The following is a 72,089-nucleotide window of genomic DNA, read 5'->3' as shown; positions in this document are numbered from 1 at the left end:
GGTGAGCAAAAAGGGTCAGTAAAAGAGAAGAAATCTCCACAGAAATCTCTTCATCAATCTTGAGAAAAGCTGAGAATTCATTATTTTATTACAAGATGGGCATAAGGAACTAGTATGTCTTTGTTTTAATGACTCCATCTGTGGCTTTCCACCTACAGTATTTTCCCTTCAGGGATTATCAAGGCTATTAGTAATTATTGCTAATAAGTCATTATTATGAATAATGGTAATTACAGTATCATTTAAAGACCCTAGTCATAATCACTGTGGAAAACTGTATGAACGTAGCAAGGACCAAGGCTTTGCAACAGCACAAGGAAATCTTGTAAGAGAAACTGAATAAGCACGGGGTTACACTACAGAGAGCACAACACTCACAGCCCTTCATCCCCAAACTGCCAATGGCAGGAACAAATTCAGTATTTGTGCACAGACAAATGACTAACAAATTTTAGCAACAATTTTTGTTTTAAAAGAAAACAAAAATTAAACTTTTTTCTCTTTGATTTCTAGGATTTGGGAGAATAGGTAGAAACGTACAATCCTACCTCTAGCCCCCAGAAGTACTGGTTGTGTGATATTTCTAATTACAGTAAATATTGTGTCTAAAAAACAGTGTCAATCCAGACACAAAATGGATCATGGACGCATGGAGGACAGCTCAGCCATTACAGATAGTCCACAAGAAGACAAAAAGGGCTTTTAGACCAGTCCAGTTGGTTTTGTCTGCCTCCCTTATGCAATCGAGCTGTAGTTTTTCATTTAACAGATTTCTAGAATGATCAGCAAAGCCCTACCTGTTACATGTTAATGTTAAATATGTATTCAGAGTGGACACACCTTAGTTTTTTCAGTTCTAACATCTTTTTTTCAAGGTTTTATGCCAGGAAAATATACTTTGCTTTTTCTCTTTGCCTCTTCACTTTAGCTTCCTCAATCCTCACCTATCTTGCTTTCCATCTTCACAGTAGAACTCTTCTAAAAGTACCCTGCTGACAACTTCTGATCTGTTTTTCCACTAAGATAAGCAGAACTGCATTCATAACCTTATAACTTTATGTATATAACTTTGTAACTTTAGTCTACAACTGAAGATATAAACTAAAATTTTGTAAGGTTTTATTTTTGAAGGATGGCCTCACCTCAACAAGAGATCTGAATGTACACATCTGTTATATATATGTATTTATACACACACACATATATACAGATAGACATATCATATACATAGATCATTATAAATGTGGATATGCTTCTGACAAAACATGAAGAAAGTACCTTTCAAGCTCTAAGAAATGGTATTTGCAACTATAATCCAAAATATACCGGAAAAGGTATGAGAGCTTGGACAGTTCTGTTTCAAAGACAAACATTTCCCAGTATAACATGCTAGAGCAGAATTTGTTCATGGAGGTCACTGTAAGAAGCTCAGCACTACCTTAACAAAGGTGATCACCAGAAGCTCTCTGCACAGAAGAATTTTTCTCTCAGCAGTAGATGAGGAATTGCAGATCAGATCCTCGCAAGTGTCCATCAAAGTGAATAAATTGTTTTTGTAAAACTATATTTAAGATCTTAAAAACACTCCAAAAACTAAAGAAGCCAGTTACCCAACCTCTTCATTGCTCTGGCATTATATCTACTTAATTTCTGGTAAAATCTAGATGCAGCTGGCTTTCCATATACAAACCCGGGTTCTTGGCTGTCAAACAGTACAGGACTAAAAAAATAAGCATTCAGACCTGGAAATGTCTTAACAACCCCATAGCACTGTGTCAAAGTTTATATAATGTACACAGCAATAGCTAGTTAGGCCAGCTCTGTTATCTTAAGAACAGAATCTTTTCCAACACCTTATTCATGTAGAAAACTCTACTCTAAGTCTTTTCTGTTGACTAGGCCAAGCAACTTTAAAATTAATCTTATCATAACTAAGATCCTCACAAAGGAGGGAAAGAAGTGTATCATGAAAGGTTCTAGGCATTTCAAGTACATAGTTCTGAAGTTTGGTTTGTAGGTTTAGGCTTTTTAACTAGGTTTCCATGAACCATTTATTTCCTGCCGTCCTTTTTCTTCTTCTTTTTTTTTTTTTTTTTTTTTTTTTCTGCTGGGGTAAGAAAATTTCATTGGATATGACATTTGTAGGAAAATATTTTGGAATTTTTCAGTTTGGACTCATGAAAATTAACCTGATCTTATGTGCTCCCACTTCTGTGTGAAATCTCAAGATACTTTTCAAGATTTTCAAGAAACAACCATGTTCCTGAAAAGTCAAAATGAAATGCAAAAAATAAAATTGTTGAGAACGAAGCCACAAAGATATTTTAAAGTTTGCACTTTTCTAATGACTAATGCAAACTTAGTGCCCTTGTTCAGCATCAGTCATTAAAATGAACCATAAGACAGGTTCTTTGCTTTGTGGCTGTATGAGAGCCTGTCTACCTTAAATATTTTTGCTGGGTCCTTAAGCACTAAGTTAGTCAGGGAGAGTATGACAGACAAGTTGCTATTTCAGGCTTGAAACAGCACCTGGAGGGCCAAGACCTTTCACAGTTTAATAGTGGACAGAGAATCACGGGAGTGATCAGGGTCATGTGGTGGGTGAGGCAATCACTGATACTCAAATATCAGGTGTCACCGTGACAGCTGTAATAACCAGGGCTTACTTCCTTCAGCAAGAAAATATCCACAGATATGGTGCATACAGTGCTGCAATATGTACCTTTTCTACCTTTGTTTCATGCTATAAAAATGTTAACTCCTGAAGGCTCACGGTGCAAGAACAGAACAACCAACTCTCAACACATTTCAACACATTTTGTATTACATGGAAGTGTGACAGAAGCGCTGTTTGTAAAAAATCTTGAGAATTCAGCAGAAAAGTTATCAGATCCTCATTACCCACAATTCATTCCTCTGAGATAAACTAAGTTGGTTACTAGAGGATCCCAAGGAGACAGCTGGCAGTGATGAACAGAACAACATTCAATCCGCAGCAAGTGTACATCATAAAACAGGCGCCATTGGATTAAAAAGTAACCTTAAACTGTTTAGTGTACACAAAGGCAGCCTAGTCAAAACACTTCAACAATGATTTAAAATCTCAAGTTAGAGGCCACTTTCAACCTTCAGGGAAGCCTTCTCTATTCATAAGGAGCTTAACTAATCATAACTTTCCATTACTTATCAGGACTGGATGCAGTGTGTCGCAGCATGATAACTGAGCTCTGGAAATGTAACAAAAGATGCCTTTCTAGTAAAAATAATAGTGAGACTAAACCCCAAATTTTTAATCTTTGAACTTGATAGGGGAAAAACATCCTGTTACTCATTAAGTGTTTCCATTAGCATGCTGGGCAGCTCCTGTTCATGTTACTGAGTGATGTGTAGGGCAGCATGTGCATCAGGAAAAGAAGAGATTTCAGTCCCAAGAGGCTGCACAGGGTGCATCACAAGGGAACAGCTCAGAGCAGACACACTTATTTCTGCAGATACCTACCTATAGAAATAAGTAAGTATACCTGACACATCACTTTCAGCTGACCTAGCTGCTCAGTATTAACAACCTGCTGTTTATGAAAACATGTAGCATTTATTTTTTAACATGCTAAATACCCCAGCTGCACAGAAGCTTCAGAACAAGGGTTAAATGGAGCCCAAAAAGGACCAGATTTCTGTCTGTATTTTCTTCAGTGTAGTTCCAGATGCATTAAGATCTCAGCAGAGTCCTGCAAGTATTATGTACGGCTTGCTTTTATCTTCTAGAAAAAAAAAAAAAAAAGAAAGAAAAAAAAAAGAAAAAAAGAAAAAAAAAAAAGAAGGAAAGAATGAAGCGGTGCCAAACACTACAAGAAAGGCTTAATAAATAGAGCCCAGGGTTACAATGTTGCTCTTATTTGCCCTGAAATACATCACTGAACTTCTGTATATTCATATTTGTTTACATTATAAATGTACTAAATGAGCTAATTATAGTGATCATAATTTACAATTAAAACCAAACAGTTAGAAATTTCAAAGGCTTTCAATATCTTTTCTTTAATCATTCACCCAGGCTCAAAATATGCATTTTTTAGATTAAAGCATTAAAGTTGCTAATTATATTCTCAGAACTAACAATTATTTCTTTACCCTTTTACTACCTTCTTCTGGCAACAAAAAAATGTCAGCACTGATTTAATTTTTTGTTATTACAGGATTAAAAGAAGTTTCTAAAATGCAATTAAATGTGCCCTATAGCTATAGTAACTTTCCTATCAGCATCCAAAACCTCTTCACTAAAACAACAGCATAAAAAAATTATTCAGACTTTCTAGACATACTTTTTTCTCTTTTTATAACACATTCCTTTGGTGATTATCTCCTATGACAACTCAACCATCTTAATGAGACTCTGTGCACATCTAGATCTTGGTGAAAGTAGATTAATAGGAGAAAATTAAAGTTAAAGAGGCTGTTAAGTGTGCAAAACCCCGCACATGTCAAGCACTGGTTCTTCACCTTTGGGAGCTTGGTTCAAGTTCACCCTGAGGCCCTAAGTGAAAAGTTCAATAGTCTCAACTATGTCCCTGCTTGATATATCACAAAATCAATTATTTTATGGTGGTACATCTGGTAACCTATGCTCAGACAGAATCAAGTTTTTTTCCCATTGGGAATTCACCAATTATCTACTCAGTGAATCATTTTCAGATAAAACAGAAATACCTGCTGTCAGTAGGAGTTTCTCATTGTACTGCCTGTTGGTTGCGTAGTTGCTCTGTTTTGGAACGGCAACGTTGCACCTAGCCCACGCACCATTAGCCACCACACTATCACAGCAGGGCATGGTGTCAGGACACCAAAGCATGATTCAGTGGCCAAATTTGCATTGGTTTGGGAAAGAAAAATAGTCAGTGCAAGTAACTAAAATCATGCCAGAGAATAACTGTAGCAATTGTAGCAATTGTTTACTGAAAATTCTACAGTTGCTCAAAGAGTAAGCTTGGTCTGGACAACTCCAAATGGGACTCGGAGCTTAATTTCCAGTTACGAACACCATTTTCTAATAGCCATCAACAGCTATGGACACAGGAGCACACGGACCCCCATTCCTACTTGCACTCTCCAATCCACATCGTGTTACTTAGTATGATATGCTTGTTGCTAGAGTTGATGTATTTATGTTAATTATTTAAAACTGTTCCCAATTTAAATACATAGAGATTACACATAAGTGAATACCAGTCTGAGTAACAAATACAAGCCATGGAGTGGCTTAGACAAGGACTATGCACGCTGTGTGCAGCTGCCTCGCTGCTTAAATGAGCCCCGTCCATTGTGAAGGACCATTTCATACCCTGCAGTGGGCTGTCCAGACTAGGCACAATTTGCTTAGGCTAATTTTCACTGGTCATAATTTTCCTTCGTAAAACAACCAGCAACAAAATAAAGGTTAATCGGCATCCTCTGTTAGACTTGTCTAATGGCCTCCACGTAGATGTTCATTGTCCGTGAAAAGGATTCCTCACTCCTAGGACCCAGGCACAAGAACAGGAAGTGAGCACCGATGCTGTGTTGTAGCTTTTTTGTATACTATAAAATGCTTTAAAAAGACATCTTTCTGATAAAAAACATTCCAGGCCTTTTTTAAAATGGATAATTAAAGAGAATTTTAATGTTAAGTGTAAATGTCTAGATATGAGCAGTGAAAATGACAAGGGCCTAAAGGGAAATCCCAACGCGGAAAGATTAAAAAGACAACGACTGCCCAAATAAAGGACTTTTTAATAAAAACAGGCCAGATCATGAAGGATAGAAAGACAGGAAGTCAGAATTCCTACTTACCCTTACACATAATATAGGAACATAAGGACATGCAATGTCACTCAGCGGATACAAATTTAAAAGCAGCTCAAGGATGAGTTTTAGTCATGTTGACTTCTTACTACTGCTCAGCTAATTCACACTTCCCCATCTATAAAATAGGGATAATATTCTTGGCTGCTCTATACAGAAAACTCATTGGTGCTTGTGAAGTATTCAGATAATGCTCTGATGAAGAATGCCATTGAAAACAGTAAAAAGAAATGAGTGATTCCAAATGCAGTGCAGGTTTGGATTACATTAGCTGGCAGAGCGGACCAGGAATAAAGCATAAGACTATAGACTAAGCAATGAAGTTAAAAAGAACTATTCAACACCTTCCTTATTCCCTGAGAATTATCGCTCTTGTGCGTAAAATGAGGCAAAAATAATACGCGATTTGTAAATATGAATGCTATTGTAACACATACCTCAGGGAAGAGGATTCTAGGCCCATCCACTAAATTGGAAGTGCTTGATCTTTCAACCTAAATGACTTGCAATGTGTTTTTCAACACACAATTACAAACAAGTTATCATTTCTACAAAAATAACTTGATTATTCAATTGATTGTTTGCAAAATAAATGTGAAATGCTTTCGTTGCATCTCTAGAGAGATGCAAAAGATTTTATTTGTAGCCCTTGAATCTGTGAGCATTTAGTGAGTTTGTCATAGGAAAAATGCACTGCTAGGAGCATTTCAATTCCTCTGTAAATGTTACAGTCCTCTAGTGAACTCTATCAAGAAGCCCACTCAAAGCTCATGCTTAGTTTACTGCATCTTGCCAAGTAGACTCTTTCTTCATCAGGACCAGCAATATGCCCATTAAATAGCAATGAAGAACGATGGGACAAATCAGAATTTCACAAGTGCAGAACCTAATGTACCTGCTCTAATTTAAGAAGGCCTCTGGACAGTCATCAGGCAACAATCTCGATGGAAGGATTTTGAAGACTGAATAAATTGTCTAAAATAAAACAAAGGAGTAAGTGTAACAAAAATTGTAATACATACTTTATTTAATGTGTAGTACTGAACAAAGGGTACTTACAGCTGCCTATAAAAGCTGATTTTTCTTTTAGAGCGTAACTGGTATAACACAGCACATGCTTTTTCATAACAGCTCAGTGGGAATACTTACTGATATGCAGATAGATTTGAAAACATAAAACTTCAAGGTAAATTTCTGGATGAGATGGCTACAAGATAAATTGCCCACCTCATACACCTCATATAACCTCTGGTGGGTTATATGAGATGAACTGGGATGTTTCAGAAAAGTCAAAGCATGAGATGCTGCATCTACCAGGAGGAAGCCTAAAGGTTTGTGTTTATCCCCATACCCTCTACCTCTACTTCCTCCCCAGCATTTAAAAACTGGGGAAACTTGTTTGCAAATAAAAACTTGTTTGCATTTTGAGTTATTTTGGTAAAGTGATTATCTAGGTCATTATTATGAAAAATTATTACCGTTTCCTGATCTGCTAGTTACATACTCCCTCCAAACATTCCTTCCAAACATTTCCTGGCTTGATACAGGCAATGGCAGTCTGCATTCCTGACAGGGGATCATCAATCTGGTTTGTGATCTGATCTAGTGATTTGCCCTGGTAGAACCATTTACCTCTGTTTGGAAGGGTGGATGGAATTATATTTTAGACTTGATCCTGGGGTACCAATGAAACTCAGAAGGGATGAGGACAGGACGCCTGACTGTCCCAAGGTAACAGTCCAACATCCCAGGACAATACAGACAGTGTGAATGTTGCAAAACAACAGCAATGTGCATAACAAAGTTCTGTTTAGAGCAAAAGTAGCAAGATTTAAAACAGTGAAACACAATTCATCTTTACGTTTGTGTGTTTTCTTTTGTAAATACTTCAGAAAATTCAATTTGAAGACAGATGTCAGCCACACACTTAAGTTTTTTCACAGGTATAAAATTTCGTATCTCAGGTTTTAATATGACTACAACTCTGATCTCATGCTTGGGAGTAGGACAACAAAAAATAAGAATGGGAATAAAAGCTCTCCAAGAGGTCCTCTGTAAAGTAAATTCTAATGCTCAGTAAAAAGTATTGACCATGGTCAATGTTTTTTAGAATAAAAGTGAAAGCTTAAAATATAAAAATTCCTTATGTAGCTTTAAAAGGAGATCCAGCAAAATTTTAAATATGGGTTTAGAAACCAAAAACCAGATACCTGTGCTTTGAGGTCTCTGCTCTGGAACCTTTGAAGTACCCTTTTGAAATAAGCTCAGTGTGAGCTTTTCCTCCCATGTTACCAGCTCAGTGTGAGCTTTTCCTCCCATGCTACCAGCACAGCTCCGTCAGTGACTGGTGGTTACGCAGCCCGCCTGCCAGTAAGGGCTCAGTGTCTCCACTGAAGGTAAGACCGGTGCACTTGCATCGTAGGCAAGCTGCCCAGCCACGTCCAAGCAAGATCATACTGAGACCATCTCCACATTAGAAGTAATATTCATAGCAACCACTCTTCTCCATATTCACTGGTATTCTTCCATTCAGGCTGAATCTGTATGCTTAAGATGACATCATACAGGTTTTCTCTCCAAATGAATGATTTGTAAACCAAATTTTTTCCCAGTTATACATGCAAAATTTTTCTGCATATGCTATTGTATTATTACAATATTTCAGAAAATAAAATCCATCTTGTCTAACTGTTGACAAAAAGCAATGAAAAGGATCATGTAACAAGGCTGCTGACATACATGCGTGAGTAGTAAAGGAATTTTATGAAGGAATTTCCCATGTCTCCTGTCTACATTGGTACATATCAGTGACTTTATCTAGAGTAAAAAGGGCAGGAATCAATTACAGAGAAAGTCCACAGAATAATTAGGAAACAATCAACACTTATTCTAATGCTGATTTTTTCTTCACTTTAAACTGCTTCATTGACTTTAATTAAACTTGCCCTAGGTTATGAATCTAGCAAGCTGTAGAAACATTTAAAAATTAAATAAAATAAAACCAGCTTTCTTGTCAGGAGGGTTTTCACCAGCTTGCTCACCTGTACGGCACTTCTGATTGGGAGGATTTTTAAATGATTAGAGATGCTGTATGTGAAACTGCAAGACTCTGTTGTTTTTGCTCTTGAATTAAAATGACCTCCCAATGCCACAGGAAGCATCACAGAATTAAATAGTTGAGATTCTCCCCACTGCTTTATCTTCTCTGCAGAATTCCTTTGCTGGTTTCTGAGAGAAGACACAAGGCTGCCACCGTTGACTTTTACTCCAGACCTACTTTCATACCAACACTCCTGGTTTTCTCTAAAGCCAAAGAAAAGGAACGTTGTATACTTAGGATGCTAGCAATTTCAATGCCAATAGCTCAAGCCAAGGTTAAAAGTACATGACAGAGGCTTTGGGGGAATAAATAGATGGCTTGTGTCCTACCCCACCCTGGGCCTGGCTCATGAGAATATGAATATATCCATATACAGGAATATTCACTTAAAACTGGCTTAAATTTTCCAGCCCCAAATAGGTCTGAGTTAATCAACCACTTATAAAGAGTATGCTAAAGTGTATCTTCCTATTTTTTCTGATACACAGTAGAGAGACAGGCATGTAATATACAGGTGGATGTAACTCTTTTTCTGCTTTGGTAAAAACAGTTACAGTAGGTCTTAGTAGTTCAGGGAAACCAGAGATTATCTGGGGAAAGCCAAAACCACCTGACTTGCTGAAAGAGTAAGAGCTAAATGTTTGCAAACATTCTTTCTCTCTCATCTCTACAGTAGATCCCTGTTATATCATCTTGTGCATCTAACTTTTTTCCTGATCTCCCTTTCCACTCTTGTCCTTGTTAGCTCTGTTCCCTAGTAACTTGTGTCCCAACGTTTACAAGATGATTTGTGTCAGACATAGGAAAAAATGGTGTGGGAGCATGCAAAAAAGATGAGGATGAGCAGCAAAAAGATGAATTCCCTGACTGTATCAAACATATTCTGGGCTGGAGTCATCTAGTTTCATTAGACAGTGACCCCTGCTTTATTCAAATGCTATATAAAATCAGTTCCTGTTAAAGATGGGCCTGAGCACCCCAAAAACATTAGGTTTGAATATGTACTTTACAGTTTGGTCTGCCTTTGTTCTCAGTCGCTCACTGAGACATGTTCTCCCCATCTCCCCCAAGGAACATCTTAGAGACAAGGGAGAAGAGTTCAAAACCTGTACTTTTATCTCTAGGAAGGCTATTAAAGCAAAAATACATTTTGCTAAGAAATCTACAGAGCATCAATTTCTTGCACCTGGGTTACTTCCCGATGAAGTATCATGCAGTACTGTAGTTTGGGTATTGACCTAAGGTTCAGAAGACTTCAATTCAATTTTTGAACAAGTTGTTTATTTCTGGTTTAGTTTGTTTTTGTTTGTTTGTTTCTGTACACATTTGCAAAGACAGAGAATACAATTTCCATGCTTCAGCAGGCTACTATGTCCTACCACTCTTAAGGCATAGGCAAGACATCCTCACTAAATGCAAAAGAAAGTTCAGTGACACTGGGATCAGCCATATATACATGTGAAGTTAGCAGTTATTATGACTCCTATAGAACACATACATAGTATGGTCATCACTACTAGTTACAGCTTGAATATACACATAATCTACTTAATGTTGATGAGATATGAAGAGTTTTCCTAACTGTTAAATATATTTTATGGTGCAGGCAATTTATAATAAGATACAGATTCTACTTCTGTTTAATACCACAACAAAATTACACGACAGTTTATAGACTTTTCCTTCACCAAAGTCTTAGGGAACTTTCCATTAACTTCAGTAGATGCCAGAACAGGCCCTAGAGCAGGAAATGAAAAAATATACTGTACCCAAATGAAACTGCAGTGGGAATTTAGGTAGGCAGAATGTAATTATTCACACTTGAATCCGGATAGAGCACTAGGTTTATATCCCTGTTCTAGCTAACATATCATGAGATGCATAATTATCACGGGTAGCAGGACTACTGGCTCCCATCTAAGTCAAAAGACTGGTCTTAAATAAGTAGTTGCAGATTCTGTATTCACTGATAGCAAATTTCTATACTCATTGACACAGATTAGGCCACCAAGAAGCACTGAAAAAATAATGGTTTCTCTTGCAAATGTACTGAATTGTAAAGTAACAAAATATTCCAAATGTTGTAATAGAACTGCATTACACTCTAGCAAAGTGGATCCATTTCTGAGGTGAAACATGACAGCTTTTTAACTTTCTACAACCATATGACAGGACAAATACTATATTCAGTTGATGCTGTAGGGCAATTTATGGGGGCAGAATGTAATGATATAAATTGAATTTCAGAAAAGACACTGTGACTAATCTTACAAAAAATTCTATGGGATGTTTAATAATCCTGGCGGGTCAGTTGTTCTTCTAAAATTCTCTTAAGACTGATTGTTATTAAAGTATGTACTGCATTTGGTTCATTTTTCATTTAACTATGTAGTCTAAAACTGCTGTCAAGTGCAAATATTTGAGTTGTAATTGAATACCCATAGAAATGGAATAGAGTCACCAACTCTCAACCAAAATTGCAGAATCACAGAGAATTTAAGATAGTAAATGCCCTTTGAAGAGTCACAAGACAAGCAGCTGTCCATACCTCTTAAGCTATCTGCACCGATTTTCATTGCTGTTTATTGTTCCATTAATCAAAAAATAAAGAAGCAGGGGTAAGGCAGCACACTAAAATTCCTTTCTTGAACTCACTGTAATCTTTCTCCATTGCTTCCCTCTAGCATTTAGTGCTACAGTACTTATTCACTCAAGGTATGAGTGTTAATTTTGAGATTGAAGCGAGCAGAAAGGAGGGGAGAATATAATATATATAGTTAAGGGGCTTGGCTCAAACCCCTTAGAAATTAGCAGATGAGTATGTTTTACTTACATTGCCTCTGCATTAGAGTCCTGGTGAACAAGCAGAGCGGGTTTCTGCAGCACTCTCTCACCATCAGCAGGAAGGCAGCAACTGCACATTTAAAGTCCTGATCTGAACCTAAGCGATTTTACAAATAAATGGGAAAGAAACAGCCCCTTCAGTAACACTTCTGTAACACTAAAACATGAAGACCTCCTGCTTTATTGTTAAATATCAGGGCCCTATGCAGGCCAGGTGCTCCCCAGGGTGGCTGTGAAGGGTCTGCCAGCCTGGGCCCTGTCATACCCCAGCCCCAGGTGCTGGGCACCTCACTGGGGCTGGGGACGGGCCAAGGCCAGACCACCATGCAGGGCCTGTGACCGGGCCCAGCTCAGCAGGGCCCATGGCCGGGCCAGGCTGGGGACTCGCCCTGCTGAGGCCTTGCTGGGGCAGTTGATCTGGGCCTGTGAGGCCTGGTGGTGCCCTCAGGGCCCTGACATTTGAGATTAAAAAATCAAGAAGACAAAAGAGTAAAAATAAATAAATAAATAGAAATCTTACACACATTTTGTTTCATAGTGATGTCTCTTTTTTACATTTTATATTTTCCCTTGCATTTTTCCAATGATTCAAAATTTCCTTAGCCATGGCTTTCAATGCAAAACTCATATTTTAAGCCTTTTCAATTCATTATTGTTACTGAAAACAAGGGCAAAAATAAAGTTTGTAATTTTACAAAGACTATCCAAATGGGCTCAGATCAACTTAGGTGGTATCTATTCTTTGGTTTCTCTCTCTCTCTCTCTCTCTCTCTCACACACACACACACACACACACACAATTTGCTCCACCTAAATTTGGCTAACATTAGCATTTTCATCCCAGATTTTGGGCTTCCTATAATGACATACAGTTTTTGTTAAGAAATCCATGACTGTTTTAGAACTTTTCTCAGAAGGTAAATACCAAGATATTTAATGTATACAGTATGTTGGGTTTGGTCGCCATGTCTTTCTTATGGCTCTCAGCCTTTTCCACCACATGATACAGCATGTGGCAGAGACCACCCAGCAATTATTTTTTTCACTGTATTTCACATTACCTCTTTGTTAAGTCCAGTCATAGCCTTCAGCTCCATAAGGTAAAATATTCCTAGATACTTAATACCCTGTGGTTTTCAATCTATATTTAAACCCTGTCTTATCCACTGATCATACAACATGTTCAGGGGCATAAACTCCAACTTACCTCAGTTTATTCACCATTCAGATACACTTGCAAAACTCTCAGCTAGTTTCCACAGATTTTTTAATCTTCTCAGAGCTAAAATAAAAACACCATTTATACTGTATGATACTTGTTAGAGGTGACTAAACAATGCAAAACAAATACCTTAGAAAACGGTTGTTTGTCAAATATCCATGAGTTGATCGTGATTTCTTTGAATTTATTCAAAGTTTTCTGATTGTTGTTGTTTTCACTCATTGCTTTTGAACTTGTCCACTTCAAATGATCCATAGTCACTAGACAATCTATGTAGCAGTATAGCTTTAATGAGTATGTCTGAGTATATATATATATTTTAAGTGATTTTTAACTTCTTTACCAGCAAAATTTGAGTGTGTAACTCTGGTAGTATTTTTCATAGTTCTGATAACACACGTGTGCAGTGGTTTCTGATTTAGCTGCAACCTCACTTGGATGTACCAATACACCAGAACCAGCACAGCAATAGCAGTGTGGTGCTGTCCCTGATTAATTACCATCATCATAGTGGCAGATGCATTAGTCTGGGTGCAGCACCACCTGACTGAGGCTCCCTTGTTCTTACAAGACAAGCTAATAACTTTAACAATGTCATCCCATTCCCTATGGATGTATTATCCCCTCAGGAATTAACTTGGTATTATTTATGTTGTGCTCCAATATGCAGCACTGTGGTAGGAGTACCATGTTTTCTGGCTACCAGTACAGCCTTTCAAGTCACATCTTTCAGGGCTTTTCACTTTCATATACATAAATACAGAGAAATGATACGAACATGACCTGTCTTACTGTTCTGGGACAAAATGTAAAGATGTGTAACACATACAATAGTCCAAGGACAGTATCATTTCGAAGTTATTTATATCTTAAAATAATAATAATCCTATTATTCTCTTTGAATTACCCTTTCTGAGTTAGAGGTATGTATCATTAAGCAATATGACCAGAAATAGGTTTGGCACTCCATAAAATCCATTTAAACAGGGAATACATTGTATATCATAATCCTGAATGCATAGAGCTACCAGTACGAATGCAGATGAAAGAGAATCAGAATAAGGTTATTAGTTGATTTGTTAACGCATGTAAGTGTCAACAGGTGTGATCAACTGGAAAGAGGCAGGTGTTATCAATGTATTGGTGCTGTCATAGAAGAAAGATGTCCTGCAGAAGCCTTAAACATAAAGCTAAAATTGAAAAGTTGTTGAAATCTTCCATCAGGCACCACCTTATAAGTATTTCACATCTGATTAAATGTTGGAAATGTGCCAGAGGGGAGAAAAAAAAAAAAGAAAAAAAGAAAAGCACAGCTAAACTAGTACTTAAATATGTGGGTGCTAAAATACTTGAACTTAACTCTGACATATACTCATTTAAATTTTTATGTTCCATAAAGATGTTGTCTTCAAGGGAGGCATCTGACCCTATTACCTTTAGATATTCACTTGCATTTTCTGCTAAAGACAGCAGCATCAGTTAGCTGTACAGCTAAGATACTTCTACCTCTCCATGATACCATTCTTAGCAATGAAGGGTTAAGATCAACTAAAAAATTAAAATTAAGAGTTCTTTATTTTAAGACCATATAACTTAATGAGAAAAAATGCAATATGTAGAATGAAACAGAGAAAAACACATATTGAAAACTGGCAACTTAAAGCAAAAGTCTGGAAAAAGTGTTCTTTTTATACTAAAATATTTAATCCAATTAGTTTCTAGTTGATACATATAAAATCTAAAAATAATCTTCACTGTTTTTTTTTTTTTTTTTTTTTTTTACATTTTCCCTAACATACTTCATTGCTTGTGAAAGTAATGGATTAATAGTACTTGTGATGGGAAAGCACAGTGTAGATTGGCACAGAGCAAATTTTTCCTTAGAGTAAGGTTGTTTTACTATACAAAGCTGTTTTACTATACTTGAGTCCTGATCTACAAAAAGTCCTTCTTTGCAAGTCCTCACAGAAGTTAGAAATAGAAAAGATTTGTGAGATTTCTTAATTCCAAAACTCAGGGATCAACATCAGTTCAGTCGCTATAGTTATATTATTTTCTAATACTTTGTCTATTATGCACTGAATTATAAATCCATCTAATGATGAGGGCTTACTGAAGTTCACTAAAAAGTCTGTTCTACTATCAAATAGATGGCTCCTTGGAAAATAAGTTTTCTTCATATTTTTAAATATCCACCCACTTCATTTTTCCTAATTACATATTCTTTTAACAGTCCTGGGCAGTGATGACCAGTTATGGTGAATTGCCCCAAATAAAGAGGTAGTTCCATAATACAAATCACACAGATTCACATATCTGACCTTTTCTAAATTAAAAATAAATTCTTCAAAGAAGAAAAGCTATTGCATTAACTCAATTTGACCGTGCGGTAGAGAGGCCAGAATGGTACTCTGCAGAGAAAGAAGTATGCTAAAGCCAAACTACAATGTGTGAAATTCATTCTGGTGCAGAATACCACATAGACTTGTGATGGCTGAATCCCACATAACTCCTGTTTTAGGACTCATGACATTTGGATACAAGTTGCTTGTTCTTCACATGACATACATTTCGTTCAAGATGTCTATAAAAAAAGAATGGTTCCCTCTGGAAGGCACACAATGTGCCAACTAAAGAACTTCCTGAGCTATTATCTGGGCTGAAACATTTTTCCATAAAGCAGAACCATCTATGTGGGGTTTTGTTTTCTTTGAACTCCGTCACTACTCCATAGTTTCTCACAACTACTGTCTCCTGATCTGATCTGCTGAGTGACAGTGCTTCTTGAAATCCCCTTGTTGGGGAAAATATTCTAAAGCCATGAGGGCATCAGCATTTTCTGTGTCTAACTAAATCATTCAATGTAATACAAAAGAACTAGTACAAATGGCTAGTATAAAAGCATACAATTAAAATCTATGGAGAAAAAAAAAAAAAAAAAAAAAAAAGGAAATTTCACTGTTTGAAGAAAGCAACTAAAGCTGTGCACACACACACAAAAGGTAAAGTTTCAAATGAAATTTCAGATTTTGTCTGTGTTTGTATTTGGAATAAAAGTGCCTAAATACAATGAAATTAATCATGCAGAAAACTCTGAAAAATTGCATTCTGGAAAATGAAAATGATCCTTTTATAATTTCCAAAAAAGTTCTTCATGGTGAGTGAAGAACTCTCGAACTGCTAGCATGTTGATACAGCCAAGAATTCCAGGCCTTTGACTACTTTTCATTACATACTTTGGACTGAAGTACAGCTAACTCCCTGTAAGCCCTGGGAATGCCAAATGAACAGCACAGCTTGCAAGCCAGCCTGACGGGCCTCTAGTGATTTGGCTCTCTGTTGGTCTTTGACACAGGTTTCTGAAGAGCAAGGAGCCTGAAATTATGGTGACCCAGCAGGTTCCATGCAGACTGCCACAAAGTCAGGAGGGTAAACTGAGAGGAAATAAAAGCCTTGTTGGATATTCATTGAAACTGAATTGTCTCTGCTAAATGTTTTTCATGCTTTGCATTGCAGAATTTATCTTTTTAATCCTCTTTTCTTGCCTGCACACAAGTTCGCATCTAGGCAATGGTCATATAAAGAAAAAAGTACCAAAGTGTAAGTGCAGATCAGATATGCTTTAAATAGATCATTTTATTCTCTGAGGTACACTGCAGAGAGTGAAACTATTTGGGAACAGGAACCTTGCTTTTTATTTGTTTCACATTCTGGTACCAAGCAGTTAAAATAATAACAATTGCAAAATAATGACTTTGCAGATGTTGCATTTGCTGCTGCATGTGGGCAATGTCAGGAAGAATTAGAATAACCCAAACTGTGTGCTACGGTCTAATAATGTGCCATGCATGATACAAAGTCCTGTGCCTTTGGTGAGGGTATTTTTTTGCCAGTAAAGTTTCTCTACCTGCAGAAGAGGTGTGTCAGAGCATTATTAAGCCTATACCTATCTTTAAAGTTTAATGCTTCACAACACAGGCACCATAGTCAAGATCACAGTACAGGAATATACTGTGATGCACAGGAATGTACATCAGGAAATGACTCCCAGTCTGGCTGCCATTCTGATATCAATGCAGCAAAATGTGTATGGCAGAACAGAAGGTTTTGTGCTAGAGAACAGATAAGTGACATGGATTGAAATTATGGTAAATTTAAATTGATGGCCTAATTAGTATTATCTCTTTTTTTATTCTCTGTAAGAAATATTATCCAGGAGGAACTCATTTTGCATTAATGTTGATATAAAGTGTTAATTCTGTAGCATTTCCATTGTAATCTGGCATTAATTAATGCATCATTATTCTGAAGTGTTAATTAAATTATTACAGAAAGGGACATCTGCCCCAGTTCAGAAAGAAAAAAAAAATGCATGAAAATGAGACTTGCAAAGGTCTGAAATGGTGTGTGACTTCCCACAACACTGGAAGAAGCAAAAAAATAAGCAGAAATAAAGGCAATAGAGCTTGTGGTTTATAAACCACAGGATGACACCAACATTTGTTCACTTGTGATGGAGTTTGATGACAGCATCAGAGCCTCAAAGTCAGACAAGTCATTAGAAATCTGAAGTGGCAAACTTATATAGTAAATGAACTACACTCTACCCTGACTATCAAGAATTACTCACAAGGAATTCAGGGAATTAAATAAAGGCATGAAAATATTCCCAACTTCTGCAAACACTACGGAACACTCCACCTGCCTCTTGGGCAGGAATACCACTATATACAGTCACTGGGAGTACAAGGGCACGATCGGGATTAACAAATAATCCTAGAGTACTCAGTGTTGATTGTTTTGACCTTCTGCCTGCAGTCCAAAGTGGCTTCACTGAAATCAGAATTTCAGTTGCTGTTCTTGTTATTATCAGCTGCATGTTAGCTTTTTTCAAACCCAGAGAGCAGAAAACTCAATCCTTTATCAAAGAATATACAATCTGATCCAATGCCTACTGAAGTCTATAGAAACTAACCACTGACTTCACAGGGAATTGGCATTTAAGCCTGAGTCTGTGAATTGCACAAGCAGACCTCTGAGGGAATGCCACTGAAAGCAAATGGGGCTCTCTGTAAGGGGCCACATGGAACTGGGGTCTCTGTGAATTATTAAACTTCATGAATAATTCAATAAAACATTAGCCTAGAGCCTGGAGCAAATTCTGTGCAATGTCACCTACCTGCCAGCTATATGTCAGAGACAGAGTTGCACAAGATGCTTCCAGGATGTGGCTTCCATAAGATTCAGTGTCTACACTATTCAACAACTCTGCCTGTTTCAACAATTATCACTTTCTTTTGTTACATTTGGGCTTGCATTGAAAGATCTTTAAAATGTAAAAGTTAAATGAGGCTCTTATAAAGAAGTGGTTTGGGTGCAGTATATTAAAGGAAAACTTCAAAGGAGCTCAAGATACCTTTCAAGCTAAGGTACAAAAATTTAAACAAGAACAAAAGCTTCTCTTGTATTTTGAAGCATTAATTGTTCCACTTCTGTTGATGTAAAGTGAAAGAAGCTTTTAGCTAAAAGCACGTAGTATCAACCAACATGGAATGTTCCAAAGTCTCAAGGAATAATTTTAGCTTTGATATAACGGCATGGGTGAATCCCAAATTATAATGCTTTCTGTAGCATGTGCAATATTTTTTGGTAACTGAATCCATTAGATAAACATTAGTGCTTAAAGAGCTTATAGGAATAAATCAGAGTTTCACCTTTTATATTTGTAAGATATTTCACATATATAACTCTGTGAGTGTTGTTTGTCACAACTCTGTGAGTGCTGTTGTGAGTGTTGTTTGATATTTCATAACTTTTTGAGTGAAGTTTTATATATCATTATAGCCTGTTTTTCAGAGGATAAAGTATATAATATTGCACTGTTTGCTCTTTTGTCCATCTGCCAGTTCCCCTTCTTTAAGGAGGGAGCAAAATTGTAGAAAGGATATAAAGTTTGCCCTAAGTTTCATGAAAACTGGCACCTGGGTAGTAAAGAAAGAGCCAAATTAGTGCTTCCACAGAAGAAAGGTTTCAACTGGGAATTTAGCAGTTTTGTTGATTATTGGCCTCTCAGCTGGCCAGTCTGTGGGTAGTTCAGAGCCAAACACAATACATTAGCGTGCCCACTTGTAATTAGTCAAGGATACTGTGGAGGGATTTATGAGACATATGAAGTAATTGTAAGTCCCATGTGCAAGCACATCATGGAATACAGTCAGAGAGGAACATTGACTTGCTTTGGTGCAGATGTATAAGAAATTGGGATACAATGTGCAAAAAACATTACATTTATTGGTGACGTGCATGAACAACTCGCTGTGGTATAATTTGATCACACTTGTAGACTTTCTCAGTAGAAGGAAGTAAAGTTGATATGCCTAACAGTTACTGTATTATCCAGAAAATATATAAAATAATATTTTTAATCTATAGTGCATCTAACTGGTCCATGTAAGGTGACTATGACAGGAAAAGGAATACCTTTTTCTTGTCAGTGCTGCTTTATATTATAGCAAGACTACTCCTGGTTTAGATGATAGATAGGCAAGCTGAAATATGGAAGGATTAATATATAGGTTTTCTTAAAGGCAGATGCTGGTTACCCAAACTGGAAAAAATTTGTCCCAGTTTTCAGAAACACTAAATACTTCACTTTTTATTAGCTTCAATTTGATTTGTATGGACTAAGAATGCTTGAAAATGAGGTCCAGTGTCCTTTCCTCAAGACTTGTAATTAATGGTATAATTTATACATACACTTACGTTACATGTAATGGAAGTTGCATTTCAGTTCTTCTCTCTCTTCTACATTGTATGAGATGTCAGCTAGTGGAAGTTGTGTTAAAATGTGCTTGACAAATCCAGGAGAACCGGTCATAGCTATAAAACAGAAAGTACCATAAATCAATAAATATAAATAGAACTAAATTCCTAGTTTTTCCTCTTTCCAGTGAGAAGGCACAGGCTTTCTAGTTCCTAGAATGGAACTGCATGATTTTTGATTTTCAGATTGAGCTGATGATGCTACAGAAATGCATGGTTAGTACAGCAACATTAAAAGTTTGTTGCTGTGCTCAAGATCATTAACTTATGGCATCATGGACACTACTGCCCTGCACATTGTTTATTTTTACAGTAAACAGTGGTAAAAATGCAGGCTTTACTATATATAAATGAGTTATTTCACTGCTCAGCTTTTCCTGCCAGATGTTTGAGTGGCCAGCCAAACCCTCAGAGATATATAAGCTTGATCAACATGTATGCAAAAAAATTAATTAAAAAAGTAACCTAATACTGTTTCTTTTGTTCATTCTTTAACAAAGTGACAGGATATTTTCATTATTTGCTGAGCACTTATGGATAATAACAAATTAAGTGTTGATCAATCAATATAATGATACATTTGACCCAGAAATAATAACAAGAGAAGATACAGAGAATTTCTAATAAAATTACAATCCCAACAGAATTTGAATTCATTACTTTTGAAATATAAGGTGGACAGTTCCCTTCACTAACGTGGATTTGAACTTGCAGACAGTAAATTATCAAAGAGGCCCTTGTTGCTTGCATGCTGCAATACAATTTTATTAAGAATTACAGGGAAAAATTAATAAGCACTCCAGAGCTCAGAGTCCTGAAGTACAGCATGGCTTAGATCATGGCACAAACTTGGGAACATGCCCTGCTTGGAGTATGTATTCTTTCAATTTAAATATTATTAATGTTGTGGGCAAGGTTAAAAGCTCAGCCCATGTCCCAGTGCCAACCTGCCAAAAGCCTCAGAACCTGCCAAATGGTCTGAGTTTGTCAGTGTGCAGTGAGCATGTTCCTTCTCTTGGTGTTCAGGGCTAATGAATGAGTTCCTGGCAGTGCACATTCCAGTGCTGTGCTCCTAGCATCTTAATGCAGTGACTTCCTTTCAAGAGACGTTAACAATTGCCACATTTCTCTCTACGTTGAACAACCTAATGCAAAATCATGATGCAACAGAGTCCCAGTAAGCACAAGGATAACCTTCATTTCAGATCAGACTTGGTGCATTGAATTCACTTCCCAGGCATTCACAGTTGTAGCTCAGAGATGAAGCTGTCCTTTTCATCTCCTCCCAGCCTCTCCTCTTTCCAAGTAGAAGTCACAAACCTAGTTCCTAGCATGGGACTTTGAGATTGAGCTGCTGATATTACGGAAATGCCTGATTATCAGCCATGTTAATGCCAGCATGGCAGGCTAGGTTTATCTTCTGTCACAGAACAGTGTGAAGTAATATATAGGTCCTGGAGCTAAATGTAAATGAGCTCTGTTACATTCTGGAGGGATTCCAGCCCTGTCAGTATACAGCTCCATGCTGGTGTGGCTGTATTGCTTTCTACAGCACAGTGCAATGTAGATTGCCTATCCAGCCCTCCTAAAACCATCAGGACGGCAGGATGTTCAGGGAAAGAAACAAAATTATCTACAGGAATATCACAGCAGAAGAAAAAGGGCTAGAAATAACAGAAGACTAAAGACATATCTACACTTAGTTTCAGGAGACTAAACAGCTCAAATTAGGTTTCCTTGTTTTGGTGTCTTTTCTCTCCCTCCCTGTGTTTTACTGGGAAGCAGATGGTCAACAGAGGATTATCCTCTAATTCCTTTCAAATTCTTAATTTGAAAGTGTCTTCCTGCAATCCTGGCCAAACTCTTGTCTCCTGATCAACCCATCCCCAAGGCCTGATTAAATAAAGTAAATATTCAAAAACTATGAGCCATTGCCTATTATTAAGAGTGTCAAAATATGCCAACTGAAGCTGTTCTTCAGATCTACGGCCAGACAGCTGATTTACCTTTGAAGTGGACCTTCAGAAGCCATACAACAACTACAGAGATATATATGCAATATTCATAAACAACATAGGGAACATACAGATTCCTCAAAAACATCAAAAAGAGCCCTTACAGATCTGGTAGATTCAGGTAAATTTGCTGGAGAAACAAATCAAAAGATTGCTCAGGAGGATCACACTTTCAAAGGCGTTTTTCTACTTCTAAGCAAAAGAACTCAAACTTGAATACATCCACAACGCATAACAGAACAGAACTGAAACACAACTGCAAACAAGCCATTATCTAAACTATGACTGTTTATTCTGCTCAACTGAAAGTCAAGGATGTGTATGCAGGATTTAGGATTTTTTTTTCAATGACAAATCTTGTTTTATTTTCTCCTTCACTGTTCAGAGTTCTTGCAAATGCTCAGGAGTAGAAAATCTGTTGTTTTCTCTGCTCTCTTGTTGTGTCCTAGTTCTGTTCAAAAAAAAAAAAAAAAAAAAAGGCAACCATTTCTTTTGGGCTCTGTGAATTATATGCCCAAGTGAGGTGAAGTGAATACAAACATAACTTGACGAATACATGAGTATTACAGATCTGGATGTGGGAGCAGGAGATGGCAAATGTACTACAGAAGAGCAGCTGCCAGAGGTAAGCATACAAAATGTGGCTCCTACACAAAAGAATGAGATTTTCAGAGAATCTGGTGGAAAGCCCGACAAGTACATTTTGTTGCTGCTAAAAGAATTTATTTCTGCTGAAACCTATAACTCCTGGGTTAATAAAGTGAACTTTGATGGGACTAGAGGGAAATATGGGCTTCCCAGGAAAGTTAGGACAAACTTAGATGCATTTCTAGAACACAGATTTATGGAAGTGATTGAGGCTGATAAGATCAAAACCCAAGTTAACACTTTCCTTTGCTTTCCTATCACACGCTAAATAGACCTCTGCCACAGCTGGCCTGCAACCAATAAAACTAATGATGCCTGTAAACAATTAATTTCACAGTATCATCAACCTCACACAATTAGTAATCATTCAAGTTGTTTTGCTTTGAATTTTGAGGGGTTTTGCAGGACTTATTATTATGTTAAGGTTAACTGACTCTGGAAATAGCCAATGGCTTGTCAGGATTGACTGCTAAATCACAAGGTTCGAGGAAAAAAAGACATACTGAATCTGAGTTAGTTTGATCAGCTTTGTCCATTTGAGTGAGTACTTTGACAAGAGTCTCCAGAATCAGTAACAATGAAGGATCTTGAAAAGACTGATTCTGCTACTAGTTTTAAAAAATAGGCACCTATCCACCATGCATTCATACTATTAAAATGGTAAAACTGGTGTATTCTTCAGTGTGTTCCTTCTTGCTTACTAATGCACTATCTAAATATATGCAAAGAAATCGGTGTTTGTCATACTCTTGTTAGAGGGATAGTCAATGCAGTGAAGAAGTAATATCCATGTTAGAAAAGAACAATCTTTCTCTGTTGGGAGGGGAAGGTTTCTTGTTGCATCTAATAACACATCCTGTTCTGTGAGTACTGAAGGCCAGCTAAATGGCCTTTCTCTTTGCATGTGTACAAAGGAGGCTATTGAAAAACAAACAAACAAACAAACAAACAAAAAAACAACTGCATGCTAAGCAGGGATGTGGCAGATATAAATCTGTTCGTATGATAGGCAACATCTGCATTTGGGTCATGTGATGGGCATATTTCCTTTTGTTCCTCAGGGAGGGCAACAGCTCTAAGGAAAAGAGCAGGCCATGGGCTGAATGAATTGATTGCTCTGATGAGACAGACTCAGCCTGTGGGCTTGAGGTCAAGTTAGACAAGACAGCTCTAGGGTTAGCATGTTCTCTGTTTCTCATAAATTTAGAGCACAGGTTAGTTTAAGAAATTTAGGCAGGAAGCCAGGTCTCCACTACCTCTGTGTTTGCAACTTGAATGTTGAAATGCCTAACTTTTTTTTTTTTTTTTTTTTTTTTTTTTTCTCATTTATTTTACAGAGGAAGTGTTCAAGTCCAGGTCTATTTTATGCCTTTTCTTTTCTACAATAGGTTACTCCAGGCTTTTTTTCTATTACTTTATTATTATTATTATTATCTTTTTTCACTTAAGTCAATCTTATCTGCAGGTAGATTATTCAGGTATTTTAAAGATAGACTACAACTACATATGGTAAAAATGGCAAAGAAAATAGCTGCACTATTTATTATATACACATATGTATACGTGTGCATATGTGTCTGTATCCGTGTACGTGTGTGTATGTACTGGCTGGTGGTAGCCGATCCATTAATTTTTCCAAAATATCCATTGCAAAAGATATTTTTCATCTTCCTAGTTCATTAATTCAATATAAATCAAACATCAGAGACATAATTAGACAACGATCTTTTAAACATGTTTCAAAATTAATTGACTAGGATGCCTGAAAATGAATGCTATGACTGAATATTATACACTGCTGTATTTCCTGAGGACTTTTTTTCCAAGGCTATTGCCAGAAATTGAAACAACTTGCAAAATTAAAACAGTTTTTTAGACATCACGGAATTACAACATTTTAGATCTAGTGCATCTATACTAAACTCTTTCTTTCAGGATAACTTGCAAAGTCTTTTGACGGAAATATCCCCAGTTATCAATTAAATTCTCATTAAGGAAAGAATTCTAGTAGCTTTTCACTTTTTTTTTTTTTTTTGTCAAACCAATGTATATTTTTAGTCTCAGAATTACTCTGTGAAAATGTCACATTTCCAAAATAAAACACTTGATACTTCTAGAGTCAGTTCAAGATTGCCTCTACGTAATTCAAAATTCACTATTAGTTCTTAATTATTTTTATTTTGCAATATGTGTACTACAGTCCTCCATGGATCTATTAATAGTTTTGTATTCTTAGATTTGAGCTGAAACAGGCCACATAACTTAATTATACATGAGGATTGGCTTTCACAAAGACCTACCTGCTTTGCAAGTTTTGCTAGGACAGGCATTAAAAATGATAAACAAGGGAGATATAATCTCTTAAAATTAAATCACCACACCTACTATCTTTCTAACATACTCACTATGAGTAGTGTTGAAAAATGTGCATGCTTCTGTCCTGAAGAAAACTTGCCTGGACCAAAAAATATAACTCAGTTTTCAACAATACCCTAATTAAAGGCTTTCTTCTCTGCTAACAACATGGTTACATAGCGAGAGAAAAGAACCTTCAAATAAAGTGAAATACACATAACCAGTTCCTAGTACAGGAAAACTCCAAGAAATAATACATATTACATAATTAGTATATGATCTTCCCAAATAATATATTTGGAAAAAATATGATTTATGAATATATATTTATAATTTGTTTTTGTGTGCATGACTGATGACATACAAGGTAGGTACACAGAAAAAAAAACACTCTTTCTTCCTCTGTGATTCCTCAGTTCTTAATTTCAGTGAAATGGAAGAGGAAGATCTGAATTTTATATGTTGATTAGATTGTTTTCACTCAAAGCATTTTGTAACAAACTTTACTGAAAATTTCAGTGAATCAAGCATATTGTGCCTTAAGTCAACAATACATATAATTCATTTTGTAAACCAGCCTGTATAAATAAATGCCAACTGTAACTATCTGAATTTCAGGTCTGAGTTAAATCTTATATATTTAGAACTACAATATGCGAGTGACACAGTAGGGTCTTGTTTATTGAGATACACAGTAGAACCTAAGGAACTGATATTACAGTGGAAAGTAATCTAAATTGCTTTCACAGAATTTCTTCTACTTTCAAGTAATAAAAATGTTACACTCTACACTCTAAATAAAATCTTAGTTGCTATCGACAGTTAGTATGAGATTCAGTCAGAACTACCAAGCTGTGAAAATAAGGCCCAACTTCTGTTGTTTTTGTTGATACATTTGGCATCCAATCATGAAAAACAATGTCCATGTCACTAAAATGGCCTCCAGGCATTCAGTATATCTACATCGAGGTTAAACATCTATGTGAAGATGTGACAGCACACCTTATAAAAGATATTATTGAGTAATATAGACTTTCTGTAATAACCAAACAGTAAAGAATATAGCTTTTTAAAGGTCTCCCCATGGCTGATCTCATGACTCAAAGATGAGAGACTGTGCTGCAAGCTAAGTAATAAAATCTGGTGGATACTGTGGGCTAGCTTGTGACAAATCATATCAAAGTATTATTAAAGAAGGAACTTGAGACCCAAGACTATTATTGATTCTTGACAGAATTTCTTATAAATAAATGTTGCAATCTGATCCTCGACTCCCAAGGCCCTGGTAGAATTCTGACTATTATAGGGCAGGTTGCAAAACAGTAACATTATATTAGTGAAAGTTGAAAGAAGCATATTCAGTGTCAAACAGGTAGCATGGTCTAAAAAGACCAGTAAGAAACTGTTTTTCACAGGCTTCCTGCACCTACAGCTTCAGATTACTGTTTAAAATGGCAAAACAATTTCTGAGCTTATAACAGGGCTGTGAACGTGTTAGTGGAATGAATCTGTGACCCTTTAGAGCACTAAGGACACACCTCCATTAGTGTCCATATTCCTGCACTGAAGAGGCTGATACAGTCAACTGAAATGACAGGGTGATAAATATAAAACCACTATCATCAATAAGACTGGAATGTAAAAGCACTTAGTTTCAGTCTAAGTAACTCACAGAAAGTTTGGTTTCAAGAACCAATGTATCATCCATCACTACTCTACCTTCTGTTGACAAAGTAATTGTAAGATATCTAGAATGGAGGTTCAATATGAACTGACATTTTTGAAAGGAGGAATTGTGTGCTGCACTTACTCATTAAATGTATTTTCCTCCACTAAAGATGTTTCTTTTTTTAGTTTATGTATGAATAACTTTAGTTAAAGTTCCCTTGACACACTGACTTTGCTTTGAATAGCACCTATGTTCATTAACATAAAACCTGAAAGAAAATAATTTTAATGCAGCTTTTTTAACACTTCAAAAGCCTTTAACAAATTGATCGAGCACAATTATGTATTCTAAGGGGAATTGTAAAGAGATCACACAAGGTTGAAAAGTTCTGTTCAATAATAATAAAAAAAAAAAAAAATCCTAAGTAAAAACCAGCACTCTGTGTGGAACTTTGATGCACAGTGGAAGAAAGTAATAAAATTATATAAAAACCCCTGATGTCTCCCTATTTCAATACAGACACACCATTATTGTCTGTATTATTCAGTGCATACAAAATACCATGTTAGTATAACAACATAAAAAGAAAGCGTAAAGGTCAAGATAGTCAGAAATTAGAGAGGAGCTAAATTACCAGTCCACTTAGTACTGGGACTAGTGAGTCAAGGCAAACCTGAACAATTACTTACTAAGATCACACCAATTTATAAATATGGCTGGCTGTCTTTGGGAGGGAATAGATCTCATAATCATGGCATTCTTCCCTTAGCTACAGATATAATATTCCTGGTATTATTTTAAAAGATTGTATGATAACAGCATTCCTTCAAAAACCTTATTAACTAAAACAACAACCCACTGCAGCTGAGTGGTTCAGCTGATATGGAATGAGCTATTACCAAAGAGAAAACTGTTTGCAGAAACCAGGTGCTTTTTCCCTATGTTTATGGGCATAAGTTTATATCTGATTATTTTAAAACAATATTTTAGATGGTGCTTTTCTCATTATAGATTACTAAAATTCAGCCACATCATTAGCTAAATTCAACATGAATAAATTCAACATAAAACCATCAACACGTGGATATTGAAGTGAAGCAACCACAGATTTTCTTTGTTTGCAGAAAGTATATTTCCTGAATAGCAGAAATGCTCTTTGGGAAGATGCTACAGGAAGACTTCCATTTGCATACCCTTTCTCTATAGCAGAGCAAACATAAAACTGCCCAGACTCAGAACTGGCTGGACAGGAAAACGAATGGTGAGGAGAAAGAACAACAACAACAAAAAGGCTGCAGCTAGAATTTGGCAGCTACAAGCTGGATGAGTCTAACATCCCTTCCCTCCTCTGAGCCTCTCAATGCTGCTTCTTTTCAGAAGATATAGCATGCAAGTAATGAGGGATTTGTAGTGGAATGAGATGGAGAGCTGGCTTTTTGATGGGAAACTTACTGTCATCGTAGAGGATCACAGCCAAGTTCAGCAAACTGCACTGAGGGCATCTGCGATGGGTAACAGGCCTGAAAGCATGGTAGCAGGAACAAGATGAAAAGCAGGCAGCGCTGCCGGGAATTAGCACACATTCTAATGCCCACAGCCCACAGCAGCCAGCTCTCGGCTATCTGCTGGCCACCAAGCAGCAGGTGGCACTCCCTGCAGGAGGCGATGGAGAAGACCTGGGCAGTCGGCATTTGCCCCGTGACCATTATCCTGCTGGCTGTGGATGACATCAAGCAATTACTAGGAAAGTTCCTGTAAGGAAGCGACCTCCATTGGTGGATACGTTGTTGAAATACTGTTTTTTTGACAAATTCTTCATTCTCCCCCAGATCTTCCAGGTTGCTCACACAGAATGACTGTTCCTAAGTAGGAAGATGTCAGCTTACCTTCAGACAATATTTATGGAGCCCCAGCTTTCAGTGTTAGGTTTGACCTAATGTCTTAGTTTTAAGAGAGCTGCTTTGACCTGCCCATTCTTTGTATCTGGTGACAACACTGGGCACAGGGGATACATGACTGATGGTCTGCAACAAAATAGCTATTACTTGGTGTGAGATCACTATCATCATTTGAACAAGATTTGCATTTTGCCACAGATAAGGGGGAGTCTGGGAGTAGGCAGGTGATGGTGTCAACAGCAGGAGTGTGGGAAAAAGACCAAGCACAGGGAGGGCAATCTTTATAGCAATCTTCTCAAGGCTGAAGGAGTAGGAATGTGGAACATGCAACCCCACAGCTGAAGCATTTGTCCACCCCCCCTTCCTGAAACCCATCTTTAGAAAGGACAGACAACAGAGAAATTCCCAGACCTTTTCAGATGTCTCCTCCCCTTTCTAAACTATCAGATGCAGTGAGATAGGACTACAGGCTGAATGAAGAAATGCTGCTAAATTTATTGTTTCAGCATCTCGGAGCTGTTGACTCAACACTAAAAATGCCTTTACAATATTCTATTTAGAACAAAAATCAGTATTTTATTTATATATTATGCATGGTTAATATAAAATCAGTAGGATTAGAAGTATTGAATACCTCAAAAACTTAAAAGTCTATGAGGTGTTATTGACAATAAAAGGTGAAATACAAAACAAAACAAAACATAATGATTGGCAGCAACAAACCAATAGCACTGTGGGTTAAATTCTTTTATGCATATGTACAGTATATAAACTCCTGCTCTGTCATAGTATGCACAGGGGGACTGGAGCAATAAAATAGCATTCAGTAAAATGAAGATAACAAAATCTGGCAATGGATGATTGTAATGAATAAAGATACGTTCCCACTAAGTATGGACCGGGCACACATTTTATCTATCCCTCAAATCACGCTACAAGATGGAGGTTTATTCTGTTAGGTTGCAACGTGTTTTTCTGGATAGGCTGGAAGGAAAGTTTATTTGTTTGAAACTCAATGATCTTTGTTGAAGTATCATTAAAACAAAACCCAAACCAAACCAAACCTAGGCTAGTGCCAAGCAATCTTCTGAGACAATAAAATGAGTATGATTGAAGTTGAGATTTGAAAAAACAAATCTGTGCATCGATAAATACAGTGATCAGGTTGAGCAAGAGGTGTCAGACAGAAAAACCTGCTGCAATGTTTGTTGCTGCCAGCACACAGAAAATAAAGCCTGGGAAAGCTTGTTGAAAAATTCTTAGGGAAATTTGTAGAGTACTACTAGATTGATGTGGTGGTTTTCTTCAAGGGCTTATGATCTGGATGGACAATGAACAACAACAGAAGCATCACACAGGGAACATACCTGCAGCTAGATAAGCTTTTTGTATTTCCATTCATGCAAGATCACAAATACTGCATCCTTCTCTACCATGTATTATCCTTTCAGGATATCAGTTTTGTCATTGATGAAGCCAGTTCAGGAGGTTCCTGACCCTTACCTAACACACTCCTTCTGCCTTTTCCTGCTCCTATATCAACTTCCACACTGTCTCATTTGACTGACAGTTGTTTAGAAAGGAAGGGAATGATCTGTGAAAAAGATACCAAAACAATTTGGGTAAAAAAACTTCTCTCCCTCAATGCTCTTTCTCCGCAGAGCTTACATCTCTCATTACAGAGAGAGATACAGGCATGGCCAGAATGGCATAAAGAAGCAAGGCCACAGACTGCAGGGGAACTTCATGTGCAAACCTCACCCCTGAAGAAAACAATCTGCAGTTACCTTCTCATCTTGTTGCGTATAGACCTTGGTATTGAATTAGGAAGAATCATCAGACTTTTAATCACCGTTTACTTTAATTAAGCAGAAGGTACTAATATATTCAGATACTAAATGCCAGTCTAAACAAGGCAATGCCAAGTAATGGCATTCAGGCTACCTCTGGGAAAGTTAGCAGCAGTATTAAAAAAGCCTAGCTGCATTTGTTATGCTTTCCCCATTCTTGCGGAAATGGCTGCAGAAATGGTATAGAGACAGCTGAGTTTATAGTGAACTCCTTCTCTCATTAAGGCTAATAACAACAATTAAAAAGTCAAAACATAGACAAGCGACTGTCATGTTGCCATCTTAAGGTAGTAAAAGTTAGCGGATTATGAAGTGTGCAGAAATATGATCTCATGACATTCATTAGGAGATGAAATACAGGAATAGTCTCAGCAAAAAATGGGAAGAGAAAAGGACTTGCAAGTGGACGTGTTGTCAAGAAGTGAGGAGGAAGAGCTGGATATCAAATTTATAGGTCCTTTGAGTTCCCGAATGAAGAATTTGGAGAAAGTAAAATGTCACCTTCATCAGTCTCGGCTGACTTGCAGTTGTATTGCCAGATGGGACCATTATCATCTGATTGAATTATAATCACGTCAGACATCTACTTGGATCCAGGCATGAGCTTTCAGAAAAACCCTGAGTCAAAGCAGAGCTTTCCTTCCTTTGAGATCCATACAACATATGATCTGGAACTGGATTTAAATGTCTGTTTTTGACTCTTTGAAACACACTTTCACAAATATTTGTTACTCTTGGTTACCCCTCTGTGCCTTATCTCTGTTTTCCTTTTCTTTGTTTCTTTCTAATAGGTAAGGTAGTTATCTAAATTTAAAATACGATTTTGATTCACCTCCAATTACGATAAAAGGGAGATGGGGATGGAAGAGGATTCCTTAGACTGACCTGAAAACAAAACAAAACAAAAAAAGCTCAGCAAACCAAAAACACAAATGTTTGCTTTAGACCACATGCAAATTTCATATAGCATTCAAGCACTAAAGGAGTATTTTGTTTTGTCTCATGCAAGTAATTTTCTTAAAATAGAATGTTATTTCAAATAACTTCAAATGAAATCGTATTTTGAAAATTTTGAAAATTTTGAAACATTTTGTTTTGAAAATATTTAAAAGGCAATTGAATATTCTGACTTTAAAAACCGAGCAGTTCTTGACAAGCTATTTTACAAAATAAAATAAAATAAAATTTTTAAAAAAACAACACAGTGTAAGTCTGTATAATTTGCTGTTATCATTAAATCCTAACTTTCCAATGGTGAATAAAAAGGCTGGGGGAGGAAATGCTGAAGTATACTTTCTGGGCTCATTCATTCATTTCTTCTTTGCAATATTTCAGGAGCTGAGGAGGCAGTCAAAGAAATTGCATTTATTCGAAGAAAAAATATTGAAACGATTCTCGTGGTAATTCCCAGCTGGACATAAGTCATTATTGCTGCTGGCATGCCTTTCTGTTTGAAGGAGCAGAAGTAAGATTCCTGACTTAGAAAGGGATCAGACCATCCAATGAGGAATAGTTCAGCTTTGATTTTTAAATTTTAACAGAATCAGGAGACACTAACAGAATAGCTCAAAAGCTGGCATTGATCTTCATAACCTTTACATCCATTGCTACCAGAATTTGTGCAGTTGGGTTTGCAGCATCCCGAAGCTGTGAGTTTCTTACTATCACACATATATGCACTACAATTGGATAGATATTCCCTTTTTTTTCCTTTTGTTAAGAATTAACAAGCGTGTTTTCGCAAGCCTTGCATGATTCTTGCAAGCTTTTCCTAGGAGGGATGCCTGGAGCTGATTGTGAACTACCCAGCAAAGTGGCCCACCTCTGCTTCCAGATGTATTTGGTATCCGCACCACTGCAGAAATCATATCGCATTGTTGCAGAAAGGCCTGACATAGCTTGCTCTCTGAAAAGCACCTCCTTAACATCTCACAGTTTGCAGACAATCTGAAATCTATTATAATTTATTTTTAATACAAGTATTTCTATATTTTCAAGCTGTATGCACTTATATCTTCAGTCTATAAATCACAGCCAGTGTAGAAAACTGAGTGCATTTGCATTAATGGAAAGCTCAGCTACAAATAAGTTATCCCAGAGAAAACACTTTTATCTTCTAATGCCATATAATCACAAAGAATAAGTAAATAATTCTCTTCAGATGTGTTTTCCAAGATGGGATTTATAAATGGGTGCCTAACTCCCTTAGACATCGCAGTCTACAACAGCAGACACAGGCTTACAAGCGTGGGTTTCATTTACAGATAAAAGCAGAAGAGGCTGGATGTAGTTTTCATTTCCAGAAGAGCTTTGTTGTGGTTACTCCACTGACTAGGAACTGTGATTCCCTGAAACATTTAGCCCTTGAGAAAGAGAAGCAGGAGACAAATCATGTGAAGTGTGGTAGGGAATAGCAAAAGATTGAACGCTTCTTCGAGCTTGAACATGTTTTACTAAATTTTCATCTCTGTTTGGCCAGGTGGTAGTTGAAACACATTAAATGAAAAGCTATGTGGGAGTGTAACACTGTGTTGCAGTTGCACTTTGTGCATACACTTCTTATCTTTTTTAGGAACTTATTCCAGATGTTGCAGTAGAGGAAAATAAAACAATTATCTTGGTCATGTTTTAAGATAAGCTCTCAGCAGGTCTGGAAAATGTTTTAATCTGGCCTTCCAGCTCCTTCAGCAAATTCCCTCTAATGTTACTTTTCTAAAACTGTTTATGCCCCCTTTTATTTTCTCTCCTATTTGATGTGTGTAGAAAATTCAACAAACATGACAAAAAAGGAATATAAAAAAGGAATAAAACTATTGATATTTAGTGGCAAATACTATTTAGTGTTTTACTGCACTAAAATGTAGCAGTAGACAACTCTAGTTGTCTAGTTGTCTAGTTGTCTAGTTGTCTAGTAACTCTAGTACATAATTAAGGAAAAGCTCTTAGGATTTTAATTTACCACTGTCTCCTGATACATAGAGTCCTAATTGTAGTTCTGGATAAGCAATACTTTAGATCATGACACTGGAAAAAGATAATTTCAGCATCATCAATACAACAGCAGTATTTTCCAGCCCATACGTAACCACTCTGCTTGGTTAGTTTGGGATAGAAACACTACATTTCATTAAAAGTACAGGGGAATTACATCCGCTGTTTTCATTTTCCTGTGGAAAGCGACAGAATGCACAGAGAGTGGGAGAATCTGAAAGGACCAGTATCGAGTCTTCAGGACAATACATATCATCTGCTCCTTACAGGGAGATCCTGGAAAAAAAAACTTGTTCTTTATGAAACACAATGCAGCACAGCGCTGGGTAGGAAGGGCTGCAAGGGCAGAGCTGGGCAGGGCAGGGAAAAACAAGGAAAGCAGAGTGAAAATGTGTTGTATTATCTGCAGAATTCCTTACTCATAGGTTTTGCTGGCAATCCTCAGACCTCCAGGTCCCTTCGTGGATCACTTAAAGAGTGTGTGATTCTCTCCCTTACCCTGCTGGCCACCACCCCCCTGCCCTTTCAGTAATGCTCTGCACACACAGCACCAGCACTCTGTGCCCAATTTCTCCCTTTCTTTTTCTTGATTTGGTTTATTCAGTTGGACTGATAAACAGCATTTCCAGTGTTAAACAGCTGCTATGAGCTCAGTATTGCCCCATGATATATGATACCACAAATCTTGCTGAATTGTCCTTCTTTTCTCCAGTCTAGGCCCTTTTCAGACGTTTTTTCTAGCCATCCTGATTTCATTACAGTAAATGTCATATCTCCTTTAGCTTACAAATTCCCAGTCACAGAACTCAGGCAGCCACTTTAATGTAATGTTAAATTTTTAAAAATACTTTTATGTTATACATCCATTCACTTCTTAAGAGTAATTTAAAAATACTGTTATGTCCCAAGCAATTTTATTAATACTTCCCCCCCCTTTCTTACAATCAAAATTAACATCTGTACAAAGAATACACCTTCTCTTTTAAATAATTACTTTTCATCTTGAATCACACTTAGAATATGCCTTCTAACTCTATCCAGTGTAAATAATGTGTAAAATAATCAAAGCATCATCACAACCTGACAGCAGAAGCCTTTTGATGAACAGGGTTTTATGTAGGATTATCATATGACATTTCCAAACTACATTATATTTGAGTCATATACTATTGCATTAAATCTTCTAACATGCTGGATTTGTACATTTAGCAAGTTATCAGTGTTCTCCTTTGTGGTCAGATTTGAACAGCAATTGCAATCAAAAGCACCAAAAGTACAAAAGGAAAGCAGAGCAGAGGAAAGATACTCTACTAATGAAGAGTCAGATTTTGTTCCTGTTATTTATTCCTCTGTTCAGCCCTGACAATGTTATTGGGTTTGTTCAGAGCACCAGATACCAATGCAATCCCTAAATATGTTATAACTTAGAGAATTAGATATGCTGAAAAAACAAGCATTATAAATATATAATAGTTATAAAAACCATCTTGGTTGGAAGAAATGCCTATCCCTCCCGCCCCACACATAGCATTCATAGTAGTCAATTTCCCCCTACCCTACAGTTTCTCTACAGGTTTGATAGCGACCTACACATGTTGGCTTCCCCCAAATCTGACAGGTACTGTGCATGGTGCCTTGAGAGTGTTTGTACTGCGGCATACTCAGTTGGGTGATAGCCATGCTTTCACTCCAAATGCAACCCCATACCTTGAAAAGTGTGTAGTTTAGCAGAAAGTGGCTTCTGTGACAGGACAAACGTCAGGAATCATCTAGTTTCTGGCACACAGAAAAAGATCAGATCCTCAGTTTTGAACAGGGATGAAGCTGAGCCATCATGACAGAAAGTAGTACTACAAGATCTAGGATAGGTTAGGGAGAAAGGGTCATTGTTCTTACCTGCTAAGTGATTATCCCAGACTACTGTATGATGCACATACATCATATATCAAGCACAGTAAGCACGTTGCAAAAATAAAAAGGCCCATTCCCAACAGAGTCTCCATAGAATAAAGCAAAACACCTTCAAACCTTCACACATGCTCAAAGGAGAGTTTTAATACATCTTGCATTAAAATTAAGGTAAGACAGTATGGTATTAAGGTAAGAAAAGTCCAAGAGTAACATAACAAAATGAAAAATTAAAAAAAAAAAAAAAAAGAGAGAGAGAAGCTGAGAGAAGGAAAAGAGGCTGAAAGATGGATGAAAAAAAATGGTGGACCTAATAAATCCAAGTTATAAAGAAGAGAGGGGAGGAGAGAAAAAAGATGGTACTAGAATCATTGTAGAAGAAGCAAACAAAAATTAAATCTTAGTGAGTCCATATCCTTTTCTGGATTCAGCTATACCATCCTGTTGGCCCGTATTTTACCCTAGCTCACAAAAAATACTTTTTTCATCACTGGACCAGGTTGTACCAAATGGCAGTTTTTTAACAATGGTATTTCCCAGGGGAAGAAACCATCCCAGGACTTTACCTTTTTTGCAGAAGTTACTGGGTTTAAACACTAGAGTGGAGGAGAAAAAGGAATAACAGAGAAGAGGTTAGTTAGAATGAGAGGAGTGGCACCAAAGCCCACGTGGTGACAGAGACTAAAGCAGGGCTCAGCAGTGCTTCCAATGCCGATGGTTGGTCCTTACCTCGTAGTCAGCAAATTTCACTGCTGGGGCCCAACCCACACTTCTTATCATGAGGGAGAGGTGCAGCATTATAATGCTTCTCAGACAATAAACTTCCCATGCAGATAACTTTCTCAGCATTTTAGAATAGTTCAGGATCCTACACTCTACTATAATTAAAAAAATCATTGCTCTTTCACCCAAAAGGTTATAGATTCTTAAAGAAACAGACTGGGTCTCCTCCACTCTGAACTGTCTATTTCCTACATACAGAAAAAGGATATTTAAAAATATTAAAATAAAATAAAATAAAATAAAATAAAATAAATCATTAATTCTAATATGGAATTATTCCCCTTTACCCTTTCCCTATCAGACTGAGGACTGAATAGTCTCTAGAGGTCCCTTCCAACCTCTTCCTTTCTGCGAGCAGACTCAGAGGATCACAACCACTGATGTAGCCTAATTGCTTATCACAGGCTAAGATCTAATGAAAATATCTGTGTTGTAAAATAATATGGTTCAATTGAGATCAGAAAGAAACACATTGCTTAAGAACTTTAAACACTTTAGCTGCTAAAATAACTGTATATTCTAAATTATGAGCACCACATCCAGTTCTAACCGATAATTTACCAAGTGCTAAATTCCATCTGAATTAATCCAGAATACTGACGTTCATTTTTCAGCATTCTGTTCCAGCACTGATTTTCTGTACTACTTATCTTGGCAATAAATATAACCCATATCACATTATACATTGAAAACATAGCAAACAGCAAGTCTCCCTCCTTAATAAAAGTGAGCTGATGCAAGTATTTCTTGTTCAAATGAGCATAATCATGTCTCGGTTTGGAATACTTTAGTATCACAAGTGATAAGGAAAATATTTGGATGAACACAGTAATGAAGAGGTTAAATCTGATTGTAATTAGATTTCAGTATGCATGGTCATATGGCTAATAGTAAATTTTCCTTGATTAACTGATCCTGTTTGTTAAGAGCTCCTATTAACATTAGCACACTCTATGTCGGCTGTAGAGACACACCATGGACCAGTGCAAGATTAATGAAGGCAGGTACGCATGCTGATTAGAATGTGGCAGTTTAATAAACTCTTCTAACATTAAATTATTTAATGCATTCATGCTCATGTAGGCTATTCGATGGTCAGCTTGACCACCTATGTGTTAATATTGGGAATTGAAATGCAGAGGATGGAAGAAATATAGCAGTGGATGAGGTAATTAGCTCTCATGTCTGATAAATGGGGCAATACCTATGTGTATACATGTTTTAGCACATCACAAATGGTGCTTTCATTAACTGGAATCTCTTGCTGAAAATTTTCAGAACGTTTAGTTTGATTTTGATCCCATAAACAATTCAACTAACTACTGTAGCCAGCGTCTGTTTAATATTTGAAGCAAATTTAAAGCAAGCTATAGTGATAAAATACATTGTTAAAATATAATACAAAAATTATCCTTGAGGCTTTATCATCATTTGGGTGTTCTTCCAGGGTACTGCTTGGAAACAAAGACAATGTTCAAAAAATATTACCAGAAAAGTTATGTGCTGTGGGTTCATACTTGCTTCATCTTTTGTATTCCTTTCTCCTGTGTCACTGGCAAACACTTGTTAACTTTGCAGGAACCTCATTTAAGTTGGAGGAAGATGCCAAGCCAAACCATTCCTCTTCAATCCAGTACCAGCAGCATCTAAGCGTGCACTTGAGGTACACACTGAATTGCATTTCATCTTGTTAAGGGGCAACACAAGACCTGTGTCATATACCGTACCAACTCGCATTGAAAGCAACATAACACAAAGGCAAAGTTTTGATTAACGTTGTGTGCCACATAATTTAACACACTGCATTTCACCTTCAGTGGTGTCCAAAACACAACAGGGGAAGTGCTGAGGATTAGCCTGGTAGCCCTTCTGCCCAACCCTTTCTGCTGGCATTTGAATCTCTTTTCAGATCACTTAGCAAATCTAAATAAATGATGGGAATGTCTGATGGGCTTCAATTCAACACTGTGTCCAGCTTCAAAATCTTTAACAAAATATAACCTTGCTAAAGCACTTTGGTGAATGAGCACTTTACTTATTGACTGTGGTCTCTGTCCATTCATTTACAGTAAGCCACTCATTTCAAATAGCTTTTGTAACATTTTAAAGATTAAAATGATATAAAATGAATAGCCTTAGTACTGATCAGACATGTAAGTGCATAGTACTAGAATTTAATTAGCCAAGCTATTACGTCATTGCCAATAGAGCAATGTGCCAATATTTATGAAAACATCACCACCAGTCCAGGCCTATGGAACTTGCCTAAACAAAGGTATATCAGTCATGACTGTGATGGGAACTGTGCCTTTCTTCATAAAGGTTGGGTGCTAGCATGGGAAAAGATTAAAAATAAAAATAAAAATAGCAGGATTTGTTGGGCATTAGAAAAGAAATGTGACTCTGTAGCCCTGCTGCTAGCCTTTGTGTAGTTAAAGGGAACTGTGGAGTCCTCACCATGCTAAAATACATGCTTTACTTCATAGCTGCTCAGCCTGAAGAGTGTAACCTGCTGAACCACTTCTTCAAGCACCAAATCCTAGGAAACACCCTCCCTAGGGAAGCTATTTGACCAGCTTTCATCACGACTTCTCCCAACCTCAAACTGTAACTATGTTTCAATGAAGGGTTGTATTTTGTATTTTTTTTTACCAGGAGTGGGTTTTATCGTTAGAATTGTCACAGATGCCAGCAAAGCAGAAATCAGTTTTTAGAACATCTGCAAAACATGGTGAAGATTTGCCATGGAGAATTAGGGGGCTGCAGCTCTCCATTGCTGTCTCCAGCTAGCTGCCACGTCACAACTGCATCCAGCTTTGTACTACGTGCTGTCTCCCTCCTATTGCCTTCATAAATAATGTTTTCCACCCATTTAAGGCCGGGCTGTACCCAAGACACACTATGGTGTTATCATCCCTTTACAAAAAGGATTTGGGCAAGAATCTCTCAATGTGCCCCTTAATCCATCCGAGGAATCACTACTGTGCTTCCCGAGACATTCCCCCTCTCCCATGTCCCATGGCAACCTAGGCTTTTGGCAGGCATGACCATCTCTGAGGAGTGTGGCCAGCCCAGATGCTGTGATTAAACTCCTTGCATTTTCTTCCATTTCTGGCTAGTGTCGGTCACTACTGTGGTCATAAACTATTATTTTCTTGTTTGCTGGCTTCTGCAGGTGCCCTTTGATGACACTTGCTGCTGACTGTTTCCGATGACTTTTGCAGACTTGTGATATTTACTGACATGATGCTAGATCTATTTTTAGTGCTTCTTGTCCTGAAACTATCCTACTGTCTGAACTATTTTTATGCAGCCATGGGACAGATTGAAATGCCTTTTTTTTTAAAAAAAAAAAAAAATATTTTTTAATATTGCGATAAATACAAACTGAACCATGTAAGCATCCACTCATTTTCAAGGTTCCTTCCAACCTGGGTTGTTCTGTGAGTCCATGATTTTGTTATTATTTTGTTTCATTTTGGTTTGGCCAGGATGTGAGAGAGGTGGACAAGAATTGGAAGTACAAGATACAAAACAGCAAAGAGTCACTTTGAAGAAACGCACTTCCTGGCTGAGTAGTCAGTTTTGCAGGTTCTGTGAAGTTTGAGGTGTATGTGGGACAGAAAGACATCCATAAAATGTAGGCAGCATTTAAAGTCAAAAAAGTAGGACACAGTCAGAAAAAAACAACTCAATGTCTGGTTTTGGCATAACTCCTTATGCTCACTTAAGACATCTGAAAGACTTATAGCACTACTCAGAGAAGAAAAGAAAAAAAGAAGAAAAGAAAAATGACAAAGATGAGAGTCCAGGAAAGAAACTGACCAAAAAAATATTGGATCTGGGTTGAAAGCAAGATGGAGTGTAAGCAGTAAGAAAGTGAGACCCTGTTTGTGTAAGCAGCCATCAGTGCAACCCCAAGAAAAGCTTGAAGGGTTTTCCTGGCGATGCTGGTACATGGGGTTTGGTGAGGTGGAGAGGGGAACTCTTTCTGACTGGCTGATGCCTCTCATGCACAAGCACAACAGGATCTTATTATCAAACAAGATTACTTCAAAGAATTAGTTGTCACAATTTCTTCCCTAATTGGAGCTACTGGAAGATCTTAAGTTCCCAGTTGCCTTCTTGGATCAACTAAAGTGAAACCAGTTTTCATCTGCAATTGCTGCTTAAAATTATGATAATAAATAAAATCAGGAAAAAAAAAAAAAAAAAAAAAAAAAAAACACATATACCATGCTTCATTCTCAGGGAAACAGACTTAATAAATTTCCCTCACTTTCCTTGCAATACAATATTTAGCTTTAAAATCTGCCTTCTCTGAGTTGGATCCCAAGAGGTTATAATGGATTTCATCTTGCTTCACTGTATCTGCTATGCTGTCCTTCTGGGCAGTGTCTGGTCCTTGAGACTAGTGCTCTGCTGCCTGCCAAATTCCACTCACATGATGGTTAGAAAAGACTGCTAATCATCAGGTAGAGGGAAGAGGGCTGGCAATGAATGAACAGCATAGAGATCCATTCTAAATCAGAGAGAGAAAATAAATGGTTTGGAGGGCCAGAATCAAGGAGAAAAGCACCAGTAAATTTAAAGAAAAGGAAAGCAGAACTGGGAGGAGACAAAAATAATGTGAAAGCAACATTAGAAAAAGAAGATGGAGGCAACATCAAAGAAAAAAAAAATGTACATGCTTGCAGCTTGATTTAATCCCTAACAATAGCTCCTGAGCACTTGTTGGAATAAATTATTGTACGACATGACAAAGAGGAACTGCCAGGCAGTGGAAGATGCCATGCAAATTAAAGGGAACCATCCCCAGAAAGACTTTTGAAGAGGCATTCTGAACAGAAAGTAGGATCTGTGGGTGTGGGTAGATCATGGACCCCACTTTTAAGGCCATGTGCCACATGATGTAACAAAGAGCATCCTGAAGTTTGATCATTTGTCTTGCTTTGGCAGATCTGAAGATAAGGAGAGACAATCTGTTCTATGGCAGGATTAACGGAGACATTGTCAGATGAACTCCCTACATCTTCCTAAGCTGCTTCCTTTAGCTTGTAAAGGCTTTGACAGTTTGCATTCTCAGATGCAGATTTCTATAACAGAACTTAAAGGTGTGTGGTATTGTACTGTCTGACAAGCCTAGAATCCTGAATATCATAAAGATACAAGAACTGCATTGCATTAGGTAATTTTCTGAAGTTGCTGTACTTAGTCCTGTGCTTGTCTAATCCTCTCTTCTCTCTCTTCCGTAATCTCTCAAAGTCCCCCTCCAATGCCCTTCCAATTACAGTTCTGTGCTGCCCATCATGTCATCAGTTGGAAGATACTAGGTTTGGATTAGCACTAAATTCCCTTAAGTCTTTCAAAGTCTCCACCTGGGTATAAAGTAAGCCCCAAACTTTAATTACATCTGCCCAGCTGATACAAGTTGTTCTTTCCAGCTAGATACTTGTGCTTCAGGAGCCCAGACCAGCTGGTAGTTTTCATCTACTGGGCATGGTCTAGCAACAAATTACAAAAAAAGCTCCTGGAACAAATTGGCTAATGCAGTATGGCACTTTTAGTCTTGATCTGCAGTAGTTTTCTTAAGCAGATAACCTGTTTCTCACAAGCTGCTGTACAGACAGCTCTCTTAAAACAAGCATGACATTGGAGTCTACTCACTCTAAATGACCGGTGAAATGCAAGCAGATCATGTTTTCTGTGAAGCTGCCAGATTTCATACAGCTACAAATACGCTGCTTGGCTAGGCCATACCAAAAAGCAACTGAGGGGCAGTTTCACAACAGGTTCAGAGCAGAGGGCTCAAGCCTTGCCCCAGATGCACACTTAAGGCCACTCCAGCTAACTCACCTGCAACCTCTTCCTGCATGTAAAGCTGAGGACCACAAGCCAACTAATATCATGCTCTCATGCCCAGCATGTCCTCTGTGCATTACTTAGATTTTTTAAACGAGCTGCTTTTACTAAGCATAGACTTTGGAGGGGTAAGACTCTTTCATTATTTCACAAATTGAATACTTTGATTTTCAGTCTTAGCATCTAAAACTGTAGGGTTTTTTATTATGTGTCAGGAAGACTTTATAGTGTAATCTGACCTCATTATCAGTCTCAATATAATATTTTTAATAACAGTAAAACAGCACATAAAGTCACATGCAAAACCCAAAATGCAACTGCATTGCCTCAACACAACTAAACCTGAGAAATACAGTCTAATACATTTCTACCCTAATTTCCTTTAAAATCCTCACAGGGACACCTGGATATAAGTTAAATTTTATTTTGTTTTGTTTAATGCTACCTCTCATGTCTATTTAAGTGCAACTACCTGGATCAAATTGATAGATAATTTACCTCCTAACAGCTCATGCCCTTGCTTTATTAATCTGGTTATCTTTAATAGTAGATTTTTGAGGTCAAGACCCTGAGGGGAGCCACTTAAAAGAAGTACTTTTAGTTGGCATACAAATGATTATGATGTGCCAGTCACCTTCCCCCATTTCTCTGGGGAAAAGGCAAGGTTTGGTTAAGAAACAGCAACTGTGCCATCACCTGAAAAGTACTCTCACCCATTCCACCCCACAGCTGCCATAAGCAAAGGATGGAGGCTTATGGGGCTCTACAGTATGCAGCCACAGAGCTGGCACCATTTGAAGCCTTTCTTGATACAAATAAAATGTGTAAGTTCCTGATACAGACTAAGAGAAGTTTAGGACAAAACTGGGCGCTTCCTGACAACCTTTTTATCTTGTTCCTTCATTTCTTAGGGTTGCTGGCTGCATGGCTACTACAACCCAGACTTGCCATGACAAAGCATTCTTAAAAATCATTTTTTTTCTAGCAGAAGATTTTGAGAAGCTCTATAAATAGCCCCTAGTAAACACTTTATAAAGACCACCTAGTGCACTTTATATTTTCAGACTTGTACAAGTTTCCCATCCAATGTGGAAGAATTAGGCCAGATGGCTAGCATTAGCAGTGATGGCTGTTCCACCCCTGAATTACTGGGTGTGATGCTGAAAACTACCTCCAAGTATGAGACTTAAGGAATAATTTGTTTTGTGAGGTGTTGTGAGCTTTTTTTTTCCTCCAAAGGCCGCTTCAGATTTTTTGTAAAGCTGGTTGAATACCCAGCAGTGCTGAAGGGACTCCTCACGGAGTTCATTTCAATTGGTAACTTGACAATGCAGAATATATTATATATATATATATAAACATATATTATTAAACACACAAAAAATCCACACTCTAGATTAAAGGAGCACTGCTGCTTTAAGGTCAAGCAAAATTAAGGAATATAAGCGATAAGATTGTGGCAGCAATTAAAGTAGCACTAACACTTGTGTAACCTTAATTCATCCCCCTTCAGTTCATGATTTGCAACATGGATTTAAATTATATGATTACATTATTAATTTTTCCCACAGGAAATACTCACCTCAGTGTCCTAGGTAGATGGTGCTCAACAGAAGAGCACTGCAGGTATTCAATATTTTTGTTATCTTTACTATTTAGAGAGTGGTCCCCCAGCTTCTCCAATCCACACCCTCTTCAAACTGTATTCTACAGAACAAGGAATTTTCATTTGCTTCAGGGACACTCTATTACTCTCCATTGTATGCTATCTGAACATTTCACAAACATTAATGAATTTATTTTCAGAACATTCCTTTGATTCATTTAATTGTAAACCATTTTACAAGTGGGAAGCTGAGGCACAGAGCTAATAAGGATAAAAATACCTGTGCATCTTGGGCTCTTCTGAGATGCCTAACACTTTTTCCTTACTATTAAGCATTATGCAACACTGTACTTGTTCAAGTGTATTTCCTATTGACCTGCTGTAGTTATGAAGTGCTTCACTAAATCAGAGCATACCTCTGAGGGGTAATGAAAACACACTTATTCTGGGTCAGCCGACACACATGTAAAACTGTTGCCATTGGTGGCAGAAAGGATGGGGTTTAAATTTATGGGAATTACAACAAAAACTCATGCCGTCATAATGAACCTAGAGATAATTACACTAAGTTTTCTGGTGATAAAACCAGAAACGTAATTTCTCCACTTGCAAAGCAGCAGTTTAACAACCCCTATTTTCATTAAAAGTAGAACAGCGAACTACACCCATGTAGATAAGCAGGGAAAGACAAATTCAGAAACCTATAGCTTTACACCTTTCGCTCTTTTTGTGCAGGAGTCCATGTGGGGCCAGCAGGTTGCCTGCCCCTCCAGCTCCCGGTTTGAGATCACTCGTCCTTGCTGGGTAGCAAGGCCCAGGTCAGGCTGGAGCAAGCCAAGGGCACGGATGGTTTCTGTCGGCTACCCTGTGCTGTCCCTCTCCCCTGTGGCCCACCTGCTCCTCACCTCGCTGAGGGACACTCGATCTATGGCCAGTGTTTCCACCAACAGTCTCTGCTGTTCTGCCCCTGGGAACACCACAGGACCCTGCCAGCTAAACATGCTCTCCTGGAGTCCCCAGAACTTACATACGAGCACTGCAGGGCTGGGAGCCCTTGCTTTAGGCCGGGAGACCATTTTCTCCTTTCTGCTCCCTGCCCACGTGGGTGCATATGGACAGTCAGTAGGCCCAGGCTTCTGCACGGTGCTTCAGAAATGGTCCTCCAGTTTGTCCTTCAAGGACCCAAATCCCTCTTTGTATTTTGTATTTTCTGACAGAAATGCCAGTCAAATACAATAAAGCGCCACGTGCAAAACCCAGCATGTTACAGGATGGAAACAGACCTGTCCCCCCTCGGCTCCTCCTTCCCACTTCCCCTACCCCCAGAACTCTCGGGGCAGAAGGAATGTGGGGTTTTTGCTTTCACTGTAGGCCTCAGTTGTGCTGCATTTTTTAAGGATTTCTACACCTTATCTGACATAAGGTAAGAATCCTGTTTTCCAGCACAACATTCAATTGCCATTACGTAGAGGAATTTTCGTTACAGATGTTGCAGCCTGTGCAACATATGAGGCAGATAATTTGATGGAAAACTGCATCCATCACTACATGGCTCTAAACACATGCCCACTGTGCACTGAATGAGATTCTCTGGGAAAAGCATGCACTCCTGAAACTAAACGCTCTGTCAGAACACATATGCAGAAGAGAACTGCGATAGTTACTCAGCTAAAGTGTGTAAGTGTATGTGTGTATAACTTCACAGGTTTCAAAAATGAGAAGTCCTATGCAGAAGCAAAAACAACAACAACAACAACAACAAAACAAAACAAACAAACAAACAACAAAAAAAAACCTGCAAGGAATCGTTCTGGTATCTGTATACAGTCTGTAAAGGAAGTTCTTCACCTCTGCCAGTTGATCTGACAGCAGCAGAACCCCATCAGCCCCTGCACAGACCAGCAGGGACTGGACTCTTTACACAGAAAAGTGTAATATAGTTTATATATTATATTTAAAATATGTATATTACAATATTATTATACAATATTATAAATATATTTATAGTTTTCACCATTCATGCTGACATTAGACAAATGAGGAGAGTTGCACCGCACATCTGCCTCCTTAATCTGCCTGTTTCTCTCTTTGCCCCGTCAGAGTCTTTCTTTCATTTACTGTTCCTCATCCTATGTTCTGGTGACCAGTACCTCAGGAAAAGACTGCTCTGTACTGACTGCTTCTCAATAAAAATAAATAAATTAATACCTAAAGTAATGTACACCAACAAAGCAACATGTTTTTCCCTCATTTTATTCTTTGAAATAGATGAACACTTTTAGCAAAATTGGAAAATGGAAATTTTCAATCTAATTAGTTCAACTAGTAACTGAGAACAAGATCTTCTAATTGGTACTTGCTGTGTAGGTTGTAGCTAATACAGCAAGAGTGTCAGTCGGTGTGCCTCTAGCAAACAGATGGATGGCCTGACAAAGATACATATTTTTACACCTTTATGAGTCATCTGGCTGGAGAAGAAATAATTGCAATTGAGTTTTGCCTCCTATTACAGGCATTCACTTGCCATCAGTCCACTAAGGGGGATGAAGCTGTGGGAGAATAGCTGTCTACACCAATTTCTTGTCCTTTTCAAACTATAATTACATATTCCTGGGGGGAAAAAAAAAAAAAAAAAAAAAAAAAAAAAAGGAAAGGAAAAAAAAGAAAAAGTGCTAAACTTTGTACTACAGGCACCTCCAGTAAATTATTTCACTCTAAAATGGCATCAAGAATATACTGAAGAAGGTTTTTTTAATTCTCCATTTTGAAGAAAGGAATGTATTTCTTGTGTTGAAAGTTTTTATTTTCATTTAACTCTCTTCAAATTCAAGAAAAAAAATGTAAAAGATTTTTTAATTTTGAAAAATTACCTTGTTTAACAAGAAAGCCCACTTTTAGCTCTTCAACACCAAACATGTCAAAACGCGAAAATTAGCATGCAACGTAAGGCTAAAAGAGGGTAGCTCTCACTGTGACAGATTGCTTTCAGCAACACCATCAATAACCACAATGGAAAAGCTTCCTGAATCTACTTGCATGAGTCTTACACTTAGCTTACCAGCCTTAAGGCTCAGGAATTGCTTCTTCTACAGTCTGTACAAAACCAAATAGAACCAGGGGATCTTGGCCTCATGAGACATCTGGACTGTATAATGGTAATAATTATAGAGCAGTATTATTAACAATCAGCCTACATTTTTCACTGTGACAGATTCAATGCACTATGGAATCCAACTTTTAATTGAAAAATAGTCAAACTATAGCATTCCTGCTTGCAAAGATAAACTTTTCATTTGTACATGAATGCTGTCTTGTCTCAGTCTAATGCAACAGCTTTGAGGAAGATTGCCCTCATCTGTCTCAACTGTTAGCTATTTGCTAAACTGAATGCTTCAAATCACACTGATACTACATATCAAACTTGAGATAATCTTGGCCTACATTTTCCTTAGTGTAGAATAACTCCTGTTTTCAAGTATGCTTCGAATCAGCCCAGAAGGATTTTGTTTGGGCCCCAGAAACTGAAGTACTAGAATCAGAAGCCACTGTTGGAAAACTCAAAATAATATGGAGTCCATGTTCATTATTATCATTGCAACATGAACTTAGTATCTAGTCCTAAAACTAAGCTAATGCTTCAGCCCAGGGGCAGAAATTTAAAAAAGTTTTTAGGCTGATTCTATAATATGGATTTGTGGGTTTCATACTCTGAATTATGAAAGAGATTAAATTAAATTAGCATTATTTTTATATCTAAAAGACTAACCTGTCATATAGAAAGGTGCTAGAAATAGTTGCTACAACAGTCCTATGCTTCAAAAATCCCAAACTTGTGTAACACAACCTCTGTTTAGAGACATGCAGGTATTAGTATCTGAATGTAACATGCTCCTCTACCTTACACCAAGATGAAGATGGATTGATGTCACCATGGTGAACGTCATATTATTTTGTAACTAAATATACCACCTTCAGCTCCTCCAGCTCACAGTTAGTCAAGAGCTGATAAACCAAATGCAAGTCATAAAGTATGATCCAGTTTTGAAAAAGGGAACCACATTTAAAAAACACCTGCTAGATTGTGTGATGTGATTCCTTGGAATAATCATATCTTCCACATTAAGAGACCTACCAACCCAGCGAATTTATCATGTGAAGAAACTTCCAGGCATTAAAAAAGTAAATTCATTGAATTAGTGAAATGAAAATCTCCTGAATTTTTGCTTAATCTCCTGCCTGTATAAAGGAGGATCAATGACAAGGATTCAGTATCAGTGCAATTTTAGAAATACTGGGTTCTTCTTCCATGGGCTGCTTTGTCCTAGTAATGACCTTTGCAATGACTTCACAGATAGACCTCCACAGAGTTTTCGCCCTGCAATAGGCATCAAGTACATACTCTTTTGACATCTCAAGTAAATAAAAAGTGAGATAAAAAATGGGAACAAATAAAGGAGCAATAAGCATCTTACCTTGCTTTTTGTGAATTTTTGATGCAGAGTGAACCCAAACACCTCAAAGAATCATCTAAAGTACTGCACAGTTAATAGCTGAAAGAATCTCCATGTGTTTAAGTGGAATTAGGGCAACTGACACAGCAGTTCTTTTTGCAATAACTTTGATAGACAATAAGTGCTCCTCCAGATGTCATCCTGGAGAAAGCAGTGCACATCTATCTCACATATTTGTCTCTGGGACAGGTGGCAATAAATTTCTACTTCTCTGCTTTAATTTTGATGGTCAGACAGGCAGACAGGCATTTATTTCACAGTGGATTCCTTTTTGTCAGCATTTCAGAATATTAGCTGTTTCACAGTCTTCCTAGAACTGAGTGTTAGTTCAAATTTCATGAACAGCAGCAGTTGGTTCACATAAAGGTCAGTTTCCTAAGTTTCATGATACTCCCTTATATTGATTCACATTAGGCCATACAAACAAGATCCAAGCTTACTTCTTCTTCACAAACTCTTGTGTTTGTTATGCAGTAGGAAAATGTAACAAACCTGAGCTGATGAGCTTGAGAAACCATAAGAAGGCAAGTTATCTGGAAAATTGGACTGATGCTGCAGTTACTGCTAAAATCAACTAAAGTACAAGAAAAATGTTCCACCTAGACATACATTCCTAGTAATTATAATGAATTCATGACTGGGGAACTTCAGTTAGTATTTAATACATCACAGTTCTCTTTTCAAGTTCCAGACTCATCCTGCATGAATGCTAATTTACCATTTAGAATAAAGACACACCTTTAATGTTTAAACAAAATAATTAATATTTACATAGAAAAGTTATGTTTCTGACAATAAGTCAGTATTAATGCACAATGAAAATTGCTTTTCCTGTATTTTGTGCTGGGCTCTGATACCACTAATGTCACTAAAAATGTCATTTTTAAACCACCTGAAGTAGTCTTTACAATTACACTGTAAATAATTTCAGTATATGCTTACAGGTTTAGCTAGAATCCAGACATGAGATTTTGAACAATACAAATATTGTCTGAGTGAAGCCTTAAAGCACAGTCACACCAAAGACAAGTTATAGGATCCAACTCTTTAACTGAGAGTTTGGTAGCGTGTCGTATTATATTGCAATCTTCCATGTAGCTATCTCTTCCATGTTAATTACCAGAGCAGCAGCCAGTGCAATTACTCATCACTGGAGACCTAGTGCCAAAACTTTTTTCTATGTTTCTTGAATTTCTGCTCACCAAGTCACTGAGAAGAATCCTTGCTACTACTTCACCACATACTGTGAATACCTTTGTCTTCCTGCTACCTCAGCTATCCTTTATTTCCTAGAAATCATCTGTGCAACTACTAAAGCAACTACTAAAACTACATAAGCAATTTTAAGAAGGAGAAATGACAGATTAAACCAAGGTATGCTATAGACTGATGAGTTGCACGTGTTGGGGAGAAAAGGATAATAGCGTTGACATTAATTACCAGTGCTAGGACACCTACATTCAGCCTTAAAATAACAGGTGTGTTATTTTAAAACAAGATATGCACTACCAAAACACAAAATATGTATTTTTGAAACATCATTATGTAAAATTCCCATTGGAAAACCCTTTTTCCCCCTCCATAAACCTGATGGTATAAAAGATCAGTAGTGGTTTACACATTCAGGGAATGATTTCATATAGGAAAAGAAGATGTGTCATAGGTACCTGTCATTGTATGGTGGCTGTATTATGCACAATACTAGAAGAAGCAACTAGGGATCTCTGCTGCACACAGAGTCTTCTACTCCTTACCAACTTCACATTTAATTGCCTTCAAAGTTCCTCAGTACAGACTTTTATTCACCTTATGAAAATGTGCTGGCTCTTGACACATGAAGACAACAATATAGAGAAACTGTACATAACATTGCATGATAAGGTGTAAGAGGACCAAATCAAAGTAGGACATCTTTTAGGCTCGATCTCTAAAGAACAGAATTGGCTCCTTTGGTTCTCTCAGTCCTGTGGCTTTGGCCTCTGTCATCTTCTCTACAGTCACATCAATCACCAGGACAGCCTAGCAAACAAGCTAAGTAATAGAATCATTGGATCAAAGTAAGCCAAAAGTATTAGCAATAGCCAGATCACTCATCAGATCACAGTTAATAATCCAGTAATAATCTGAACTCTGCAATTTGCATTTTGTATTACTTGCTAATTGCTGTTATTTATTTCTTCCTCCCTCAAACTCCAAAATGCTTGATCCTATCACCAAAACAGATGCAGGCAGTTCTCATGATGTCCTGAATTGCTACTCTCTAACTTTCAGGTTAGATTTCTTGTCAACAAGATTTTCTTCTAAAGAAACTGAAGAAGTAGTACAACTCATAAAAAAATCAGTAAGAAAAAGAAGGCTTACAAAAATGCAGATAAATGCTTTGAGGTAAAGAATGAGAGAAAATATAAGAGGAATGAGACCTTGCAGTAATGGAGCAAATGGGGTGATAGCAAAGGAGCATAAAATGGACATGGATAGAGGTTAATGAGAGAAAAGAACTGGGTTTTGGCTTGCACTCCATACAGCTGAGTTTGGCTACTACTGATGCCAAAAGAGTGGCTTAAACGTTGGCTTCTGTTATGAGGGAGAATCAAGCCCCTGCCTGAGCCTTGAAAACTTTTACAAGGACTATAAGGTTTCTGAGGTTTCCTTCTATACATGAAGTCAGTGTTGCTCTCTGCTGGAAAGATGCAGAGTTCCCTCGAGGGGTGTAGGGAAGAGAAGATGCTTCCTAGCACTCAATAGCAGAAGAAAGAAAGGCGCAGAAGTGTCACCATGCAGCTTTTCCAATTAATTTGGATATGAGACTGTGAGAAGGTGAATAATCAAAGCATATGTTGTAAACCACAACATTTCCAAAACAATGTAAATGAAAAATATTATACCAAAATATTACACCAGCTCCTATCACAAATGCCTGTATTATAATGAAAGGGTACTTTTTTCAAGTGTATGCTGTCCTTTAAAAATGGGTGATGTTTATTTGTTAATACTGAACCTAAAAGCAATCTCTAGTTATAAATTAAAGGCTCTCATGAAAACTCTGATTCGTTTTCTTATTCCACAAAGTACAATAGCATTCATTTAAAAAGTATAGACTTAAAGCAATATTGCTGATCAAATATAATCTATTACATTAGAAATAAATTCCATATTAAAATAGGGACTTTTACTACGGAATTACATTTTTAACTTTTTTTAAAAAAATAAATTACTGAAACTTTTGCACTATGAAAGCTCTCAGGAAAAATTAATGGTTTTGTTTTGCAAATTAATTTAGATATTAAAAAATTATATTTTCAACCAAGATCTCAGTTACTCAGATTAAATATTAACCAAAAGCTGTCTTCTGCTTAAATAGAATTTAGCCTTTGAAGTGTTTTTATTAATCTCTTCTGATGTAGGTGCTTGAAATTCTATGAAAGTGCTGCTGCTACCAGTTCTGTGCATCACTTACTGTAATTTATTTTCAGAACATAATTCTATTTATAAATGAAAATCCTATTAAAAGAAGACAAGAAAAATTAGTCCTAGACTTTGCATTGGTAGAGTAGAAACAAAATGAGCGGCCTAACCTGAAGTGACATTTACAAATTACCTGTTAATTTAAACTGGGTTGAAGGATGACAGAGTTTAGTCAGACTGACAGGAAGTACCGAAGGAATGACAGTTGGGCCTGTAGTGGCCATACAGCTCCCACAGCAAGCACGTTCCTCTGTGTTCTCAGGGAAGAAGCCTCCCTTGTAGTAAATAATATATTTGTAAAAATATTTACTTCATGGCAGCCTAGTGAGTGAACATCTTATGGAGCTGAAAACCCCTCTCTTTTTATTCTTATTTTTAGTAGGGATAAGAGCTGTTTTAAGACGGCCACTTGCCTTTAGTCACATGGTTGATTCATCACCACCCCCTAAAGCTAAACCACATGATTTTCTTAATGAAAATGAGACAAGAAGTGACAAGGCTTGTGTCCTTTAGTTGCTTCAGGATAACATTTATACCCTGAGACCACTTCCTTTGTTCACTAGACATTCTTTGAATGGACACAACTGCGTATCAAGGCCATGCAGTGCCAAATATTTACAAAGATAACAATAGTTGCGCTCACTCCACTTATAAATAGAGAGAATACTCAAAATCAAGTGCCAAGAGTTTCAATATTTATTCACTTTTGAAAGACAAAATGTAGTTTGAAGGAAGAGGCTCAAGAGTCTTACACTTTAACATCAAACACTTCCAAGTGTCCAGAATTTTATAAAATATTTTAATAAAATCTTTAAGCTTTCAAGGGAATATTTGGAAATCTTAAAATAATCTTAAAATAATCTAACGATAATTATTTAAGAATATGTCCCTTTAATGACTATCAGGAAAGGAGCATAACAGCTATTGTAGTTTGTTTCTGCAGGAGAGCACCTCATATATGCAAAGAGAAAAGCAGGCTATAGTTAGATACCTAAGCCCACATACAAGACGTTCTTGTGCATACTCAATAAAGAGTGGTTTAATATTTTTAAACAGTAAACTGTATCTTATATATATATAAAAATTACTGAAAATAAATGTGAAGTGTATTATCATGATTTAGGGATCTCACAAACCATATGCATATTTCATTCACCAGGCACCCATTGACCTGGCAGCCGTGACCTCCCCACTCAAGTCTGATCCACATTGCCATACGCAGTCCAGAGGTCACTCTGTAACAAAGGAAGTTGTATGCATTATGCACACTCTGTTTCTTGAATAAATCATCTCTTGCTCTTGGGGTAGATAACCTGAGCTGATACAATGCAGCTGGGTGTAACTATAAAGGTATCTATCAATTCTCAAAAAATACTCTGCCCCCATGAACATCAGCATACTTATAGGTACAAAACAAATGGTACTTGGATATCATATTTATGTTCCTAAACAAAGGCAGGAATTCCCATAATCTATTTCAACAAAATTCACAAGTCCCTTGTTTTAATACCATTTCTAGAAACCTTGCTCTCAAAATTGATTTTCAAAACACTAAAAGATCAACCAGATCCAAGTTTATGACACCAAACAAAGTTAGGTGGTGTGGAAGACTTGTGGATACCATCATTTTGCAATAGACTTTTTAAATGTAATTCATTTCTAATTTTTAATCTTAGCACAGGACAACTGATTTTTTTCTCTCTCTCCTTTTTTTTTTTTTATAATAATGACTTGACAGTGATGTAATTTTACACCTACTATACAAAAGATTTTCCTTATTTAATAGAAGAGTATAAATTCTGGAAGCAGAGAAAGATCTTCTTATTATGGAAGAATAGTAAAATAAGATCTACGGTACCATTATTTTTGAAATTAGACATTGTACCTTAGTCAAAAGATCCAAATATAGACCACATTCTGGTCTGTAGTATGTCATTGATGAAACATGATCCTCAAGTTCTACTTAAAGAGTTCAGGAGGACACAATTAATATTTTGATTTCTCTCAAGAAAAAAGAAAGTACTGCAACAGATAAAAGTTTTGAAGCTCTAATGGCAGTGGGAGACCCATATACCTTTGGGGAGATTGTCTTCAATTCTTCAATCTAGGATTGGAGGTAGAACTAATATACAACATTTTATTAATTCTCTCCTGTAGATCTTTGGCCAGAAAACCACTAATACTTCTTTGGCCAACCACAATTTCTCCTCCAGGCTTGTTAAGTGTTTCTGTACTGTAAGACTGATATCCTTGCCCTTATATAGTATATCAAGGGCATATGATAATGATAACGATCAATGTTATTTTAACACTGCACAAAGGCCAGGAAGTCAAGGCCATTTCTTCATTAGAAAAGAGGACTATTGATTATTAACTAGAGACTGGCTAGAAATGAAGAAATTAATAGGTAGATTACCCATCTACCAATTACCTGCAAAGTCTTAGTAAGGTATTTGGGATGCAAATTAATTACACACAGTGTTGTTGGTGGTGGAGGTGGACTTGTGCATCATTCAGTGCCATTATTTCAATTGGATGTATTACAGGAAAGGGAATTCTGGGCTATAGTTGCAGCAAATGAAATGAAAGAGGTTACTTGTTAGTTTAGTAATGTCATGTCTACACATTCGAACCATCATACGAAAAGTTTTGCAGTTTCTCAGAGCTAACCTTCAGCAGACAGAGCTAATATAGTTGTGCCTTAAGAGTCATTACATGTTAGACAGTGACTGAATAGTATAAAATGCTCTACTAAAAGTGTTTGACCTCTTCTGAGTAACTCTAACCACAGAGTTCACAGTATATGTACTTACCCTACACTGTCTGCCCAGAGAATCCCCTATATGTTTCTATAATCAAAAGAGCTAATCATCTTCTACACGCTCAGAAAATATAAAATTCACTATCTTTTTTTTTTTTTTTTTTCTTTCAACTATGGAAATTAATACCTTTCCTTTTTTATTTGTTTGTTTTTAATTGTCTCCTTTTTACTGAATTTTAGAAGTTAACTCTGATGCCTCAGCAGAAAAAAAAAAATAAAGTAAGAGTTACAAGACATTTTGCAGCTGAGACTGCTGCTTCAGGAGGTCATGTCACGAGATATGAAGTAATTCATGTAGGACTCTAACCATCATCCTGAATTCCCTGATTTCTGTTACCCAAGGGAAAATGCCAGCAAAAGAGCCATGTGTCTGAATGATGTCAGGAGACTGTCTTTTTCTAACTTTATTTGCTAAACAGTCAACCATCTTTGGAAAAAGCTCCCCAAAAATTTGAATTTTATTCAACATCCTAAAAATATTACTGTAAACTTTATGTAGACAGCTAACTATATTTTCTTCACAGACCTTTATTTTTAGACAGTATTTAAATTGTCAGAATCATTTGGTATACAAATACGGCTTTCTCTCCCTCTGAGAATAATAGAGAAAGAAAAACATTGTTTTGGTTGTCCCCCTAAAATATTTTTTCTAGCTTTACCACAGATTTAGGACTTTAAGGAGGAATTAATTAAGAACAGTCCTTTGGCCTATGTTTCAAATCCAGTCCTGGAACTTATGAAAATGGGTAGAAGCATGAAAATTTTATTCCTTAGAATTCTGTGTCTGTTAGTGATGAGACCTCTTGAAGAGCATTGCAGTGTTTTCAGTCTACCAGGTAGACATCAGTCAAACACTTGCTCTTACTTAAGCTCTTACTTCCTTACTGCCATCACACTTGGAGGGTAAAAGTGGTTTAGATTCTTAAATCCATTCTCTAAGTGCCACTGGAATTCCTAAAAATCATTGTTCTGTTGCAACACATTCATAAAGGCCCCTAAGTTTCTACGGATAACAAGGCTGGGAACTGCTTAAACCTGACCATGTGAAGTAACTTGGTGACTGACCCACACTTAGACCTGACAGCTTTCAAAAATTAGACACCTATCCATCCTCTTAACAGAGTTCATCAGGTAGTGGTCCATAAAGCAATGCCAACCCCGCACAGAATGCACCAGGCTGGAGGGTCCGTGCTATTGCTGCTCAGCCTAGTAAATCTGGCTAGTGCTGTAATGCTCAGGACAAACTCCCTGGTCTGATTTGGAGCAATGACTCAACTTACATCTCCCTCTTTCCATGCAATATAAGATCCTCAGAGGTATCTTGCTCATTGTTTCTTATTGTGGATGTTCTATTTTGTTTAAAATACTTTAACATCCTTTGAGACAAAGGAAGAGGAAGGATGTCTATAAGAACAACCTCTATGAAACTCAAATATTCCTTACTTCACAGAGTTTCTCCTTTCTGACACAGCAACTATTTACTAAAGCATAGCAATTAAGCAGTATCAGCATCAGGAAAAAAAAAAAAAAAAAAAAAAAACCTACCTCCCCTTAGCAAACATTTGATGAAATCATTGATAGAGCTGGGGCAGATCTCCAGAACACATATCCTCATGAGGGCAACACAGAAGAAGCAGAAAAAAGAGCAAGGCATGTTCTACCTAACAAGAGCAAGGCTACCAGCTGCATAACTAGACTGGACAACCAAACCAAAGGTCTGGAGTGACACTCCAGAGGTGCACTGAAAGTGAAAAAAGTTGGATGGAATTATTAATTATTATATTATTATAAGCGTAATACCCACAAGCCTGGGCTTACACTTCACAGATGAAGAGCACAAGAAATACACAAAAGGGAAGGGAAGGATGTACAAGAAACAAGGTATCAACAATAGCTTGTCCATCATTTTCCTATCTTCTCTTTTTACAGAGGAAGCTTTAAAATTTTGCAAAAGACCAAACGACACTTCTGAGATAATGGTGGATTATTTTAACCTACTATTCATGCAAACTTAGGGTTATTACTGTGATTGCTAAAATTAAAATTGAGATTATTTCTTTCAAAGATTATTTTAAAGAATTGTTTGTTCTCTGTCCTTTGCTCAGTCAGTGCTTGTAGGAAAGTAAGTGTTGCCCAGTAAGGGCAGTCAGCGAGAGCATTTCACTCTAACTAGCTTATTTACAGGAGGTTCAGACAGATGGATTTGCTAATTTCCAAAGGAATCTTTAGGTTCTTGAACCAGATCCTTGCTGATGATGATAACATGCCAGAAAGGCTGTAAATGTTTTATTCCCACTTGAACATGTGAAACATCTGGGGAACGTTTCCAGCTTTGACAACGGTTTCATGCTGTTACAAGTTCAGCCTCCATCATCACGGCCACTTTCAGTAGGTTCTTTCTAGCCTGCAGGGACCTGGGACCAGAAGTGGCAGTGGCTGGTAGTACCTGTACCATGTGTAACCTCGCTGGTTCTTTCTTTCCAGACTGCGAGTCATTCGTATTTATTCCTAGGAGGCCTTTTGTCCAAATCCTTAGAGAGATGACCAAAGCAAGACCGAGGCATCTATACCTAAGATCTTTGAAGCATTCTTTTATAAGAAAATTTAGTTCAAACCCTATTGAGTTTAAATTGCACCATGCCAGAGTGAACCAGGTGTTCTGTGGTCTGGACAAGCTAACACTTACTCATCCATTGCTTTCTCTTTCATTGTCCTCATTAATCATACTTGGTTGCTTCTGTAATAGAAAGCAGACACACAGAAAGCAAGCAGTATTAGCAGAAGTCCCCTATCCTCTTTCCTATGGGAAAGGGATTAAATAAACCTCTATTACTGATACTATTTGTATTCCTTTTTTGAACAGTAAAATTTTAAGATGAAAATCCTGGCAACTTCCATGAATCTCAGTAAGTCTAAACTGGGAGAAGCGGTTAATATAAGAGGGTTTGGGGTACTTATTAAAAACCCTAGGGCCCTTACTGGATAGACTCAGGCCAAGATATGCGGTCTAGAGGAGCTCTTCTGGCTTTGCTCTGATTAAGATAGTATCTAAGTAAATAAATATTCTTACCACCATGGGCCTTAGGGGATGAATAACTGGTCTTATAGCCATAGTAAAGGCTCTTAGGACTATGCACTGGCCAAACACCATTACTGCAGACAGATTCAGTGCCCCTTTCCAAGACAGCTTGAAGGATTTCTTAGAGCTTGAAGGAAAAGAGCTAAGGAAGTAGTTGTTTATATTTCCTGTAGTTTTTGAAAGATAGATAGCCATAAAAATGACTTTGATCTTGAAATGAAAATGGATAGTATCCCAAATGCACCCAGGGACCAAATCTACAGAATAACTACAGAATCCCAGGAGAGTTTCTTTAGTGGGTATATCCTTTCCAGTTCAAGGCTTCTGTTCTCTGGTACGGTCAGTTAATTCATTTATCTTAAGTGCTGACTGGCATACGAGATACACTTGGTACACTAGATAGAAATAAATACATAAAATTTTAGCTCCCTTAATTTTACCAGACAGATTTAATAAATGCACATAACTAATGGGTATATAATGACTTCCCTAAACTCCTACTTGTAGATCATGCATTCTATTTCCCAGTACATCTTTTTCCCCATGAAAAATTAAATTGGAAAGTCAACAAGAGAGAAATCATATCGGGGACATTTTCAATCCATTCATTTACATTTTCACTCTTTGCAGAATGTGGATAGTGTATTTTTATGGCATGTTTGGTTGCTATTCAAAACATCTTTTTTTTTATTGAATAGCAAAATTATTAGATGAGTAGAATCCTGTATGCATAATAAGAGCACAATTTAAAGCTGTCCCTAGGCTAATTTATGAAGCACTAAATCAATTGGAAAAGTTTTCACTTTTTCTTAAAGAGGCACAAGGTTGCTTTTTCAGTTGGCTTCATCTGTTTTCATGGTTTGTGCATTGATCATAGCCTGGTACAGTTAGCCAAATGCATAGGGGAAAAGAAGTATCTGAGGGATAAAACTAATGATATATGCACTCTTTGTCGGTTTGTTTCTCTTCCCTTTCTAAATGAATTTCCCGTTAACTAGTGCACAAGTCATTACTGAATAAGGCTCACAGGCACCGACCAATGTGTAGGAGAATACAATTAATGCAAAGGAATTTTGAAAATAGATACTTGTGATTGCACTAGGTCAAGGCTTGTAAGTCAGCCTAGCAAAATATGTGAAATAGTTTTCATCATATCCCAGCAAGGATGCGTAAGCGTATTAAGTTTCCAGTAAAATACCAAAAAATGTGCATTCCAGAGTAGGCATTGCTAATGTCAGTATGTGAAAGTAATAATGATATCTAGTGCATACACACAGATCTCAAAGCACATTACAAAAGCTAGCAAGTATCATTCCCATTTATATTGATGGAACTATGCAGATGGTGAATCTTCCTAGATCCTCCAGCAATAGTAAAAAACAAAATCCAAGGCTCTTGCCTAGATCAGGACCACGTTGCCTCCTCCTCTCATTTTGTGAGATAGTGCTTTAGCCTTGGCATTTCTAGTTTACAAGCAAAAACATATTCTGAAGTGATGTTTTATCCACAGATGATTGCTACTAATGGCAGTTGCTGGACTTTGCCAGTCCAAGGGTTCTCTGAGGGGAAATGGTTTGTAGCTCATACGCCACTCTCCAGATAGCCTTGTGAAGACCTTTTGTCCTAGTTCCATGCATAAGAAGTTATACAGAGAAATCACTGTAGCAGCAGGGCCTACCTGACATTTCTGGCTTGACTAATATGCACACTAATTTCAGACAAGTATGAAGCTCTTCTTGGGAAAGAAGAGAAAAAGACAGTAAAAATTTCAACTCTTTGGGGGCTATTCTGACACTGTAGTCATTGACTGAGAAATCAAGAGGATGTTTATTGCTATGTTTTAGTTGTTTTCATGTTTGATTTAAAATGTAATTTGTTGCATTATTATGTACTCTCATCCTGGGATTTTTAATTAGACACGTTTTGGAAATTCAAAGTTTAAGCACATTCTCTGTTAAATTGGTAACAATTAAATCCTAAACCGGTAAAATGGACCTAATTTTATCCAGCAGAATTGCACTATTAATTCATAGTTAGTCTTTGATTTTCTGTTCATGTTTAATGCCTCTCCATAGCTAAAGAGAACCTAAGGATTTGCATATATGTATTTTTGCCCTTCAAAAGGGCAAATTACATCTACTTTTCATGTAACTGGCATGAGTGCTGCATCCCCCTACATGACATAGTTTAAAGGGTATAATTAGCAAAACATAGTCCTTACTTGTCTGCCACCATCTGAGGCTGAAAGGCAGAATATTCTGTTCTTAAATTAGTGTTGACAATAGCCAGAATAGCTTGAACTTCCTCATACATCCTGTCCATAGGTAGCCACCTTTCCAATACAGGATTTTTCACTCCTGTTATCTATATGGAAAAATGTAAAATCCAATTCTTAGATATATGATTTAGACTTTCAGCACACTGCAGCATTTTAGGTTCATGAAATTGAAATAAACATATAGTATTTCCATTCAGCATGGATAACATTACTCCACTGTTATTTTCATCTGAAAGAAAGCTGCAGTTATTTTTTGGCTAGTTCACCACCTCAGGCATGATACTCTCCTCTTCACAGCCCCATTATATCCATACCGAAAGCTATTGAATCAGCTGAGCTTTGTTTAGCGCTCACTCAGAGCAATGTTTCAATTGCTCTGAAAAATCTCTTCCAAGATGCTTTGCCCTAAACTCTCCGTAATCAGAACAGGCATAGAAAACTATGATATAAAAGTGCTTAACACTGCAATATGCACTCAAATATCTCAGCAGTCTGAAACAGTATGTGTACATTTAGTTGTTTTTTTAAGGTAGCTGTTGAAAGCCTCAGGCAGCATATTTGGACTGGGTGAACAGTCAGGGTCATTGGAAGACTTTACTGAAAAGTTATGCTTGGTTTCACCAAAAGAGAAGGCAAACAGGACAGACAGAACTTATCATAGGATTTAATGGCCTCAGCATGCCATTCAAGTGACATTGAGGAGGTGTGACATCTATTCCACAGGCTGGAGATGCAATGGGCAGGGAGAGAAATGTTCCCTTAATCCTGCAGACATACATAAAGTTTATTTTACCAGTCAGAAATAATTGGGTTCTGTGAACGTAAAAGACAACCAATACACATGCATTACTTTAAAGGCCACTAAACCCTTTCTGAGGTCATAAGCACTGCATCTGCCTCACGCTGGCCTCATTTGCATGACTGAAATTCACCCCCAAATACACCACACAAGATACTGCAGAAATTCTGTGCTTCCGAGAGGTAAAAAAAAGGACTGTTGGTAATGTTTTATTAAAGTATCATAGTTCTGAACTAGTGTGGAGCCATTTTATAAGTATTGGCAATATCCTCATGAATACCTGTGACAAGTGCCATTAACATAAAATACAAAGTGAAATTTGGCATGACGAGATATTTAAAATTTAGACATGCACTTGCCACGTTTAAAAATGTACTTCATACATATATTTTTAAACCACATATTTTTTAAAAAACAAGCCAATTCAATGCCTTATATTTTGAGTTTTAATTCCAATCAAGCTAATTTCTAGTCATCACAAACACATACCTGCCAGTAATGAAGGTTGTTTAATTAGGTCCAGATAAAATAGCTCCAATTCTGTTTCTGATCCACCTGTCAAAGCAAATCAGTCTTTTACATGACTTAAAAAAAAACAAATTAGACTAGCTGATGATTTTTTGAATATTCAAGTAGACACACTGAAGATAAATCCAAACAGAACTTGTGACTGAACAAAAGCCTGGAACATGACCCCAAAGATGAAGTGATCTTGTTCTGCCGGAAGCAGATTTGCAAGCTTGGTATTTCAGGATTATGAAGTCAAGGACAGGGTGCTAAATAGCAGTGTCTTCCACAGCTTAAGGCAAGGTAACATTCCAATGCTATGTAAAATTAAACATAAATAACAATGCTAAAGGTCCTGCTTGAAGCCCCAAAGCCAGGTGATTTCAGAAAAGACATGTCCAACTCTTGCCATTACAGCTGTATGGGGAAAAAAAGCTTTGTTGTTTGTGTTACTATTACAGAAACTAGTAGATAATCTAGAGGGGCTGGTAGGGTTGAATGTTAAAAATATTTTCTTTTTCGTTGGTTTCTAAGATGGACTAGTAGTCCAAATACATTACTGGTAGGCAGATATCAACATAAATTGACCATCACAATTGGCATTACTTGATGTATCAGATCTTAATTAGAACTACTCAGCACAGCTCCAAGAGATGATCACTAATAATTGCTTACTACTATAGAAGCTCTACCAACAACTGACAAAAGTGTATGGTATAGGCACAAATGCTAGGCAGCAGACTAAAGAGAAAATACTGATTAAAAAGCACCACTCAGACACACACTGTTAACATCCAGAACACAAAAAAGGTAATTCAAATTTTAGTATGGAAAATATCTACTAGGCTTTGGTAAGCAAATCAGCCCACATCTCCTTGCTGCTTCTATGCTTACTGTGTATTCACTCCATTAAGTGAGAACTCCCCAAAAACGTCAGGATTTCACACAGTTGTTCCTATTTGAGCATACCGTTTATTGTGCTGGGATGATTCTTCTCTCATTCTTTGATTGTCTTCAAAGTAGTTCTACTGATGTTACTTATCAGAGCACTGACTTCTCTAGCCAATTATACATACAGTATTGGCAATTCTTGTGCCTTCTAAAAGATACATTTGTTCATTTTGATTGATTTACAATGCATGGATAAAGTGCCTTGCTCTTTTCTTCTGTTTGACATTCTAAGCCCCATCGCCATTTCATGTTTGTTTAGATTGGGCATTTTTTGATTCGGCTTTCCAAATTCAGTGCTAATGGTCTGATTTTATCTGATGTCTACATTAACTTCTTACCTTGTGCAGACAACTTCTGTAAAGGAGTTATGGTAGCAATGGGACACAGTTGTCTCTGCTGTACTATTATCCACAATGTTTTTTTTTTAATTCTTTTCTCTATGAATAAAATTCTGACCCAGTAAAGTCAATCAGAGTACTTCCATTTTCCCCATCAATTCATATGAGAGAACGTTATGCATATCAAAGTCTCAAAATACATTTATGTTTGTTTCATTACAGCCTCTCCATTTCATTGTGAAGAGATCTGTCCTTTCAGATGATGAGATCTGATGTGCATCTCACAACCTTATGTTGTGAAAATGACAAGGCATTAACTTTTTCTGCCTATTTATGGCAAACATTTTCACAAGTTCTCCTTGAAATGAGGATATGACTTGTCTTCATCCCCAGCTTATTTTTCTCAAGGTACCATGGGAATGAATTAGGATCATGAGTCGGAGGATGAGATTTTTTTTTTTGTCATTAGGTCTCAGCCTGGGGAGGACCTACGTACAGTTGCCTTGTTTGCCAAATTAGGGAGCAGACTTCCTAAGTGATTCATACTCGCTTGCTCTGCCTGGAAGACATGCTGCTCTTTCTAGTAGTGGATGCCATGTTATAAGACACGTGGCTGTTAAAAAGCATTATGCTTTAACCTGGGCATTTGCACACAATTCACTCATGACCTATATGCTTAATATTAATTATACGCTGTTTCCAAAAGACTTTCAGATTCTTGTATTTCGTTTATGATTGTCACCTCCACCATACTTAAACTGAATTGTGTTCAGCTATTGCATTTACATACTTATTTGTCACTAGATAAAAGCAGTTGGGTAATGATATTTGTTTCAAATACAGATGCTGCCCTGTTTCCAAAGATAACATATAATAGTGCTGTTTGGGCCTGCAGAAGCTCATGACATCTTCCTGCAACATAATAAAATGTTCTTCTTGCTCAAGAGAGAATACACACCGAGGTGAATAGAAGTCCATTCTGAGCCTACAGAAAGGAACATGAATGGTTTCCTTTATTCCTGCTTAGGATATTCCACATACAAATTAGTGACAACACAGCAAAACTGCTAAAGGCTAAAAACTACAGAAACCTGGAATGTCGCATTGTTTGTTTGTTTGTTTGTTTGTTTTTTAAAAAGAATCATTCACTGCACAGTCATCGCCACTTCTTTGCACGACCTGAAATCTGGGTTAGAGGTCTGAAGTGCATGGCCAAAAGTTAACCAGTGGTACATTATTGATGCTCACATTTTGCTCCATGACATCAGCTATATGACCTAGAACGGCTCTTATCATAAGGAGCAACAAGGACCTCATGGGATGGCACTAATGCTATTGGCATTTGACCAGTCTAAACTGGCAGATACAAGTAGCATGTTTGTGTATTTGAGCTCCATTTACTACAAAATCTGTTAGCTTTCCAACAGTGTTCAGGACTGTGTTAATTTCTCCTTTCTCTGAAGTCACCAAGGTGCTCATAGATGCACCTGCTTCTGTGCAGGTAGTGGAGAGTTACAGACAGCTTGCCTTCCTTTGGTGTCTTGCATCATTTGTTTGTAGCGTGATACAGTTGCTTACCCCGTCAGCACTGATTTTCCACCTCTTTGTGATTTTGTGCACTCCACGTAATTTTTGTATCATCTCTCACCTGGCCTGAGTATTTCTTCACCAACTAAATATCCTCCATCACCACAAAACTCACTCAGCTTGTCAGTGCTTATCTGTGTTGAAAAGGGAAAAAGTAAAAAACAACACAGGACTGTCTTACATCACAAGCCTACCTCTCCAGTGCACTCAAATCCCTGCCATTAAAATGCGCTTTTAACAAGCCAGTAAGTATTGCACCTTTTTCCCCAGCTACAGAGAGCAGGGAGGTGAGGCACTTCTCTGTGTAAAATGGCACACACATTTTGTAGATCTCATGTTCTAATGCTATTAGCTCAAGAGATTGAATTAAATAGAGAAAGGTTAATGAAAGGTTTCAGTCATGATTGCAGTGACCATGATGAAGCAAAGGGGCAAAAGAAATGGCAGCTTTAACAATTAAACTCCCTCAACACATTCCTTTTAACACGACTGCCATAACACAGTGAAATGCCACAGTTAATCAGATCACACTCACTGCTAACACTCCATGATAAGAAGTTGTTGTGACTTCCCGACGGGATGTTCTACGAGATGATCATGCTCTTCATTAATCCTTAATAACAGCAGTGTATTTTAGATGTGATACAAATTAGGATCCCTAATTGTTTATAAATATAGGACTTATTTTATTCACTCTGAAATTTTAAAATAGTTTTATAGAAGTAAAACCAACTGCTTATTCCCCTGTAAATCTCCGTTCTATTACTGCCCACACCTAGCAGACACATTGTGCCATACAGAAGTTTCTGATAAATACTGGAAATACTTCTCTTACCTCACCGAATGCCAAAAGCAAGCCTGGCACTACAGAGTCAGTTAATACATCTTTTTGCTTCAACTATTTATTTCTCTGACTCTATTAAGTTGTAGGCAAACATCTGAGTAGTTGAGCCTCCCACAGGGTCTCATCACATTCTAGGATTGGCCCCTTCTACATATCAATAAAATTCAATTGCAAAATATTTATAGTGCTAGCATATTTCAGAGGAATAAATGATCCTATAAACGGCCCACTTTTTGCTGTAGTATGTTCTGAAGTCCTTGAGGAGAAAAGGAGACCAAGAAGCCCAGGCTTGCATAGAGAGTAAGACAATGTTGGCCAGCAATAACAGCATGAGATGTGTATGTATGAGACCCTAGTTCAAGTCACTGTTTCCTCTGTGCCTCTGCCAAGTGAGTGAGATTATCTCTATGCAACAGGGTTAAGAGCACTTAAAACTACAACTCCAGGGTATTTCAAGGTTAAGCAATTAAAAGACTTTGGCACATTTAGATATTTGAGTAACAGAAACACCCTAAAGGAAACTGCAAGTCAACTGAAGCATCAACGAATTAGAAGGAAGAAAAACACTTTTTTTTTCTTTTTTCTTTACATACTATATCACAAAATACTGTGGATTACTCACACTTTCTGCCATGTCCCCACAGACTGGTTCTGGACTCGTTACCACAGCTGCAGCTTGATGCCACAGGTAATTCACTCTACTGAGTACCTGTTGCTCAAGGAGAAGCCTTGTTCCACCCTCTGTTCCCAATCACAGAGTCTGTTCCCCTCCCTCTTAGTGGCACTGCCATACTGAATCACAGTGAGCCCACTGGGAGCTGAATTATCAGAAAGCTTTTTTTTTTTTTTTTTTTTTTTTTGACTGGAGTTGGCTTTCTGCTGGTTTCATGCATTGGAGCAGCTCAGCAACTGCACGTCTGCAATGGCAGGGCCAGGGCATGAGAATCAGCAGGAACTCCTGAGCACTGACAGGAGTCAGACCATCTGCTTGTGCAACAGCAAGAGACTGGCTTCCCTGCCACGTCAAACTCCAAACAGTCAAAGAAAAAGGTAAATGGACGCAAGCATGTACTGACCATGGAAGAAGCAGTTTTGCCCTCACTCCTGATGTCTAGCTGCTGTGTGTCCCAATCTCCTTTCGTGGACCAAAGCAGAGAATTTTGTCACGTTAAACAGAAGCTAGCAAAAAGACATATGAAATAAATAATAATAATAAAGATCTTCCCCAATTTGATTCACTACACATCTTAAACGTTTCTTTTAGCAATATCATAAAAGATAAAATATCATAGAGGTTGGGCTCGGTGATCTTGTAGGTCTCTTCCAACCTAAACTATTCTGTGATTCTGTGCAAAATATTCTAAAAACAAAGATAATATGGAGTGATGTGTCAAAGAGGAGAAAATGTATTCCCATTAGCATTAGATGGGTCAGTCACGTTTGGGATGGAGACAGGTAAGTTACATTAAGGCTGTGGTAGATTTAGGTGCAGAGCTCAAACTGCTGCTACTACCATGCTTGTGAAGCTACCTCCCCACAACAGAGATGTGCCATAATATGCTCCTGCTATGAATGCAGGCCCACACTCCCCATTAGCCTAAAAACACTGCAGAGTATGAAGTATGGCAGCTGAGAGGGGTATGTCCCAACACTGGAGCAGGGGCCTTTAAAAGAGGGGCACTGTGAATATTTTGGGGACTTTTACATCTTAAACCACTGCAGCTTAAATCTACCACAACACATTTACCAGAACCCCACAGAAGTAAAAGTGGAAACAGGAATAGGATAAACAGGAACAAGAATAATTTATGTCACTTATGGGAAGAACATCTGATAGTTTTGCTAGTCTGTCCTTCATACTGTAGATTTTTTGTAGCTTTTACAATTTTACAGATATCAACTTGAAGAAATATATTATAGAAAGGTTAATGAAAGGTTTTACTCATAATTGCAATGACCGCAACCTAACAGAAGGCCAAGGAACCTTGCAATTAAAAACAATACCAAACTTTTATTTATCCCATTGCCAGAACACAAAGAAATGCCATCATTAATTATACTGCACATTGATTACTAGAAGTTGTCATGTATCCCCTTTGATGATGCAAGATGGTTGTTATGGCAATGAGATGCTACTAAAAATTCTTTGTAAGACTTAATTAGGTTATTTGTTTAAGTTGATAGCTTTTTTTCCTATTCTTTTTTTTCTTTGACTTGTCTCAATTTATTTATTGTTGTTGTTGTTTAGCTGTTTGCTTTTAAAAGGTTATGAAAACATCTTTTAATTACTTGAGGACTTAGACTATTTATGTAAGTTATACTAGACATCTTCCTCTGCTTTTCTATGTTTTGAAACATTGAATTCCTACCCACTTGGACAGTGCCAACACTATCTCTCCATAACCAACAAAGTTATTTCTGTTATACACAGTGATTCAAAATGCGGATCAGATACTGTGTAGACATGAAGCTGAAAATTCCCATTGAAAACTGTGGCTTGGATCTTTCTTTACCATCCTATACCACACAGTAGGATCCCGCTTTCTTTGTTCATAAAAGCATGCACCTATAAAATAATGTATGTAATGTCTGTTGAATATTCTCTACTATTCATGAAGTTAAAATTAACTTCTTGTTTTAATTGCATATCAGTTCCATAAGCATAATTCCCGTGATTTAAGCTGCTTTCTTAGGGATCTGCTATCTTTCCATATAGAACTTCACATTTTTCTGAATTTTTACTGTTTAAAATGTATATGTATGTAAATTATTATGCATCTGAGCCTTTCACATCAGAGGTAAAGTATAAATACTAAATCAATGTGGAAAACATCATGTCTGCTTTAACTTGACTTGATTATACCTAAATATAACAAAATAAATTAGCATTTTACTCTATTTTTAGTTGTCTTCATTGTATTATACTGTATATTTGTTTAAAGTGTGTAGATTAATAACCTTCCCAACTACTTGTATAGTTTTATAACAAACTGAAACTTATCTTAAAAAAAAAAAAAAAAGCTCATGAGAGATGAGGAAGAAAAAGTCAGATGTCTAATACAGGTATTCCTCAACTGAAGGACAAATATGCCAGCAGCTTTGGAATACGGAGTTTAATGTTTCCCCAGAACAGAGCTACCTATTGCCAATGGTCAATTCAGCACAATTTTTCCTAAAAAAAGGCTGACAGTATAAAACTTTCTTTTAATTTAGTTGATATTTTTGCTCATGCTTTCCATAATTTATTATTGATTAGTCTTAGATTTATTAGCTATATTTTAGCTAACAATTTAGTATTCAAGAGGTTTTAAAAATAAAACAGCTACAAAATGCTGCAATTCGGCAATTGTGCCAAAGACCATTTTTCTTGTCCAGGGATGTGATTGACATAGGAATGTGACTCAGGAAGAAAACAGTATTAATATGAAGAAAAGTTATGACTTTTGAATGATGTTGGCATGCCTTGTAATTCCCTGGGTTATATCTGTATTGCATATTCTGATAAGTGTACATAGATTCTCTTTACACATTTTAGCTTCTTTAATAATTTTGTTAAATGCAGAAGTGGGGAAAATAAAGACATATTATTAATAAACAAGCAATTAAACAGGTTAGGGCAACAATGCAATGCTGGTCATTCAGGAACCCTGTGCTAATTTTAATTAGCTGCTTTCCCTTGCTTTCAAATGTAATTAAAGCAGCTTAGTTGTGCTCAGTGATGCAAACCACCTTATTTAATCACTAACATTATTTCCCTGAACTATTAATGATTTTCAAAACGCTTGTTTATGCAGAATTAGAACAGTAATTATCTTACCAGTTAATTTTGTACCTTCACATTTCACACCTCGCTCAAACGTCATTCATTTACCACAGCCTTTCTGTCAAAACAAAGAAATGCTTGTTCTAAATGTGCTTCTGACTGCCAAATTGAAAGCCAAGTTTTGTAACACTAATAAAGTAGCTCCCAAGTGAAACAGGTGTAGTAATTTAGACCCTTCCTGTCTCAAGCTTGCACGTACATGCTATGTCTTTTCTTTATTAGCTTTAAAATGAGAGCTTGGTGTGCAAAATAAGCTATTTAATTCAGACTTGTGGAGCAGAATATAATCTTTAATTTAAACTAGAGCAGTAAAAAAAGGCCTTTAATTTTAACTGGCATGTGCGTGTGAATTTGAATTAATAATCCAGAAAATTGAAACTGTTTTGCTGCTGTTGCTGGATAGTGACTGTTCTTCACATGCCCTTATTTTCACTCACAGTTCCTCTCTCCCAAGTTTTTCCTAGTGCCTATTTTATGATGTTGCAGTCTTACAGAAAGAAAAGTATTCTGAAAAAGAAATTATGAGTTCATTCAACTCTTGCAAAAATGTAGTGTTGAAAGAAATTCTTCTATCTGTATTAATCCAATTTACAGGAAGAATATAATTGGTGTATTCATTATATCTACTTTAGACAGAATTTAAATGCATTATGAATTCATACTTCACAAATCATCAGATTTAAATTTTTCTCCTGTTACTTCTTTTACTATGAGTTAATCATTAATTGCGTACTTGTAAGCACAAAACACAACAGCCTCACACCCATCGTGTGATTTTATCCTAACTCTTGTAAGAAAGCGGGAAATTATTACTGGGGAAATCAAGCAACTGCCCAATGTCATACAAAAGAAAACCTTTGGCAGAACTAGAAATCAGAAGAAGACAGCTCCATCTTTCAGCTGTTCTGAACAGTCTCTTAGGTCTCCCACATTTATCCCAAGTTGTGCCATGAGTGCTAGTGATGAGCGTGTGGTGGTTCTTTTTCAGAAGATGGGTCGTGAGCTAGATGAGCAGCCTACAGGGAATCATTCTGACTCTCTTCTCTAGGGCCACAAATCAGACAAATAAACATCCAGCTATTTAATTTGGTTCAATTAAGTTCAAACTTTCATCCACAAGACAGGAAAACAGACTAAAACCCCTCCTGTAAATCAGGCCCATTGCTTGTACACTGCGTATGTGGAAAGCATGGATACACAAACATTTGGCAAAATCCCTCCTAAAACAAGGGGACAAAAAAGAATGGATTCGTTGCAATGCTTCCACCACTGACATAATCTAACAATTGTTTTTGCAGGTAAGGTAATTGCAGACAGAGTATTAGATCTTAGCTTTTAAAGGCTCATTAATGGGATTAAATTTAAACACGAAAGAAGTGCATTTGACCTTCAATGGACTGCTTTAAAGCATAAAGATACCCACTGAAGTGAAGGGATGGCAGGACGGACACTTAAGAGTAAAACAGTATTAGTGCCTGTGTTCATTAGAGGCAATGAATCACTGCAGTCAAGATTTTAAATACTACATTGCATTTTGCAAACATTCTTCCTAAATATATTATAAATTATACAGAAGAAAGCACAGTCCAATGTGCAAAAGAAATTGTTTTAGTTAAAAAGCTGTATTTCACTTAAAAGTTGCACATGCAATCTGACAAAGTAGCTATACGTTAATAAATCTACATGTATTAGATATTTTCCAAAGATTCTATAAATTTGAGGCAGCTAAAATTATTTCAGGAGTTTCAGAATGCCCAAGATCCATGGTCTCCTGGCAACTAGCAATCACATGGCTGGAGAGGTTTTGGCCTACTGTTACAATGCCGTTACATGTTTGGTTGATGATTTATTCAAACCCAGTTTCCAACCTGCTGTTAGCTCCCTCATTGCTTTAATGCAGCTCGTCTACCATTCATAACTGTCAAGAACCAATTCATTGGGACTTGGGCTTATTAAGCCCCCAAACTGCATAGTGAACATACTCAGTTTTGTGCCTGGGAATGTGAGCAAATACTATACTTTTCGTCTGTTTAAACTGATCTTTGATGTTTTTAACACCATGCAATATTTCTGTCTTGTTATCAGGACACACAGCCACGAAGTCCAGAGAATGCGCGGGGGGCGGCTCAATGCCAGCAGGCGGCCCTGATCCCGCCCGCCTCCTCCCTAACAGGGAGAGGGTGACTTACGGTGCTGCTCCTACAGCAAGCTGCCGTACACACAGAGTGTAAGGCTTATGATGTTATGGAGAAGCAGGAAGGACAGGCTCATCTTCTGTATACAACGTGGCACTTAGAGAAACAGCAGCGTCCTGCTTTCCTTAAGCAGCAACCTACTACTTTCTTGGAAAGGAAAGAGATCGCTCTGGCAGTTAAAGAAGCAATCACGGTGGATATTTACCTATTGAGGACAATATATCAATTCTCTTGGTCAAACACACCAACTGTATAAATAATATAAAGAGAAAATGGGTTTTGAAAATAAAATATTACTTAACAAGTGCCTTTATATTTTAATCTAACTCTGTTAATTCAATAGTTTCCAAAAGGCATATTTGAATTGGAGGCTTTAATAGTTTTTCATGTTGAATAATGTGGTAATAGGATTTTTCTCCATTCTGTACACATAAGGAACATTCTAAAATGTGTTGCCACAATTACACGGCAGTGGTGTGCATGCTATTTAATGCGAGCCTGGGAATAAAGCTGGTTTAAACCAAATGGTTTAAACCAATCATAAATCACCATTTTAACATAATGATTCCAATATAGAATGTTTTGCTTTAATTTCAAGGATTCTAGTGGGGAAAACATAACATTCTGAGGACTAATTTAATTTACATTAGGACTACTGTGAAATTCCAGTTCTGACCAAATGACAATTAAATAAAGCTCAAGGTTGGGTTTTTTGATTGTTTGTATTTGTTCTGCCACAAATATGTCTCAAAAAGGAAATGATTATAAACATATATATATATTTAAAGATGCTAGCAAGAATAATTGGAGGGTCGGAAAGATTTTTCTTGAGTGTTTGCTGATGTTTTGCCCATCTCACCAAGGATTTCAAAAGAGGAATAAAATGGCACTCTATCTTCTGGACAGCTTGATGTTTGTCTTTGCTGTAAAGCTAAAAAGGTTTCAATTCCTTTCATACAGAGAAGATTAGAATAATACAGAAAGTAAGACAAAATGGAACAATTCCCAATGATAGTCGGGCACATCACATGTTAAGGGGTCTAGACTACTTTGGTACGTAGAGACTAACAAACAGGGACCCCATTAACCTTAATGAATCAAGGTTGTTTATTAAGAGCAAATACACTTTCTTACCAGCTCTCCAAATTTTCATGAAGATGTTAATGCAAATAACTTCTTAAATTATTCAAACTGAATGCAACATCAATTAACTAGTCTACACCTCAAGCTTGATGCTGTAAACACAACAGGTCCCACTGCTTATATTCAGGAGTGGCTAAAACAAGATGACTTTGCATTATAACCAGGAGTCCTTGTGGGAGAAACCCTACAAGAAGTACTGGGACAGTCATGAGTTGGAAGTATGAATGTAGGTTTTGCAAAGGGACAGATGCCCTGGAAAATTAATCATCATTTATATTATACCAGACTGTTTCAGTTCAAACTTATGGCTGCCATTTAAAATAAACACAGTGGACCC

Source organism: Oxyura jamaicensis, chromosome 8 (genome assembly GCF_011077185.1).
Source record: "Oxyura jamaicensis isolate SHBP4307 breed ruddy duck chromosome 8, BPBGC_Ojam_1.0, whole genome shotgun sequence".
NCBI lineage: Eukaryota > Metazoa > Chordata > Aves > Anseriformes > Anatidae > Oxyura > Oxyura jamaicensis.
This window is presented reverse-complemented; position numbering follows the sequence as displayed.